The sequence below is a fragment of the Pteropus medius genome, unplaced genomic scaffold (genome assembly GCF_902729225.1).
Source record: "Pteropus medius unplaced genomic scaffold, Ma_sr-lr_union100, whole genome shotgun sequence".
Classification (NCBI taxonomy): domain Eukaryota; kingdom Metazoa; phylum Chordata; class Mammalia; order Chiroptera; family Pteropodidae; genus Pteropus; species Pteropus medius.
In genome coordinates, this window is record NW_024352570.1 from 1 (window position 1) to 69,623 (window position 69,623).

At 38.9% G+C, this 69,623-nt stretch overlaps 2 long non-coding RNA genes and 1 pseudogene across 2 annotated transcripts; 1 reads left to right on the plus strand and 2 right to left on the minus strand.

Annotated features, from left to right (window-relative positions):
* Window positions 1-545: 545 nt before the first annotated feature.
* Window positions 546-663, minus strand: LOC120589488 (uncharacterized; annotated as a pseudogene).
* Window positions 664-6,041: 5,378 nt separating this feature from the next.
* On the minus strand, window positions 6,042-16,293 carry LOC120589487 (uncharacterized). Its single transcript, XR_005649499.1, has 2 exons — window positions 14,862-16,293; window positions 6,042-14,748 (listed from the first exon to the last, which is right to left on the minus strand). It is a non-coding gene; the product is annotated as an uncharacterized LOC120589487 (long non-coding RNA).
* A 29,293-nt stretch (window positions 16,294-45,586) lies between these two features.
* Window positions 45,587-54,600, plus strand: LOC120589486 (uncharacterized). Its single transcript, XR_005649498.1, has 3 exons — window positions 45,587-45,709; window positions 52,750-52,850; window positions 53,024-54,600. It is a non-coding gene; the product is annotated as an uncharacterized LOC120589486 (long non-coding RNA).
* Window positions 54,601-69,623: the final 15,023 nt, after the last annotated feature.

Genomic DNA, 69,623 nt, shown 5'->3' on the forward strand with positions numbered 1-69,623 from the left:
AAAAAAAAAAAGCGCCTTCTTTACAACAGGCTAAAGAGAGATCTTTATATAATAAATCTTCTTTCTGGAAAAAAAGCTGAATACACTTTCATTAATGCCCAGGCAGAGAAATAGTCCATTACGCATCATCACCAACCAATATGACAAGGCATCTCAGAAAGAAAGAGAAAAATCTCCGGAAAATAAGCTTATAGACATAGAGATATGCAAATTAAAAGACAGAGAATTTAAGATGGTATTTTTGAAAAAACTCAATGAGATCCGAAACTACTCAAATCAACAATTTCAGGAATAGAAAAAACAACTAGATGAGAGGAGCAAGGATATTGAAACCCTCAAAAAGAAACAAATAGAACTTCTGGAGATGAAGAACACACTGCAAGAGTTGAAAAATGAAACAGCAAGCTTGGGAAATATTTTTATTTTATTTTATTTTAGTATTTATTTCTTTCTTTCTTTTTTTTTTTTTAGGCAAGGCAACCCTTGGTTGACCTCACAGATTGGAAGGAACTTGTCAGCTTACAATTCCTGATTTTTTATTTTTACACCTACAGCACCTGGTTTTCCTAGGTCGTCTCCCATCCAAATACTAACAGGCCCAACCCTGCTTAACTTCCAAGATCAGATGGGTTTGGGCTTGTTCAAAGTGGCATGGCTGTAGACCAAGCTTGGGAAATAGAGTCAACCAAATGGAGGAAAGGATCAATGATATCGAAGACAGAAATCTAGAAATAAATCAGAAGGAAGAAGAAACAAAAGAATAAAAAATAATGAAAGAGAAATTCAAGAACTAGCTGATACCATCAGAGAAGAAACTTAAGAATAATGGGAATTATCGAAGGCAAGGAAAAGGAACAAGAATTAGAAAGCATTTTAAGACAAATAGTTGAGAATTTCCCAAATCTAAGGAATGAGCTGGAGCTTGGAATTCAAGAAGTCAATAGAACACCCAATTATCTTAACCCAAAAAGGCCTTCACCAAGACACATTGTATTAAAATTATCACAAACCAATGACAAAGACAGAATTCTCAAGGCAGCCAGGGAGAAAAAATGGTAACTTATAAAGGTAAACCCATTAGATTGCCCTCAGACTTCTCAGCGCAAACCATACAAGCCAGAAAGGAATGGAATCAAATATTTAAACTATTAAGTGAAAGGAACTACCTGCCTAGAATAATGTATCCAGCTCAGCTCTCCTTTAGATATGAAAGAGAAATTAAAACTTTTCTAGACATACAAAAATTAAGAGAATTCTCCACTACGAGGCCTGCACTACAAAATACTGAAAGGGGTCAGTTCACCTAAAACAAAATGACAAAAAAAAAAAACATAATTGGGAGTAAAGTGACTATCGGGTAAATAGAAGCAGAAGAGTGCAACCTTTACTAAGAACAGGGCATTATAAACTTAAATAATAAGAAGAGAATTGTTATAACAAGATAATAATGAGCATTCAGCATACATAGGAACAAATTGAGATAACAATGACTGAAAAGGGGGGATTCAAAGATACAAATTCACAAAGGGGAATGGAGATAAGGCACGTGCAAGAGAAAATGGACTGTATATATTTATAACTATCCTTTACATATTCATAATGGTAACCACACGCCAAAGATTCAGAACCGTTGTATATAACATAAAACAAGAAGGACCACCAGAGGGAAAACCCACAAAAGCCAACCAAAATAAAGAAAACAGAAGCACAAGGACAAGGAAGCAATGGAAACACCGAGCTACCAGAAAGCAAAAGATAAAATGGCTATAAGAAGACCTCATATTTCAACAATCACCCTAAATGTAAATGGATTGAACTCACCGACAAAAAGGCACAGAGTTGCAGAATGGATAAAAAAAACAAAACAAAACAAAAAAACCCAACCATATGCTGCCTCCAGGAGACACGTCTCAGTTCCAAAGACAAATATAGACTCAAAGTGAAAGGGTGGAAAATTATATTTCAAGCAAATGGCATTCAGAGAAAAGAAGGAGTAGCAGTTCTAATATCAGATGAAATAGACTTCGAAATAAAAAAGGTAAAGAAAGATACTGAGGGACAATTCATAATGATAAAGAGAATCATGCACCTAGAAGACATAACACTTATTAGTATCTTTGCTCCCAATCAGGGAGCCCCAAAATACATAAAGCAATTACTAACAGGAGAAACAGACCAAAACACTATTATAGTAGGGGACTTAAATACCCCACTGTCGGATATGGACAGATCATCCATACAGAAAATCAATAAGGAAATAACATCCTCGAATGGCACATTAGACCAATTGGACATAATCGACATTTACAGAGCCTTCCATCCCAAAACAGCTGCTTATATATTCTTCTCTAGTGCACATGGAACATTCTTAAGAATCGACCACATACTGGGACACAGAAATAGCCTCAAAAAATATAAGAGGATTGAAATCATACCAACCATATTCTCTGATCATAATGCTATGAAACTAGAGATCAACTGCAGAAAAAAATCAAGAAGAATCACAAATACATGGAGACTGAACAACATGCTACTGAAGAATAACTGGATCAGAGAAGAAATAAAAAGAGATCAAGAGATACATAGAAACAAATGATAATTATAGTATAATGTATCAAAATTTTTGGGATATGGCAAAAGCAGTCATAAGAGGAAAGTTCATATCATTACAGGCCTATCTCCCAAAACAAGAATGAGCCCAAATAAACAACCTAATGCTTTATCTTAAAAATCTAGAAAAAGAAGAACAAATGAGGCCTAAAGTCAGCAGAAGGAAAGAAATAATCAAAATTAGAGCAGAAATAAATGAAATTGAAAACAAAAAAATAGAAAAAATAAATACAACAAAGAGCTGGTTCTTTGAGAAGGTTAATAAAACTGACAACCCCCTGTCTAGACTCACTAAAGAAAAAAGACAAAGGACACAAATAAACAAAATCAGAGATGAAAGAAGGGAAATTATGACAGACACCTCAGAAATACAAAGGATCATACAAGAATACTATGAAAAAGTATATAATAAGAAATGGAGCAGTACATGGAAAAATACAACCTTCCTAGACTGAATCAAGATCTGGAAAATCTAAATAGACTGATCAGCAGTATGGAAATTGAAACAATAATCAAAAACCCACCAAAAAGTAAAAGTTCAGGACCAGATGGCTTCACCAGTGAATTCTACCAAACATACAAAGAGAATTTAATACTTATTCCTCTCAAACTCTTCAAAAAAATTGTAGAGGAGGCAATACTTCCCAACTCATTTTATGAAACCAGTATTACTCTGTTACCAAAACCTGGTAAAGATAATACAAAAAAAGAAAACTACAGACCAATATCTCTCATGAACACAGATGCAAAAATCCTAAATAAGATACTAGTGAATCGAATACAGCAACATATTAAAAAGATTATACATCATGACCGAGTGGGCTTCATCCCAGAGGCACAAAGATGGTTCAACATATGCAAATCAATTAATGCGATACACAACATAAACAAATTAAAAAATAAGAATCATATGATCATATCAAAAGATACTGAAAAAGCCTTGGACAAGATATAGCATCCACTTATGATCAAAACACTTAACAAAATCGCTATAGAAGGAAAGTATCTTAACATAATAAAAGTCATATATGACAAACCCTCAGCCAACATTATATTTCATGGTGAAAAACTAAAAACCTTCTCTCTAAGATCAGGAACAAGGCAAGGCTGTCCACTACTGCCACTCTTATTCAATATAACATTGGAAACCCTAGCGAGTGCAATCAGGCAAGAGAAAGCTATAAAAGGCATACGAATAGGAAACGAAGAAGTCAACATGTCACTATTTGCAGATGACATGATTCTCTATATAGAAAACCCTAAAGACTCCACAAGAACACTACTAGAAACAATAAGCAAATACAGTAAAGTCTCTGGATACAAAATCAACGTTCAAAAATCTATAGCGTTCCTATACTCTAATAATGAAGTGTCAGAAAAAGAAGTGGAAAAATAATTCCTTTTGCAATTGCAACAAAAAGAATAAAATACCTAGGAATAAATTTAATGAAACAATTTATTAAAAGGAATCAAAGAAGGTACAAAGAAATGGAAAGATATTCCATGTTCTTGGATTGAAAGAATCAACATCGTTAAAATGACCGTAGTACCTAAAGCATTATTCAGATTTAATGCAATCCCCATCAAAATCTCATCGGCAGTTTTTAAAGAAATAAAAAAAATCATCGGATTTGTATGGAAACACAAAAGACCCTGCATTGCCAAAGCCAACTTGAGAAAAAAGAACGAGGCGGAGGCATCACTCTGCTCAAGTTCAATATTGGCTCCAAAGCAACGGTAATTAAAACGGCACGGTATTGGCAGAAAAACAGACACACAGACAAGTGGAACAGAATCGAGAGTCCAGAAGTAAACCCATATTTATATGTGCAAATAATTTTTGACAAAGAAGCCAAAAGTATACAGTAAAGAAAGGAAAGCCTCTTCAATAAATGGTGCTGGAAAGCCACCTGAAAAAGAATGATACTAGACTGTTGTCTATCACCACACACCAAAATTAATGCAAAATGGATTAAGGACCTGAATATAAGACCTGATACAATAAAATGCATAGAAGAAAACATAGGAACTAAACTCAAGGACCTTGGACTTAAAGAGGGTTTTATGAATTTGACCTCTAAAGCAAGGGAAGTAAAAGCTGAAATAAATGAATGGGACTACACCAAACTAAAAAGCTTCTGCTCAGCAAAAGACATCGTCAACAAGGTAAAGAGAGAACCATCTGAATGGGAAAATATATTTGCAAGCAACACCTCCGATAAGGGCCTAATATCCAAAATATACAAAGAACTCATACGACTCAATAACAACAAAAAAGCAAATGATCCAATCAAAAAATGGGCAGAGGACCTGAACAGACACTTCTCTCTAGAGGACATACAAAGGGCAAACAAATATATGAAAAGATGCTCAACATCACTAGCTATTAAGGAAATGCAAATCAAAACCACAAAGAGATACCATCTCACACCTGTTAGAATACTATAATCAACAGGACAAGTAATAACAAATATTGGAGAGGATGTGGAGCAAAAGGAACCCTCATACACTGCTGTTGGGACTGCAAACTGGTATAGCCACTATGGAAAACAGTATGGAGGTTCCTCAAAAAAACTAAGAATTGATCTACCATGTGATCCAGCAATCCCTCTACTGGGTATTTACCCCAAATACTTGAAAACCCATATCCAAAAAGATATTTGCACACCGATGTTCATAGCAGCATTATTCACAGTGGCCAGGACATGGAAGCAACTGAAATGTCCTATGACAGATGTTTGGCTAAAGAAGCTGTGGTACAATGGAATATTACTCAGCCATAAGAAGAGATGAAATACTGCCCTTTGCGACAACATGGATGTACCTTGAGATAATCGTGCTAAGCGAAATAAGCCAGACAGAAACAGTTAAAAATCACATGATATTACTTATATATTGTATATAAACCTAAAAGCAACAAATGAGCAGGACAAACAGAGACTCATGGACTGTAGACTAGTGGTTACCAGAGGACTACAGATTAGTGGTTACTAGTGAGGTGGGGGAAGAGGGGGGTAGGTAGACGGGGTAAAGGTGGTCAAATATAGGGTTTAGGGGGAGGGCGAAGTGGATAAAGGGGATCAAATATATGGTAGCTAAAGGAAACTGGACTTTGGGTAGTAAACACAAAATAGAATATACAGATGTCAATGTACACCTTAAAATTATATAATTGTATTAACCAATGTTACCTCAATAAACTTAATTAAAAATTTAAAAATTATAATAACATGCCCAAAATAGAGTTACTTATGCTAAGCCCTATGCCATCAATTCAAGGCTTAACTTATTGTTTCAGCTCTCCTAGAAATGAAATCTTAAATAAGTCAATCAGAAATTTCCTGATCAGCATTAGCTAGGTAATCTACCTGATAGGCCCCTGCCATCTACTAAAGGTAAGTAAACTTGCAATAATGAACTCATTTTTTTTTTTTTGCCTGGTATAACTTCCTTGTTCTTGTTTCCTCTTGCCTATAAAATCAATTGCCTGATACAACTGTTTGGAGCCCCTTTCTGTCAGCCAGATTGAATGTTGCTCGATTTATGGTTTTCTGAATAAAGTCAGTAAGATCTTTAAAATATACTCAGTTGAATTTTGTTTTTTAACACTTTGAAAGAAATTCAAGTGATTTGCCAAGATATAAAGCATCAAGCTACATAAGTCCATGTGGCTAAAGACTGTAAAATAGCTAGATGTTAAATCCATCTGCTGAAGTATTCTCAGGTATCACTTGACTAAGGCTTCACAAAGGTCCTGGGTAGAAATGGAATGTAAACACTGATCTCCTGAGAAATGAAAAAAGACTATAGGCAGCAGACAGAAAAGGTGATACTAAAATGAGCTCCGAAAACTCCCTCTTTACAGGATGGCTGCCCCCATATGTGGTTAATCTAGTCAGGTGTTCCCAATGGTGGGCGACTGAACATTTCACATTGGCTGCAACCAGGGACAGAACTTGACATTGGAGAGAGATCAATATTGCCAACCTCAGAGACAGGAAAGAGGGAAGGAGAGGGAAACTGGACAGGAGCAAGAATGTAAGGCAAGATAGAGAAGAATAAAGAAGACCAGGTGAGACTGCTTGTTGCCTGGGATTCATCCCAGGAAGGTGAAGAAAATCAACCTATGTATGTACTCAGTCCAGTTATCAGGATGGTCTTTGTAAAAAGTCTTTGCCTTCATACTGAAAATATAAAATTAATAATAAGTATGATAACGCTGCATGCTTATCATGGCCCAGGCACTATAATTTCACACACAATATCTTTTTTAATCTTCTAGTTAATATTTTCATGTCCGTTTTATAAATAAGGAAACTGAGGCTTAGGTGAGGTAAGGGACATGCTATAAGTCATAGCTAATATGAGGCAGAGCTGAGATTCAAAACTAGGTCTGCCTTTAATTCTAGCTGTGTTGCCAGATGGAGCATGGGGTCAATCAACGTTCAGGTCTTTATACAAAATAGACAAAATCGGAATGTAATTACTTATATGGGATTTTCAGAAACAAGGGAATTACTTGAGAATAATCAAGAATTTAATACTATTAAATTATATACTGCCTTGATATGCAACTAATTTTGCCTTCATTACTCTATAGGCAGCATACTGAATAAGCTTATTGAGTCCTCTGCCTGGAAAACTGGCATGACCTATGCTGTCCAGGTCTACTTGCCTCTGTCCTCCCCACTTCTAGCCTCCTTCTGGTTTGACTCTTTCAGTACATAGGCCCAGGTACTTCGTACTCTGCCTCATCTGTATGTTGCTTCTCTTTTCTTAACTCACTTTCCTGTTGTGTTACCCTCACTGCATTTGGTTCATATTCGAGGCTCAGTTATGAACTTCTTCTCCCCATCTGCTTCAAAGGCTCTGCCTTTTCCTATAATACTGTCTGCTCTCTGGAATCCTGGACCTCTAGGGAACCTCTGGTCTTATGGTGTATGACTTCTCTGGTCACAAGTATCTTTGCCCAATCTGCCTACCCTGACAACATTGCAGCCTTGGGGCAGGGCCTGGCCACATCACTCACTGCCCCAGGCATTCTCAGTGTCAAGAAGTTATCTACTCCCTATACTTAGGATGAGGAAAAGCAATGGCTCTGACGTGTAGGAAGTCCCAATGAGAACAGCAGAATTAAGGCTGAAATGACAGAGGGTGATATATGAGAGAAGGCTAACCAGGACCACATGGCCAGCCCTTTGTCCATGGACAGGGTGACACTCTTGTTAAATGGAGTAAACTCAAACCAACCAGGGTCCCAGGGTTCCAACACAAGGCAGGTATGATTTCAGATCTTCAGTTCCCTGTACAAGGTAGGCACCTGTGAGTCAGGGACAGCCAAGGGGAAACAAGAGCACAACACCAGGCAAGAGGTCAATCTACAGAGCCAGCCAGCCTCAGCACCCACTAGGCAGAACACAGGCAGACAGAAAGACTAGCTAGTCTCCAACTCTCACTGAGATGAGCTGGCAGGAACTCTCACTGACACTCATTCCTGAGATGATGAAAGGCAAAACCAAGCATTTCTAGATTCCATTAGCTAGAGCCCTGGGCCCCTATACCTGGTTCCCACTGGGCCAAGGAGAAGATAGAAAAGAAAATATGATCACTAATTCCTGAATTCATTTGTTCATTCATTCAATATGTATTGAACAGCGACAATTCTTACTACTAAAGATACAAAAATGAAAAAAGAAAATCTGTCTCTTGAAGAAATGCACTGGCTTGTAGTGAAACAGAAAATAAAAGGCCATCATGGGGTGTCTGCCTCTTTCTAGGAATCAGAGGAAGCTTTTTTAAAAGCAACATTACAAAAGGTTTCCAAGCAGGCAGGGGGATAGGGGCTGACCTGGAAGGGGAGGAGCTTGGTGAAAAATAAACCAAAATCCTGGCACCCCTTTTTTCCTTACCCATGTTCTCTGACCACACTGGCCTCCTTGTCATTCTTTGAAATCTCCGAGTACTCTCCTGTGGCAGAACGTTTCCATTTTGTTAGGTGTGCCTGAAATGTGCTTCTCCAGGCTCATTCCTTCACTGTCTTCAATGGTCTCTACTAAAATGGCCCCTCCTTAGAGAAAGCTTCCACATCTCCCATGGAAAATAGCAGTTCCCTTCTTTCTCTGTCCTCTTGTCATATTCTATTTCTCCTTATATCTTTTACAGCCTCCAGAGATGGATCTTAAGCCCAAGTGGAGGCTGTTTGTGAAGGAGGATATGAGACGAGGATGGTGTGGCTTTGCCAGAAGAGAGCTTTGCTAGAGACAATACACAAATATCAATTCCAGGTAAATTGAAGATTAGAGGTGAAAGATTAAAAAAAAAAAAACACATGATAAATCTTTAGAAGAGCATATAGGATAATATTCTGATGATGTAGGAGAATAAAGAAATTCTTAAAAAGGTCACATAAAGTGTAAATCACAAAGAAAAAGATTGACAAATATGATCCTATTATAATTAAGAATGTCTGCTTATCAAAAGACATCATAAAAAGAGGGGGGCGGGGAAGCCATGACGTAGCAACCAACATAAAGAACTTCTGAGCAAAAATATTAAAAGATGGCAATAAGATATAAACAGGTATTTCATGGAAGATGAAATAAAGAACATTTAAAAAGATGCTCAAACTCATTAGTAATGAATTAAATGCAAGTTAAATTCACAATGAAACATCATTTCACACCTCACAGTTGGACAAACATTTTAAAATGGCAAAAAATAAATAAAAATAAATAAATAGAAAATAGCTTGGCTCAGATGTGGAATAACAGGAAATAACAGGAGCTATCATTTCCTGTTAATGGGAATAGAAGCTGTTTTTCATTATACAGTACAGCTGGGCAAGTAAATTCCCTGTTCCATTAATTCTCATCCAAGGCATATAGCAGATACATATGAACCATCTCCATAAGAGCAAAGTGTTAGAGACACTCACATTTTCATTAACAATAGAATGTTATAGGGTTGAGATACACAGAGGAATTAGAATGTTCTATTTCTGAAGCTAGGTGGTAAGATGGATATTTGTTTTACTATTATTCTTTAAAATATACATTTATATTTTCTATGTACCTTTCTTTACATAATATCTCACAAATTATTATATTATATTATAATAAAAACTGTGCCACACATCAAAATCGATTCCAGGGGGCATTTAAATATAAAATTTGATACATAAACTCCAGAAGAAAATATAAATATTTGTATAATCTTGAGAAGGGGAAGACTTCTATTAGCTGTTATGGACCGAATTATGTCCCCCCTAAATTTATATGTTGAAGCCCTAACCCCTGGTATCTCAGAATGTGACTGTATTTGGAGATAGAGCCTAAAAAGAGGTGACTAAATTAAAATGAGGCCATTAAAGTATGCCCTAATCCAATGTGATCGTTCCTAAAGAAGAGAAAATTTGGATACACAGAAAGACACCAGGGATGCATGTGCACAAGGGAAAGACCAAGGAGAGAGGCCTCAGGAGAAACCAAACCTGCTGACACCTTGATTTTGGACTTTCAGCTTCTAGAATTGTGGGAAAATAAATTTCTGTTGTTTAAGCCACCTTGTCTGTGATATTTTGTTATGGTGACCCCAGAAAAGTGATACATAAGCAATATCCTGAATACCAAACTACATAGAAAAAGCTTAATGGGTTTTAGTACTATTAAACACTCATATGTCAAAAAATAGAAGGAGAGATACAAACTCAGAATGATATTTATAACATATTTGACAGAAGTCTGATATTTGTAAATAGCTCCTACAAATCTATAATAAAATAATAAAATAAATACTCCAGCAGAAAAATTGGCAAGATACATAAGCTGGCAAGTTCATACAAAGAAATACAAATGATTGTTAGCAAATAGTAAAAGAAAATCAACCTCTCTATACAAATTAAGACTGAGATTTATTTTTCTCTTCTACTTAAGAGATTCCTATCTCTTAACGTAAAACATACACAGTAAAGACTGTAGCTTTCATCCACTGCAGATCTATAAACTCTATGATCCTTCCTGCTTGGCCCTTTGGTGATACAAAAAGCCTTAATAATGATTTCTGTTCAACTAAGAAATTTCAATTTTTGTTTCTGGGAATTTAGCAAATAAATAATTAGGTACAATATTTTAATTATAAGAATGTTTACCCTAAAACAAGAAGTAATCTTAACTGCGCAACAATAAGAATTTGGTTAAACAAAGCATAGTACTATTAATATTTGCACATATTGAAAATAGAAAATACCAAACCATGAAGAGAGATCATCTCTGACAGTTAGAGTTTATGGATTATGGAATTACAGGTGAATTTAATTTTTTTCTTCTGTGTTTATCAATATTTTCTATGTTTGTTACGTTAAATACACAATATTTTGGTAATAGAAGAAATCTGTAAAAGCTACTTCAAAAGAAACATGAATACAATTTCTGAGTTCTGAGTGGAGCAAGTAGCAGAGAGTTGTGAGAAATGAACTTCCTGTGGGTGTGAGGGCCCAGGAATGAGACTTGCCTCCATATAAACTTTGGTCAGTCATTTACTATTTCTGTGATTTTGGCCAAGTTATTAAAAGCACGAAGTCTCAATTTTGTCATCTGGAAAACAAGGAGAATGACAGACAGTACTGCCTCAGAGCCTTATTATGAGGATTAAATAAGATCCTGGACATAAAGGGCTTAGGGTGGGCACGGGGAAGGTGGCTTCCTGCCTTCTCTTCCAACCACATATAATGAAAAGCAGTTTCAGCTAGAAGTAATTAGGTCACTGTGGATCGAGGAGGGTGTAGAAGTAGAAACAGGCCATGAGAGATGAAAAGAATTCAAAGCAGGACCAGAACCCAATGGATATCTCTTGTCCAATTAGATAATTAATAATTAGCACTAATCATTCATTGGGATTATTGGAGATTATTACGTGCCTTTACATATTGGCTAATACATATATTATTTCATGTAATTTTCCATACAGCTCTATGATATAGTATTATTGTCATCTCTGTTTTAGAAGGAAACTGAGGGTTAGGTTAGGTGACGTGTCCAACAGCACACAAATATATAGAGGTAGAGTGAGGATTTGAATTCTTGTGTAGTTTAGACCCAGCTTTTGTATTTCCTATAAGCCTCCAAATTTCTAAGTGGATGAGCCACATTTAACACAAGAATCGTTTAATTCATATTTGGGGAACTGTGAGAAGTGGTGGTTTCCCACTTAATAAACTTAAACTTAGTTTTTATAAAATAAAAGATTACAAAAGTTTATTTAAGCAATAAATAAAATATTGCTGCTGCTTTCTACTAAGTATAACAGGGAAGAGAAAAAAACGAAACGCATTTTAATTAATTATTTTCAATAGTTAAACTTTCTCCCTTCTGCTAATGTACTGTCTTTCCTCTTCTGGACACTCATCTTTTAAGGTGCCAATGCAAAGACCCCAGAAAGGCCTCTTGAGCATCTCTCTCTCTGAGCTCAGGTGCCCTCAGAAGCTCTTATCAAGGTCCTGGGTATACAGCCCCTCCCTGCTTAGCTTGTCCTGAGGCTCCCCTGCTCATAGTCCCTGTCTGTTATCAGGGGAAGGTCAATAGCATCTGCTCACAGCATTTTCTCAGGAGAGTGGTTTCTGATTTTTCAGAGGAAACATATTATTAGTGTTACCTTTTCTCATTCTAACTCCCTGATAAGAGAAAGTTCCACTTACCAATAGTATAATAAATCTCCACCGTTAAAAAAAGAAAAGATACACTTCACTACTTGTATTAGTTTCTTATTGCTGAAGTAATAATTTACTATAAATTTATTCTCTTATATTTCTGGAGATCAGAAGTCCTCTCACTGTGCTAACATCAAGACGTTGGCTAGGCTGGTTTCCTCTGGAGTCTTTAGGGGAGAATCTGTTCCTTACCTTCACCAGCTCCTAGAGGCCACATTCCTTGGCTCATGGCCTCAGCCAATTATCATATCACATCCACCTTTGCTTTTGTCTTCAGATTTCCTTTTCTGACTCTGAACCTCCTGCCTCCCTCTTTCACTTTTGAGGACTCTTATGATTACATTGCACCCACCCCCACACAAAAAACCAGGAGAGTTTCCCCATGGCAAGATCCTTAATTTAACTACTTCTACACAGTTCCCTTTCCATGTGAGGTAACATATCCACAGGTTTTGGGGATTGGGATGTGGACATCTTCGAGGATGTGGACATCTTTGGGGGGGCCATTATTCTGCCAACCACACTATCCTTTTTGCACAACTTGAAAGAAATATTTTACACAATTAAAAAATTTCTTCACAACAGTTCAGAATATAACCAACTACTAAAATATGAGTTACAGGTAATAAAAAAAAATGGGAGGTGATCAATGTGGGTCACAATAGACAGGCCTAGAACAATGCTTTCCTAATTTTCGCCAGCAAGAAAGAAATAAGGACAGGACTCCACAGGGATTACACCCTGTCAGCGGTTTGGTGCAGGAGGTGATGCGGAAGGGCAAGCAGGGTCTGCATAGCCTAGGATGAGCAAGGAGGGGAACTGGGTGACGCAGGTGCAGATTCCAAGAGAAGGGCAGCCAGTCTTCTTGGAGGGTTTATATAGGACCAGACCAAGCCAGTAAGTGAAACTGAGGGTCCTTATGATTTGATTAAATTTAGCATTAAATACTAGCTCTAGAAAACATCTTTCTATATGTATACTAGTCAAAGACATAGCTTTTCTCCTAGATAATCAGCAACCCCTCGGACAGCAGAAGATAGTAGTAGCCAGAACCTGACTAATGATTACAAGGTCCTGACCTCTGGCAGACCTAAATTATGTTTTAGCTCCTGAGCCCTAAGGTGAAACTGATGCAGGACAGGGCAAATTTCCCCAAGTTGGGGCAGGGGAGACCAAGCTCTGAACCGGGAGAAGAGGATTCTTTGGCCGGGAGTGTAGAAAGAATTCAACACACATGCCAAAGTTAGAGTCAAAAGGAAAGTTGATTAGAAAAGGAGTAACACTCCACAGAGTGTACTCTCCTCTCAGTGGCAGAGAGTGAAAGGGACAATGAGAGGGACTCTGAGTGTTCTGGGGAATTCAGTTTATATATCATTCTTTAGTTCTTGTGAGTTATTGTTTAAAAGACTGTTAACACATTTCCTTTGATATGGAACTACAGTGAGGAAGGGGAAGAGAGTGTAGCGTGAAAAGGTAAGAATATGTAGAGTGAAAGGCCTGCTGGCAGTTTCCAGCCTTTAATCCCTAGGTTCCCCATGGTTTTAGCTATAGGGAATGAATGATTTTATTTTGTTTAGGGCAGCCACGTAAGGACTCTGTTGTTCCTGTTGCACTTCCACAGGTATGGGGAATGGGTTGCTAGCAATTCCAATAGAAATCTTCCTTTGTTCTGCAGGTGTCCTCCTGGCCTTGCTGTAAGGCTAATCAGCACAGTGCAGTCTCTGAACATAGCTTGATTTAACATTTTTAATTCTCTTGCCTCCTTCCTACATTAAAACAACCCCCCTGACTACTTTCCCATGAAACCAGAGGGACACCTAAACAGACCTCAGAACTGTCCTCAAGACCTGAAGAAATAAATGATTTATTACCTCACCTCCAACCAATTAGCTCCCAGCATGATAAGTAACCCTCTAACTCAGCGGTCCCCTGGCACCAGGGACTGGTGGTGCTCTTATGAGAATCTAATGCCTGATGATCTGAGGTGGAGCTGAAGTGGTGATGCTAGCGCTGGGGAGCAGCTGCAAACACAGATGAAGCTTCCCTTGCTTGCCTGCACTCACCTCTTGCAGTGCAGCCCGGTTCTTTCCTGGGGTGGGGGGCGGGGAGAGGGGTGTTGAGGACCCCTGCTAATCCATGGTGTCTTGTGATTTTCCCCAATGTAATCTGTAACCTACATACCATGGGGAGTTCCGGCTTTCGAGCATTAGCTTTCCGTTTTCCTTGTTGGCACTATTTATAATAAAATAGTCAATATATCTCCACAACGACTCTTCGTTTAAGGTTTGGCTCTGCTAGGGGGTGGACGAACTCTTTGTTCCACAACATTAGTAGCTCTCCGAAAGGATTTTCCTGAGGTGCTAAGGCACCTCATTAAGGTTATTTATGAAAATACTTGCCTTCGTCAGCATCTGATCTCACCTGGATTTCCCGACCTACAGTAGATTCAAAACAAAAACCAAAAGCGGCAGAGTGTGAGAAATCAAGACTCACGAAGGAAAAAGACTCACGAAGGTACAGTCCTTGAGTTAAGAACAACAAAGCTTACTTTCGTTTTGGGTGCGGCGGGAAGACTAGGTAAGGGAGCAGGGACGTGCTCTTCGACTGGCTCGAATGGCCGCTGGCAGTTCTCTGCTGGGCGCTGTCAGCTCCCATCTCACCCGTCCGGCCCCTCAGCCCACTGCGCGGACACTGATGTGGTAGGGGCGTCAGCTCTGGACTCCGGCTTTCGGAAGCGCCAAGAGGCGAGCGCGCCGAGTCTTGTCAGGTTTCCCAGTGGGATTCGACCCGTGGGGCCCTGACGTTTGGGAAGGAAGGAAGAAAAGGGATGCGCTCCATGTTCTCGGGCTCCTAGCTTCCTCGCGGTTTGACGCGCTCCCTCCATGACGGAGACATTACGTATCCAGAGGAATCTTGAGCCAGGGCTGTGCGACCTGGACGATCCCGGGGCCAGTCGGCATCAGGGAGACCCCGGGGACGCAAGTGCAGAGTTAGGAGGCGCTGGGACCTGCGCCCTTCGGAGACACCCCTCTACACATACACATACACACTCCTCTACACGTGCACATACACACACACCCGGCCAAGAAGCTGTCCTCCGCGGGGGACTGCGAAGGTGGATGGCGAGGGCCGAGGCGGCCCAGCTAAAGTCCCGAGCCCGGCAACTCAGCTGAGGATAATCCTCTATCGTCGAAAGAAGAGGCCTTCCCCGGGAGCAGGAGGAGCCACTGGAATAGCGCCCTGCGAGCGCTCCTTCTCTCTGCGGGTGAATCTATCTCGCAAGTGGCCAAGTTCCTGCAGCGGCAGCAACAGAGGCCCCGGGCCTGGGCCGAGGCCAGAAAGGGGCGGCGAGCCGGCGAGGACGCGCCGCATAAACCAGGCGGCCGCGCTGGAGCTGAGCCCTGCTAGCAGGAAGCAGTTCAGGAGGCCGAGGAGCTGCGCCCGCCCCCACCGTTGTCCGCCACTTCCCCTGTGCGCCGAGGATCCGGAACAGCTCTGGGCCTGCTAGCTGAGGCGGCAGAGGCTGCTTCTCTCCAAGCCGTCTCCTGGGCTCTGGCTGCTTTTCTAGTTACCAGGACCGAGCGTCTGCGGCGGCCGCGCGTGTGCCTGGAGCGCGGAGAGGACGTGCCCCCGCCAGGTGCTCGGCTGCCTGGGGCCAAGGGCCATGGTCCTGTGCTCCACCTTCACCGAGGAGCTGGGTGTCCTGCAGCCGAAGCCGTCGCAGCCACTGCTGCCAGAGGCGCCGTCAGGGATCGCCTGGCCAGGGAGTGGAAATGCAGAGGAGCGGCTCACTTTTCGCTCTGCTTGCTTCCGGGTCTGCATGCAGCCCAAGGATGGGAAGGACGAGGACACGGCGGGCCATTTCGTCTGCTATTACTGTACGCAGTGCCAGAACTGGGACAACTCGGGGTGCCAACTACACACTGCGCCCTGAGTGCCCCTTCTCCGGTGTGAAAGGGCCCAGATTGCCCGTACTGGACAGAAATGTTCTTTGAAAATGTTTTGAAGAGGGCGTTCTGTTCCCCGCCAAAATAAGATGTTTGATGAATTGAAATGCCAGAGTAATCTATAGGCCTTGGTGGTGAGCCACAAGAGCCTGCCGCAGCCTCAATACTCTTTGTGTAGACAGCACCAATCAACTGCCGGGCTCTGCTGGGCCATAAGCAGTCAGAGGAGCGGGACTCAGTCGCATGGAAAGGCAGTTTTTTGTCCTTCTCAGAGTCATAGTAGGTAGTGGTGACTTGATGAATGATGAAACATGCTCAGCAAGTAAATGCTGCTCAGAACTGCATGGGCACTGTGCATAGGGCAGGCCTGTAGGCTTTGGAGTCTGGACGGCCTTCATTCACTGCTGATGGCTGGGGAGGCCAAGATGAAGGGATCATGTGTGAGCCGGGCAGGTAGGCATCCTGGGTGAGGTCTTCATTTCTTCACACCTTTGTCAGACCTTCGTAATTTGTCTTTTTCTTTAGTTTTCATATTATCTGGCACGTAGCTAATACCATCAATTCATTTTTGAATGGTAGTCTCGAAGGAGGGACAGTTTTACCTTTTCTGTATGGAACATTCATGGGCCAAATTCTGCCCACAGCCTGTACTGCTAGAACCTGCAAGGATTTTTACATTTTTAAATAGTTGGACATTTTCAAAAGGAGAGTACTATTTTGCAACACATGAGAATTATATGACATTCAACCTCCAGTGTCCGTAAATAAATTTTTATTGGAACACAGCCATTCTCCTTTTACCTTTTATCTGTGGCTGCTTTCTGGCTACCATAGTAGAGTTGAGTAGATGCAAAAAGGCCATATGGCGAAGTCTAATATATTTACTATCTGGCCATTTATAAAAGTTTCCCAACCCCTGCTATGGAAAACTAGTGTTCTCTTTGAATACTATATACTGAGAGTTATACTTAAAAAGGCAATTAAACTTGTAGTGAATTTTGCCACTTGAAATAAACCTCCTTTGGTTAAAGGTAAAACTGTTTCCATTACTCTCAGTCATCTCGAAAACACTGAGATACCAAATGAGCAAATATTGCTGCACTGGTGAGAATCTACCTGCTACTGCCTTCCTTCACTTAAGAAATAATCACAAGTATAACTGAAATCTAGCATCCATCTGATTTAGCATTAACTACAAGAACTATCAGATCCATTTCTGTGCCTCAAAACAAAGCCTCTTAAACTATAAAACTATTGAGTTTGAACTTTGTCTTAGAGGCATTCCTTTTGGTTATGTCAGTGTTTGCCAAAGTTAATAGAATTTGAAACTTTTTAAAAATAATAATTTGTTGATAATATACTATCAGGAGTTAGTGAGTTGTAATTTACACTTGGAGTAAAGCAGACTAAAAATGTTCATGTGTTTGAAATAATAAATATTTAATTCACTTGCAATAAAAACTTGCAATAAAAATAACCAGTTATTAGAATTAGAATTACATCATTTTGCTTTTATTAGATACAAAAGGAATCAAGCATTTTCACGCAACTTTCAGGTATTCTTGCATCTGGTATGCTATTTCTTTTATAAAAATGCATTATTGGATAATTACAAGATCTAGATAAAAACATATTTTTCTTATAAATATGTTTTAGTTAAAAATTATCAATAGTGTATACAACCTATAACACAGTTTGGGAAATGCTGGTTTATATGGTAATAATGTACTGTTTTGGATTATTTAATATTAAATTAGAATGAAATTAAGAGCCCAGTGTAATGATCAAAATAGATATCCTCTTGCCTAGTAGCCTTTAAAATGAAAACCTATTGAATCTAGAATAAAATAAATGATAAATAGAATTTTAAGAGGCATGTACAGCAGATTTACTATTCTTATAAAATCCATTATAGATTTTAGAAAATATATTCAGAATTTAGACAACGAATTTTAAAAGTACTTCTTTTATTATATAGTAAATAGAAAACCTGGCTCTTAGGAAAGGAAATCTAGCTTTGCTCTCAACAAATCTTGCAGACTTGCTTTGCAAAGTTTCAGAATTTTGTAAAATAAACCTAGTCTTTCTGAAAATATATAGCCTGCCAGAGTTCTAGAATTGGCAATGTTTTACATGTCAATTTTATTTTATAAAGTGCCAATTTTCATCATAGATTAATAGCAAATATTTTGTAATTATACAATGTGTAAACATTTGTCTTTTTACTTTTTAATGTCAGAAATTTTATTTTGCAATATATTTTTATTGCCTGCACTAGAATGTAGAGGTCTATGAAGATAAGGACATTGTATTATTTACAATCGGATCCTCATTTCAATCCAAATTCTGAATTATTTGAAGTTCTCAGTAAATATTTGTTAATAATTGAAAATTTGATAAATGAATAACTAAGGTGATTTAGATGATCCTTCTTCTGTGTGACATATTTATGTCATTGATTTCTGAGCCCCATTTCCCCTTCAGGATTAAAAAGATGTTATAGACTCTCCCTTGCCCTTCCGTGTGTGTGTGTGTGTGTGTGTGTGTGTGTGTGTGTGTGTGTGTGTGTAACAAAAAATATTGCAGTCAACAGCATATGCTTTAGAGACCCCTTGAATATTATGCCTCAACCTGTTAGACTTCAATGGACTTTAGGATTATAATGAATGTTTGGCCAACAAAGAAAAAGTGATTGATCTGAAGAGGAGCCAGAACTCACTATGCAACTCCTACCCTTTCCCTAAGTAGCTGCCTTGCAGGTTTAACTTACAAAATAGATAGTCTTCTTATGTTGATTTTTCTCCTAGAACTTTCTTTTTTAGGACCATTCATCCAGAGCAAAGACAAAATATTTAGAGGGTAAACTTACAAAATGGATCTTCTAAGGTCAGTGCTTTGTATTCACATAAATTAGTATATTTACCTCCTACTGGTTTTACAGATTCTGAAAATGGGACTCTTTCCTTGTCTACAGTGATCTTCAACCTTTCAATCCTGAAGATATCTGTCTGTTCTTGTTGGGAGTAGAGAGAGCCTAGGCTACAAAATTCTAATGTAGGGGATGAACCATTACCTGATTCTGAATTCTAGGGATTTTCCTGCCCAGGTATCCACAGTTTTCCCAGACTAGCATCCTTGTTAAAGATTAAATTAATTTATAATTTTCTTTTAAGTTATAAGTGAAATATTAATTTAAAAATTAAAAGTAAAAGAATTGATGAAACATCAGAGTTTAATCACAAAGAATGTGATTATTTATCCTCTTGCCATTCATCCTGGCCATGTACATATATATCAGAACACTAATATAACAGTTAACACACATCATATTGTGTTCTACATTTTTAATATTCAAGGTTATTTCTTGATTGATCCCAGTGTTTGTAATTATGTTTACAACTTCATAAAAATAGAAAGTGATAACTTATCAATAGTGACAGAGTATTAAAGGAAAACTGGCCTATTTTTATATAGCACAATATTTCATGGTTTTGAAAGATACATATACCCACTCAATAGTGCTGATGTTTGCAAGTACTGATCTTGAAGTGGGTTTGCGTTTCTTGTTATTTGTTACCAAATACTATACTCAGTAGTTCTCAAAACAATTTACCATTCTACAACTGCAAAAGGTATGAATGCTTGTCCCAAATGCATGCTAACACGTTCTTTACAGAGTATTTTCCCTGTATGAGTTTTCTGATATGACTGCCTGATGAAGGATTTTACAGTTTGACTTTAGAATAGGCGTTTCCTCAGTGTGAAACATTTTTCTTTCTTTATTTTACTTGAGAGTATTTTATTCAGTGTAATTCCTCTAATATTCTACAAGTGTGGGCTTCATGAATAATAGGATTCCCATATTTATTTCATTGAATTTCTTTTAGAGCAAGGATTACCTGGTATACCCCAAAGAGCTTCCTCCTCCAGGTAAAGGTTGTCCTGCCTGCGTTAATGCAGAGAAAAGATGTGAAATGGAGAAATATACCAACGATTAGAAACACATTACAGGACATTAATAATTAAAATTTATTCTTAAGGATAAAATGAAAGAAAAAGAAAATGAGGATGGGATATTGGGGAGATTAAGACTGGGAAAGTCAACAAAAGGGAGAGACCAACTAAGGGTGCTTTATGAAATTTTTACTCCAATAATAACAAATATCTTTTTCTCTAAGGCCAAGGAATATGCAGAAGGTCAGACGAATTGTGATTGAAATAGTTAAAGAACTATGACACTACTGAGGGAGTATTCCTGCATTAGCCTTACAAGATGTCAGAAAAAGCATTTCCTCAGGGAAATCTGCAGTTGACTTGGTCCTGTTCTCTGACCAGGCTCCTCTACACACTGTCTTACATGAGCCTGGAGCGCTCCTGATCTTGGGACTCAGAAATCCACCTCCTCCCCTCCTTATCTATTCTCCTGGCTCCAGCTGGGAATCGCATCCAATTTGTAGAACTGATAACCTGCCTGTAGAAAGAAATGTACATGGATTTTGAGTTCTGTGCACAGATCTGTGAGTGATCATTAAGTCTGGGGCAGGAAGAGGATCTATTAAAGCAGGTTAAGGTGGACATTAAAAGACGGCATAGGAAGGAGAAACTTGAGCACTAAAAACACGGATGATCCTTCACCAGAGCAGGAAAAACATTGACCTCGGGCTCAGAGATATTCAGGAACTGTTTGCTGATGCTAATGCCACGGGAGAAAGATAGACTGCAAAAATCTTTGGTTTTTTTCTCCTATGAGGGTGAACCAATTATTTCCATAGTGGATTGAATTTTATTTAAAAAAAAATATATATTCAATAACATAAAATTCAATCAGAACCCCATGAGTTCTATTTTAAAGAGTCTATGTCTGCTATGTTTACTACTGTGGTATCAAATTCCACCATGATTTGCAGAGCAGGATAGTTGCTTAGTAAATATTTAATACATTTATTCATCCATTTAATCCAGCAATAAATTGAGTGCTTAGCATTTTTCTGGATGTTAGATATGGAGTAGCAAGAAATACACAAAATTGTGGTCAGGAAGTCTACATTCTTTTTGGGTGACAAATAGATGTAAGCAAATAAGTTAGAACATTTTTCTCAGGTAGATGTAAATACTATAGGGCTGTATATGAGTCAGGGTAGAGAGAGAAATAGATTATGGGGAAGCTATTCTGGATATTTTTTATTAAATAAATGAATGTTGACAGACTCACCTACAGAGACCAAATGACTGATATTCTCCAGCATCACATTTCTCTACAGCTTCATCTATGATATATCTAGTGGGGCCCACTTTTACTGGACGAAGTCCACAGCCATATCTTTGAAGCCCACTGGTTCCTATAGTGGATATTCTGGTCCAGGCTGCCTAAACCCAAACCAAGTCCAGAGACAATGGCTGAGGATGACAGCACTGGGAAAAGTCAGCTGCATATCAAATGAAAGCTCAAACCCTCTGACCTTTATCACACCTGCTGATCAAGACCCTAATTCTGGGTGACTCCATATACTGGGTTTTTTCATGGTTGAATCTAACTAGGATCTTAAACCTGGTCAGTCACAAATTGCCCAATGGCTTTCAAACACATCTGGACTTTGTACTACATCTGGATAATTAAATCATTATTTTTTGCCTTATAAATATTTTAGACCTTCACCATATCTTTCAATTTTTAAACATTCACAGTTTTCCCCTTACTTTCCACAAAAGGAATCACTTTCTACTACACCAATGAATCAGATAATTTGAGGAAATTCTTCAGCTCACTACCATGAAATCTATAAATATTCCTGAATTCATACCCACTGTTTACTCCTAAACCCATAGTAAAATTGAACAATCATCTCTGTCCTGGCTCAGCCCAATTTCTCCAATTATAACCCTTTCTCTCCTGTATTCTTGGGAATTACATATAATTGATTACAAGTTAAGTATTCTTTATCTTGATTTTAAATATGAACACTTTAGAACCCTCCAAATATCTTCCTTGAATATTTGATAATCAGCATAAACACCACACTTATGTAGAGCCACACTGAAGCCCACAAACTGAAATACTGTTGGTAGATTAAAGCCACTTAAAAATAAAACCATATTCTTTCTACCAGTTAATTATCTGCAGTACTCTCCAGAACTGGCTCCGATTCACAAAGCAGTGAGACCTCTGATTAAAAGCATCGAGATTGCTTTTGGAGACTTTTAGAGCATTAGTAGATTAGAGGAACCACCCTGTTTTCCTTAAATGTATCTGAATAGTTAACCTAAGAAGAAAGAAAAACTTGTGTTAAGAAAGGCATTCCTTGATTAAATTTATTTTGATTCACATCCAAGTTAAAAAGTGTCTGTGCTTAGGCTTATAAACCTGATAAGGTTAACAACTCTATAAAAACAGAGTCCAGAAACAGTTCTATTCTTGGTTTGAGAGAGAGAATGTAGCTCCTAGATTAGGAGTGTGCTGTCCTCACTTTCAATAAGCACACAAACTTAGTTTTTCTATCTATTTTGGCTCTAGTAATTACTGGAAACAAATTTTCCCCAAGAAGATTCTAATACCTTTACTGAGTCAAGAAACTTTTAATCTGAAGGTGATCGTTTAATTTGACTACATGCCTTTGGTGGCAGGCCATGTGAGAGCAGGTTAGGTGATTGTGCATGTGGAATTTACGTGGATTTATAATTCATAAGTAATAGTCAAGGGAAACTTGCCTTATGAGTCTGCAGCTGACTTTGTTGCAATTAGTCCAGTGGCAGATACAAGAAACAAAGGAACAAACAAATAAATAAAGGTATAGTGAGAAATTAGATGAACTTTTTGTAGGTTTTATTCAAGAAAATGGAGAGATTTACTTAGGTAGTAATACAAGAAGGGATCTCTGAAAAATTGACATTTTATTCGAGCAGAAATTGGAGATAAATTGATTCAGACATAAAATGATTCAGAATGAAGTTACTAGAAGAAGTTAAGGGGGATATGTGGAGAGTGGATTGTAAACTGACAAGGTCTTTACAGTCTGCGAGGGCAACCAAGGGTTACCTCGCCTCCGCAAACTCCTTCTGAGAACGAGAAAGTATAAATGTAGCCACAAGAAGGCAAACAAGCTGAAGGTCATGATAAGATACAGCTTGGGAAAAGTAGAAGAAACAGCGTTGTTATGCCTAAGGGAAACTGCTTACGCCAACTAGTATGTTCTTGTATAAAAGCAGCTTGCATAAATAAAACTGCACCACTGCTCCACCATCAGTGGACAGGGTACCTCCTAATCCCAGCTTTCTGTCTTCTTTCTTTTTTTCACTTCCCACCATTCCCATTCAGGTATATTTTCCAGAGCTGTGCTGGACGTGGCAGGATTTACCACGTGCTGGACATGGCAGGGATAGATTGAGAAGAGATGGGGAGTTTGTCGATAAAAAAGATTCAGTTTATAATCAATGATAAAAGAGAACAAGAGAGAAGGGGATACATTTGAGAAATTGGACTTATCCAGGGATAGAAATATCTTTTTTCAATTCAAGCAGGAGAGGACTCACCAATGGGTAAGAATGTAGTAATATTTGAAGATTTCATGCAGTAATATTTATAGATTTCATAATTAGAAGCAGCATTTCTTCTGATTATCTAATTCTTCTGTGTAGTAGGAGGTGAGCCCAGTTTTGAAAGTGAGAATTTCTGATGTTCAAAAGACAATGGGACTTTCTGAAATATTTAAGCATGGAAGAATGCCTTGATTTTAAAATATGAATGATAATCATTAAGGCATAGTAGGATGTCAGATCTTTATAAGAACCATTGGGAAATATGACACATGCAGCCATGGAAAGGGGAGATATTTGTTGTAGTCTGGGATTAGGGATCGATCATCAAGTGTGCTGAAAGGTCAGAGGGGCCTGAGAATTGTTTGTGTGAGTGAAACTGATCTATAAACTGAGGCGAGGTAGGGCTGATTTGGGAATCTGGGTCAGTGCACTGGATGATCCCCTGTGGTGGGAGAACCTGGGCAAGGGAGTCATTGTGTGAACAGGCTGGAGTCGAGAAGAGTTGTGATAAAAAGGGGGTCTCTGATCACTGACATGAGAAGTGACATAGCCACATAAAACTTGAGTCTGGGATCAACCTCTCAAAACCAGGATGTTTAGCAATTTGAGATGCAGAAACAGGCAGAGCTAAATTTAAGTTCTAGCTCTGTCATCTTCTAGTCATAGACTTTTGTTATTTAAATAAAGCTTTCTGAACATAGTTCACATCACTTGTTAAATGGCAACTAATCCATAAATAGCAAGGTTATAGTGAAGATGACAGAAACAAATATATATAAATCCCAATCACGGGATCTCAATTAATACTACTAGAAATGTTTTCTGTTTTCAGGATCTCAGGATCAAAGGGTTGTAAACCATGCCTGTTCCTGACACATTATCAATATTTGCCCATGCAATAGTGTGGGGGTTTAGAATGATTCACCCCAAGATGTTCCTCTGTGGTATGCAGATTGCTTTGAGCTCAGGCTCAAGAGAAACTTTTGCCCTTCCATTAACTACCTAGAAGAACTTGAATTAGGGACCTTGCCCATAAAAAGAGATTATCAGACTTAGCCTCTTTTGACCTATCTATTTAGGTAGTTGTCTTTTCTGTATCTCTTCAGTCTGCTGCCGAATCTTCTTATCATCCTGCAGTGACCTTTCAAAACCCCAAAGGTGCATTACCACATTCCTAGCTCAGAATGTTTTATACACCTCAACCCCCATTTCTGTCTCCAAACCTCTCATGCCTCAAGGGTCTCTGACTCTGTCAAGTATGTGGGGTTTCCAAATATATGTATGTATTAACTTTGGATATTTTGTCTTGTTAATCTATCTAATGTCTAATTGATTATTAGACCAGCCAAAAGAACCTTGAGGGTAGAAGAAAGTTTTATTCTACCCCCAAATAGTTGGTGATTAACATTGATTTAGGTAGTACTTTACAGTTTACAAATACCTTTCTATACATAAATTATGAAATGAAGAATGTTTCTGCCAATAATAATTACTAGGACAGAACTCCAGTTACTACTTCACTAAGCTACCTGAAGAAGTCAACTCATTTCCCTCCAAAGTTTAACTTCGGTCTATATATGATGAGCCTGTCTGCCCTGTGGGGATTGTTAGACCCAACAGTAGACTTATGTATGTGCTTCTGCTTCTTTTCTGTGCAGTGGTTTTTTAGTGCCTGATTTGTGTGATGAGAGTCACTGACCCTCCAACAAGACATGAGTCCTTGGATTGTTTCATCTACCATTAAATATATTCCGAAGTAACCTGGCCAGATGTCCATAGCCATGGAGGGCAGAGCTAGGGTTGAGGTTCTTATGTTGTCTGACTCCCACATGCGGAAGAGCCAAAATGACTGAGGGTAGGTACATCCAGAAGGTGGGGGCAGGACACATCAGGGAGAGGCACAAGATGTTGGAGAACAAATGCTGGTGCATTTCACCAAGAATTATTAAATGAGAAATTGGATAGTGATGTCATTGCTGTGGAGACTAGACTCCCCAAATGACTATTATAAAGATTTCTTGGGATTTAGTGTTAATCCTAGTAATTAAATATTAATGAAATAATGACTCTGATCAGGAGATCTAATTAAATTGTAAAATCCCATAATTTTTATTTTGTTATTGTAAAATGGGGATATTACTATCTTCCTATGTACAGAGCTAATGCTACCTAACTTTTGACTTGGGAAAGGAAAGGGCTCCCCCTGATTGTACATGCCTTTGAGTTGGGCTGGGAGGGGTCACGCCCAGGTTAATGGTTGAGGATTTCTCCCTGGTGTATCTAGCAATGCTTTAAAAGGCTGGATTCTCATGGCTTTTTTCTCTTTCCTCAACTACATCTGCTCAGTTTTCAGACCATCCTTGCATGAGAATGTAGGTTCCTGACAATGACACAACAAGGGAGAAGGGACTTGCTCTTATTTCTAAATCGATCTATCTTTGGCAAATGATCAGGTTTCTCCTTTGCTCCTGGATCTTCTAACTGTGCCAAGAAAATAATAGTGCCAGTTATGTTCACTGCCCTGTTAGGCATATGGCAAATCAGGGACCTCCTTCCCAACATTTACATTCACTTGACTGATCTCTAAGTCTGTGACTTTGCAAAACACACAGGAGAATTTTCTTTATTATTATTATTTTTTGAAATCCAGCTTCGGGCTCAGTGGAGAAATAATTCCCTCATTTACCATGTTAGTGGCTATGAGGCAGGAGTTACATTAGGGGCCCTCCCCACAGCAGCCAAAATGAAAAATAACCTTTATATAATAGCATTGACTTAACTGTCAGATTTGACACCATAGTGAGACAATGATAGCAAAATTTCCCAACATAGACATGCACAGAAAGACAGTTGGTATGACCTAGAATTCATCTCTGCTTCATTATATCATCATTATAATAAATTTACATTGCTGTTTTGACCCACTTTATGGGCAAACCAAGTGAATTATGGGTATATGCATGCTCAGAAAGAAGGTTATATAAGAAACCTGGCAATCAAGGCTTGTAGTGAAAGGGCTACAGTGACAGAGGGAGGGCCAAAGCCTTACAGGCAAAATAAAAGAGCCAAAGCAGGAGGCTTTGGGGCTGAGTGCTCTTGGAAGTCTGCTCTCCCACTTGAGAAATGTACTTTCTCTTTCAATAAAAGTAGCTTGCTTCCAAACTTCTGGGCATCTGCCTGCAATTCATTGTGGCTGGATGCCAGAAACCTGGGACTGGGAGTTCCAGGATTCCCCAATCCGGTAACACCTTTCCAGTGCCATGACTCGGATCCAAGTAATCATATTCCTCCCACATCTTGGATTGAGGGGCTGGCTTCCTGCCATTCTATACACTCATGCCAATCTCTCTCTCTTTCTCTCTGTTCCCATGCACTATATGCTTGTGTACTTCCTCTTCGTTCTTGGCTTCTTTCTATGGGAGCTGACTGTCCAATCTGTGACTACTTTTCTGGAAATCACCTAACCAGGTGTTATCACCTTGTCCCTATGGAAAGCTCAACCCCTTTCACAGTGCTTCCACATCTTTTCTGTTGCTCCACTGAGTGGACTAAATGGAGGTGGAAAGAGGCAGTGAATCCTTTGTTCTCAGTAAAAACCATAACCCCTGCTGTTGGGAAACAAACAGAAGGTTCTGTGATCATGTTTTTTTCCAACCACCAAAACAGGCTCATTCCATCATGAGAAGTACTGGCAGGAGAGGTCGTTCTCAAAACAATCCTCTTACCCCATCTCCAAGTCCTTTCAGGACATTGTCCTTGGACTGCCCTTAAACCCCCCAGAGGACAGCAGCAGACTACTTGGAATTTCTCCTACCCTAGGACTTTGGACTCTAGGGCACAGGCTCTTCTGTCAGTGCAATGGTTGAAATTAGGACAGGCAAAAGGAATTCATCAGAGATATCTGGTAGCAGCTCAGTGGGATGAGGAGGATACCCTGAGACTCCACCAGGATATATCTTGGTTAAAACTCTTGAGGGTTGCCCTGGGAGAATCTAAGATTTCTCATCTCTCATTTTAGGTGCTTACTTGTAAACATGGGAAATGTCCCATTTACTCCCCTGGGTATTATCTGAATCCTACATGTGGAGGAGCCAAAATGATAGAGCAGGCAGATGCAAGCTACCATGAAAAACCTCACTCAAAACCTTGCCATAACCTCTTGGATGCATCCTGAAGAATTGGAATATTTTCAAATTAGGGAAAAACGGCTTATATTTTACTATAATAATGCATGGCCTCAATACAAATTTGGGGATGGGAAATTTGGTCAGAAAATAGAAGTACTAACTATAATTCCATATTACTACCAGACCTGTTTTGCTGAAGAGAAGGCAAATGGCTTGAGGGTCCCTCTGTACAGGCCTTCATGATGCTTAACAGAAACCTGGCCTTTTGTAAGGACCTTGTACAGCCCTGTGTTGTAGGAGTTTCCCCTGACATCTTAGATGATACCCTCTTCAGTGGCCCTCCTATCTCTCAGGGGGTTACTGACTCTCCTCCCTACTCTCCTCTATAACCAAGCCCACTCAAGGTTATTTGGAGTGGGGCCTCATTCCTCCCACCTTTTCCAAAAATGTTACCCTGTAGGGAAGTGGCCAATGAGACAGAGGTTACTATACGTGTCCATGTCCCTTTCTCTATTATTGACCAGCAACAATGCAAGGAAAAGTTTAGATGCTTCTCAGAGGACCCTGCTGATTTTACTGAGACTTTTAATCTTTGACTTTAGCCTTTTATCTGGCCTGGAAGGATATATACATTATATTAGCTACCTGCTGCACCCCAGAGGAAAAGCAATGCATCTGGGATGCAGCATAGCAACATGCCGACAAATTACATGGCCCAAATATCTGAAACTGGGGACCTGAGGCTATGACTGTCCCAGAGGAAGACCCCCATTAGGACTATAACAAGCAGGACTGATCTGAGACAGGGACAATATGATACAATGCCTTTTGGAAGGAATGAAAAAGTGTATAAAAGGGTATAAAAGGGTAGAGATGAAAACCCTGCTCTCCTCCAGAGGAGGCTCATTGAGGCTTTTAGAAAATATACCAACTTAGATCCCTCTTCAGTTGAGGAGTAAAATCCTCATGGGGCAACATTTTTTTTAATTAAGTTTATTGGGGGTAACATTGGTTGGTTAATACAATTATATAATTTTCAGGTATACATTATAATTTGCCATCTGTATATTCTATTGTGTGTTTACCACTCAAAGTGGAGGTTCCTTCAGTTACCAGATATTTGATAGGGGGCAACATTTTATTAGCCAGACTGCCCCAAATATTAGAAGAAAACTCCAGAGATTACGGTTAGGGCCTCAAACTCTCATGGCACAATCACTAAACACTGCTTTCTTGGTTTTCAACAACTGGGACCAAGAAGAAAAGGAGGAAAGACTCCAGCAAGAGAGGAGGCAGAAAAAGTATAGGCCAAACTGATTGCACTAGCTGTTAGCAGCACTTTTGGGAGCACCATGCCACCTCGAGGTTGCCTAGGAAGACTGGAGAAACTGCAAGCTGTTACTGGTAAGCATGATAAGATCTGCTTCAAATGCAAGCACCCCGGGCACTGGGCACAGGATTGTCAAAAGTCAGTGCCAGGACCTTGCCCGCTATGTGGACATTATAGTCACTGGAAGCTCAAGTGCTTTCAGTCCCAGAGAGGATGGGGGACATGGGCACTTATTATGATTGTAATGCAGGATTGACAAGGCCTGAGGACCCAAATGGCCCTGATCTCTACCAACATTCTCATCACCACCAAGGAACTCTAGGTTAATGTCAATGTGGCAAGTAAGCAAATTAACTTTTTTATTGGTATAGGGGCCACTTACTCTGCTTTAACCTCTCATAGTAGACCTCTAACCTTCAAAACTGTGCCTATTACAGGAGTGGATAGTAACCTTCAAAATTGTTTCTTTACACCTCTCTTAAGTGCCAATTTGGGAACAAACTATTCCTCCACTTCTTTCTAGTAATTCCTCAGTGTCCCATTCCCTTATTAGGCAGAGATCTTTTAAGGGACTTGGGAGCTATTTTGAAATTCCTGCAACATCCCTCTGGTCCCAACAAAATCATGGCCCTAATAGATAATAAAATTCCTACTCAAGTCCTTGAGGCAGTTAGACCTACAGTCTAGGAGCAGGGAGTTCCTGAGAAGGCAACAACTACTTGATCAATAGTTATAAAGTTAAAGCCAGGAGTTGCCTACCCTCAGAAGAGGCAGTATCTAATTCGGAAGGAAGCATTAGAGGGTCTTTGGCCCATTATTAACAAATTCCTAGAGCATGGACTCTTAGTACCTTGGCAGTCGCCTTGCAACACCTCTATTCTCTCAGCAATAAAACTCTCTGGGGAATATAGGCTAGTCCAAGACTTGAGACCAGTGAATGTGGCTGGAGTGCCTCTCCATCCCATTGTAGCCAACCCCTATACCATCCTCACTCAGGTACCAGGAGATGCAATTGTTCACTATTCTAGATCTGAAAGATTCTTTTTCCCCTGCAACCCTGTTTAATCAGATTCTCAGTCTCTATTTGTCTTTGAATGAACTGACCCAAAAACCCAAAGATCTCAACAGTACCCTTAGACAGTACTCCCACAGATTTCCAGGACAGTCTCCACTTGTTCCCTGAGCCCCGGAAAGAGATCTGAGAGACATACAATTAGACAAAGGGCTCCTTCTTCAATATGTAGATGATATTGTAATATGTAGGCCCTCTGAGGGAACTTCCAATTTTAATACCATAAAAGTCCTCAATTTCCTCAGAGATGGAGGTTACAAGATGTCTCAGAGAAGGGCCCAAATATCACAGCAGTGGGTTAATTATTTAGGGCATATATATTAACCCTTGTATAGCTGGCAGTTGTTAACTGATAATAAGAGGGCCTCCTTGGACTTAGCCATAACCAAGTTGAAAAAAAAAATAGCTTTGCACCTTTCTTGGGATGGCTGGCTTCTGTAGAATATGGATCCTTGGCTTTGGATTACTAGAAAAACCACTCAAGGTCCAGATTCAGAGCCCCTTGACTGGACAGGAGATTTTGACAGAGTTTATGAGAACATCAAAATTACCTTGAATGAGGCTCCTGCCTTGTGTCTCCCAGACCTTTCTAAACTCTTTTCCTTGTACGTGGTGGAGAAAAAAGAATAGCAATGGGTATCCTAGTTCAGAAGTTAGGGGAATGTCCCCAGCCAGTTGGATATTTTTCAAAAAAATTAAATAATATTGTTTGTGGATGGCCTCCTTGCCTGTGAGCAGTAGGAGCAACATTTTTATTAATAGAGGAGGCCATCAAGTTAACCTCATCAAGTTCAAGGAATATTAGGAATGAAAGGACATCTCTGGCTTACTAAGGGAAGGCCAACTAAATATCAGGCCCTACTCCTAGACACCACAGAGGTAACCCTAAAGCCCTGCAGTACTCTAAACCCAGCCCCATTAATGCCAACTGAAACTTCTCCTAATCTAGCTCACTCTTGCTCAGAGGTAGTCAAACTTGTCTACTCTTGTAGGGCTGACATATCTGATACCCCATTAGAAGGTACAGAGAAATAGTTTGATGGTAGCAGCTTTGCACAAAATGGACGGAGGAAGGCAGGATATGCCATCATCAGCTTATATAAAACTATAGAAACCCATCCCCTGGCACTGTCCACATCAGCCCAAAAAGCTGAGATCATAGCCTTAACTCAAGTGTTAATCCTGGGACAAGAAAAAAGGATAAATATCTACACTGACTCCAAGTATGCTTTCCTTGTCTTCCACGACCATGTAGCCATCTAGAAGGAAAAGGGGCTCCTAACTGAAAAAACATTCCTATTAAACATGGGCCTGAAATCTTACAGCTTTTAGAAGCTGTACAAAAGCCAAGGCAGGTAGCAGTAATCCATTGCAGAGAACACCAGAGAGCTACATTCTCCATTGCTCAGGGCATCAAAGGCCAACTGAGAAACAAAAAGGGCAGCTTTATTGACAAACTCCAAGATAACATTATTCTCTTCCCCTAAACTTTTTGAGTCTTGCCCAATATATACAAGCAAACAGGTCTCATGGACAATTGAACAAGGTGGCAGACTGAAGGGACCTTGATGGTATATAGGCCAAAAGCTTCTACTTTTCCAGTCATGCCAATGGAAGATTATCAAGAACTTACACAATTCCTTCTATATAGGGAGGGATGCCATGGTTACATTGGCAAAACAAAACAAAACAAAACAAAACAAAACAAAACAAACAATAAAACAACTATTCATAGTAAAGGGATTATCTACTATAGTCAAGAGAGTCACCCAAGCCTGCTCATTATGTACCTACAACAATCAGGTGGAAGAATGCTCTCTACTCCTCTGCTAGAGCCAGTACAGAGGAGGGGACCTTAATCAGAGGAAGATTGGGAACTAGACTTCATTCAAATGCCACTCTCTTGAGGATACAAATGTCTACTAGTTTTTATAGACACCTTCACTGGTTGGCTAGAGGCATTCTCTATTTGCAGTGAGAAGGCTACTGAAGTTGTCAAAGCCTTACTAAAGAAAATTATTCCCAGATTTGGGCTTCCTTGCTCCTTACAGAGTGACAACAGACCCTCTTTTTCAGCTAAGGTCATTCAATCTGTAGCTAAAGCCCGAGGTATCCATTATTATTTACATTCTGCTTAGAGACCTCATCTTCTGGAAAGGTCGAAAGGGCCAGTCAAACTCTAAAACAAATTCTAGCTAAGCTTTGTCAAGAGACCTCTGAACCTCGGTAGCCTTGCTATCTATAGCTCTCCTTAGAATAAGGGGATCACCCCTAAACTCCCATAAAGTTCAGCCCTTTTGAAATGCTATATAGAGGACACTTTTTAACTCTACACTTCCTTATAGATCCAGAAATTCCTAACCTAATGAAGTACATAGTTAATCTAAGACAAGTACACAAGGCCCTTCAGAAATATGGTAATAAGATCCTCCCTGCTCCTGGGGGAAGCCACGGGACTGTAGCAGCTACCTTGGGGGATCAGATACTTATTAAAATCTGGAAGGAAGGATCTCCCAATAATCAACTCCTTCTAAAATGGAAAGGACCATAAGGAGTTGATGAGCACCCCAAAGGCCATCAAGCTCCAAGGAATCAACAGCTGGGTACATTTGTCTAGAATAAAACCTGCCCCTATTGATTCAGGTCCCCAACAGGACATTTGACCTGGGACTGGGAGTGGGACAAACTCTTACACTTGTGAACTGGTTGAAGATCTCACGTTTCTCTTCAAAAGGAACAAGCAAGATAAGTGATACTAGCAATATGATTCTAATCTTCATAATTCTAATCATGCTCAGCCTCTCTGAAGAGAATGGGAATCCAATGCTCTTGTAAACTTTTCTAATATAATAGCAAAGGGAAATAGTTTCTCTGACTGCTGGATATGTCACAGACAACCCCACTATAGTCATACTCTCCCTGAGTTTCAGCCTGTCAGTTCTAATCTTACCCTCAACCTTACCCTCACCAATGGCTCCTTAAAGCCCTTCTCTATGCCCCTAGAGGTTTTCCTCCAACTTTCCACTTCCCTCAGTTGTGTAAACCTCACTATCCTTTTCAATTGTTCCTCTAAGTCAGGCATTTTCATTCCGAACTGCTGTTCTTCTGACCATCCTTGCTGTACTTGTCTCACCACACAATGTACTAATATTACATGTTGGAATACAATACAAGTCTCTCCAGTCTTCCTGCTTTCTTTTAATCCTTCTGATTCTACCTGTAAATCCAATAGTAAACCCGATACTACTCACTGGTGCCCTGTAGGGCAAGGTATCTTTGACCCTAACAATAAACATGCAAACAGTCCCAAGGATCACTGTTCCTGTTGGCGAGGAAAGATACCTACAACCTAGGCATATTACCTAACTTTCCCTGAAAGGGGCTTCAGGACCCACATTACTCAGGGAGGCCTCTTTCTCTCGATTGCTCCCCTTCCTCTTCATGGGGAACTTCCTTATTGTCCTCGTTTAACTCCACCAACCCCCGTCAAGCCTGTACTTATGTGTCTGTGGGGACTACTGTAATGTTCTCCCCTATGAGGAAAATCTGGAGGGAACTTTCCATGGGTCACCTCTTACCTATAGATGTATTGATAACTCCCAATTTATAGGCCAATGTAGTTTAGGGTTTTTAAGCCCACAAGGTATCTCCTGCATAACCATCCATAATATTACTCAGTCCTCCTCCAAGCAAGCCATAGGCCTCATATTAGCTGATATTGGGACTGCCGTTGGTATAGCAGCCCTATGGGGAGGATTTGCCTACCATGAAGCCACCTTGAAAAACCTCACTCAGAGTCTAGCTACCCTAGCAAAAAGCACTGGAAATGCTCTCCAGAACTCATAACATTCAGTTGATTCATTGGCAAATGAAGTCCTTAATAATTGATTGGCTCTTGACTATTTATTAGCAGAACAGGGAGGCATATGTGCAGTTAATAAGACTTGCTGCACTTACATTAATACCACCAGCCAGGTAGAGGAAAACATCAAAGAAATCTATAACCATGAATTTGCTAAAGGAAACCCCACGATTCTATTTGGCAAGCTCTATAGAACACTCTACCTTCTGTCACCTGGTTCCTTCCCTTATTAAGATCCCTAATCACTTTGATCTTACTGCTAATATTTGGTCCCTGCCTCTTTAACTTACTGGTGAAATTTGTTTCTTCCATATTCCAATAGTTCCAAGCCAGAATCATAGTCGTGCAAGGCTACCAACCTATCCCCAGAGGCAGCTCTGATATTATCCTACACCCATTAGATCAGATGGGATGAGAGTTCTGTGATCCTCAACAGGTAGGGCCTACATTCCTCTGAAAGGAGGAAGCAGCTACAGACAATGGATCTTTGTCCTTCTTCTTCTCAAAAGGAATTTTTAAGGATCACATCTCTCAGGGGGCATTTGAGGTAGGTGTTACACTAGGGGCCCTCCCCAGGGCAGCCAAAATGAAAAATAGCCTTAAAGCAATAGACTTGACTTAACCGTAGGACCTGACACAATATTGAGGCAATGATAAGGAAATTCCCCAACATAGGCATAGGCAGAAGAACAGCTGGCGTGACCTAAAATTCACCTCTGCTTCATTATACGATCATTATAATAAATTTACATTGCTGTTTTGACCTCCTTTATGGGCAAACTGAGTGTACTACGGGTAAACGCATGCCCAGAAAGAAGGTTATATAAGAAACTTATCTGTCAATCAAGGCTTGTATAGGACTGGCTACCATGATGGGAGTGGGGGTGCTGGAGGGAGACTGGGGGTGGAGGGTTGCGGGAAGCGGGCCAAAGCTTTACAGGCAAAATAAGAGCCCAAAACAGGAGGCTTTGGGGCTGACCTCTCTTGGCAGCCTACTCTCTCCCATCTGAGAAGTAGCTTGCTTCCAAACTTCTGGGTGTCTGCTTTCAATTCATTGTCGCCAGATGCCAAGAATCGAAGACAAGGAGTTCCAGGACTCCCCAATCTGGTAACAGCTGCAATGGTGTTAGGCATATAGTGAACACAGGTGCTAGAGATGAGTTAAAGCAGAAATTTTAGACCAGTGGGGAGGCAGATGTTTCATCAGGTGAGCATAATGTCACAAGTGCTGGGGCGGCGGTAAGGGTTGGGCAAGAGAGAGTAATGCGGAACCATTTATTTATTTATTCTAGTTTTAGCATATTAGAGTTTTTATAGACTTCTCGAACATTTTGATAGTTTTTAAAAAATAAATAAAATTTTCTTACCAAACTTATTCACAACAACTCAGTTTCCTTTTGCATTCTTAACCTTTGTTCAAATTTGAAAACTGAATGCAATATATGCCGATTATTACTATCTTAATGTTGATTTTGTATTGAGGAGAAAAATCATAGTGAATAGAGTAAAATGTAGGGTAATAGTCAGCAAGATGACAGACAATGAAGCTCCAAGCTCTCACTCCCTGACAGTAATGTCAGTAAAATAATCAGGAACTGTCTGAATTAGCTGGGGCTATCAGTGCAGGGGACCCAAGAAGTGGCAACAATGGTTTCTTTTCTCCTCTCACCACTGCCAGCCCTGGCAGGAGTACAGATGAGTCCACAGGATGTGTGTGTATGTGTGTGTTTCTCCTTTCTTCTTGGCATCCTCTGATTTGCTTAGCGCATTACCATGTTTTCTGAGAGTAATGGCTATGAGCATACCAATAGGTCTGAGGCCTATATTGGTCTTGTGCCTTTGGGAGTTGAGTATACACATGGTATGATGGATCCAGGTGCACAGGTTCAGTTGTCCCCTTGGCTTCTACCTGCTGTGGTAAGGTAATGTACTTCCCTCTGGAAAGCAGCTCGAGGCTTGGGAATAAAAGGACTGCAATGGTGTAGGTTGGGGCCAACAGCTCCTGGTTTGGACATTGGGTAGCCTGTAATGGCCTGCTGAAATGTGAAAGGGTTAAAGAATAATTAAAATCTGAAACTGGACAAAGGAAGTCTATAACTTAGGCCTAGTTTCTGGAACCCCTAACCACATTCTGTTAATCATGAAACTTGTAACAATGAGCTCATACGCTAACTGCCAATTTTAGCTTGTGTAACCCTGCTTGCTTGCGTGGCCTGAAAAATAATCAATTGTATATAAGCTGAAAATTACTGTTTGGCCATCGCCCATGGGAACACTGGCTATTGCCCATGGGAACATAGGCAATCACCCATAGGAACATAACATTCTAATAACAAGCTTTCTGCTTCTGTACTCCCCGCTTGCACACCTGACCAGTGGGTTGACAGGTAGTGAATAGGAGAAAGATGGACCTTTGTGTTTAAGACAGAATGAGGAATAGGATTTGGGGCTTAAAAACCTTGTATCTTGGCATTTCGAGGCTGCTCCTTTGCAAGGACAGCCGCCGGCTAATAAACTGTCTCCTGGTTAAGAGCACTCAAGTTGGGTCTGGTTATTCTGGACACAACAGGTAGCCAAGTGAATTGCTAGGGGCTCCTGGAATGAGGGAAGAGGTTGAGGATGTAGGGAGTCCAGGCCTGCAGAGTCAGGGTCTCACTTGGTCTGGTGTGTTGTGCAACAGTGAGGTTGAGTTGCTGCCCTGGGGACTATAGTAGGAGGGCTGGAGAAGTAGGAGATGTGGCCCATCTTTGTTTCTGAAGATATTCTCCTTTTTGGCTCTGGGTTTTTCCCAATTGCTTTAGCTATTCTAATTCCTTTGCCTCTCCCTAGAAGTGGTTTTGAAAGATAAACGCATATACTTTTTATTTTTTAAATTCCACTGGAAGTTCTACAACTTGCTGTTTTCTTTTAACAGTTCATCATCAGCATTTTTTTTATGTCAGTACCTATATATCTTTCTCATTTAAAAAATATAAATAAACAAAATACAAATTGATAGTAAAGTATTGTGTGAATGTACTGGAATTTACTTACCTGGTCCCTCTTAATGGCTATTTTCCCAAATGTTCTGTCAAAATAAGTAATGCTGATATCAATTATTTTTAAATTGTTTTAATTTTTAATTTTTTCAATTACAGTTGACATAATATTATATTAGTTTCAGGTGTACAGCATAGTGATTAGACATTCATATAACTTAAGAAGTGATTACCCCAATAAGTCTAGCACCCGTCTGACACCATACATAGTTATTACAATATTATTATTATTATTCAATTATAGTTGATATTCAACGTATTAGTTTCAGGTGTACAGATAGTGGTTAGACATTCATAAAACTTACGAAGTAATCTCTGTGATAGGTCTAGTATTGACCTGGCACCATACATAGTTATTACAATATTAACTATATAGTCCCTATGTTGTCCTTTACATCCCTGTGACTATTTTGTAACTGCCAATTTGTACTTCTTAATCACTTCACCTTTTTCACCCAGTCATCCAATAGAGTCACCCAATACAGTGAGTGCATCTGGTAATCTTCAGTTTGTTCTATGTATCAATGAGTCTGTTTTTGTTTTGTTCCTTTATTTTGTTTCTTAGATTCCAAATATAAGTGAGATCATGAAGAAGAAATTTCAGGATTTTTCTTAAAAGCTAATAAGCTTTTTTGTTCTGCTTCTATAAACATGCTTGCTGCATGTAAGAGCTCACTGCAGAGCTCTTTTGCACCTTGTCCTCCTTGCCTTTTGCTCAACAAATGTATCTGTTTGTACTATTTGTACCTCTAGCAGCTCCCACTTTCTGTAACAATTTGTATCTGTCAGCAACCTGAGACAGCTCTGGGCCTTACCAATGTTACTACTTGTAGTCTCCATAGCAACTCCCACCATTTGTAACAGCTTGAGTTCAAATGGACCAATTAGCTTGTGTAAAAATTCTGGTATATAAACAATGTTGCAACTGAGCCTACTGCCCAGATCTTCAGAGCACTAGCTCCTCTGTGACTGCTCATAATAAAGCTGAGTTCTCTTTTCTCTTCTAGTTACTGCTTGGTGTTTTGTTGGACTAGTTTGGGATTTTTCCACAACTTGTCTTTCTCTGTCTGACTTATTTTACTTAGCATAATACCCTCTAAGTCCATCCATGATGTCGCAAATGGCAAGATTTCATTCTTTTTTATGGCCGAGTAATATTCCATTGTATATGTGTACCGTATCTTCTTTTTTTTTTTTAATTAAATTAATTGGGATGTCAGAGGTTTATAAAATTATGTAGGTTTCAAGTGTACAATAATACTTCATATGAATATTGCATTGTGTGTTCACCACCCAAAGTTAAATTTCCTTCTGTCACCACATATTTAACCCCCTTTACCTTTATCTACTTCCCCTCTTCCCCCTTACCTCTGGTAATCACTAAACTATTGTCTGTGTCCATGAGTCTCTGTTTGTTTGTCTTGTTTATTTGTTGCTTTCAGTTTTATATCCCACATATACGTGAAATTATGTGGTTCTCAACTTTTTCTGTCTGACTTATTTCTCTTAGCATGATAATCTCAAGATCCATCATCCATGTTGTTGCAAATGGCAGTATTTCATCTTTTCTTATGGCTGAGTAATATTCTGTTGTATATGTGTACCATCTTCTTTATTCAATCACCTATCAAAGGGCAATTTCGTTGTTTCCATGCTTTGGCTACTATGAATGATGCTGCTGTGAACATCAGGGTGCAATCCTATGGATAAATGTTTGCAATTTTGGTGGGTAGATACCCAGAATAAGGATTGCTGGGTCATATGATAATTCTTTTCTTAATTTTTTGAGCAAACTCCATAGTGTTTTCCATAATGGCTGTATCAGTTTACATTCCCACCAGCAGTGTATGAGAGTTCCTTTTTCCCCACCTCTTCAACACTTGTTATTGCTTGCCTTGTTGATGATAGCCATTCCAATAGGTGTGAGGTGGCATCCCATTGTGGTTGTGATTTGCATTTCCCTAATAGCTAGTGAAATTGAGCATTTTTCATATGTCTGTTGGCCATTTGTATGTCTTCCTGGGAGAAGTGTTCAGGTCCTCTGCCCATTTTTTAATTGGACTGTGTTTTGCTGTTGTTGTTGTTGAGTTGTATGAGTTCTTTGTATTTCGGATATTAGCCCTGTTATTGGAAGTATTGTTTGCAAATATATTCTCTCAGTCGGTTGGTTGTTTCTTTGTTTTGGGGTTTGGTTTTTTTTTTGATGATTTCTTTGGCTGTGCAGAAGCTTTTCAGTTTTACATAGCCCCATCCATTTATTTTTGCTTTTGCTTCCCTTGACTTTTAGGTCAAATTCATGAAATCCTCTCTAAATCCAAGGTCTATGAGTTTAGTACCTATGTTTTCTTCTATGCAGTTTATTGTTTCAGGTCTTATATTTAGCAATTTGATCCATTTTTGAGTTAATTTTGGTGTATGGTGACAGATAGTCTAGTTTCATTCTTTTGCATGTGGCTTTCCAATTTTCTCAGCACCATTTATTGACGAGGTTTTCTTTCCTCCATTTCATGTTTTTGGCTCCTTTGTTGAAAATTATTTGCCCATATATATGGTGGTTTATTTCTGGACTCTCAATTCTGTTCCATTTGTGTCTGTATTTTTCTGCCAATACCATGCTGTTTTGATTATTGTTGCTTTGCAGTATAATTTGAAGTCCAGTAGCATGATACCTCTGCCCTTGTTCTTTTTTTTTTCTGGATTGCTTTGGCAGTTTGTGGTCTTGTGATTTCATATGAACATGATTATTTTTTTTCCTCTATATCTTTAAAATATGGGGTTGGGAATTTTGATGAGGACTGAATTAAATTTTTATAATGCTTTAGGTAACAGGGTCATTTTAACTATGTTGATTCTTCCAGTCCAGGAATATGGAATATCTTTCCATTTCTTTGTGTCTCCTTCAATTTCTTTTAGAATGTCCTATAGTCTTCAGTATATAGGTACTTCACATGTTTCATTAGGTTTATTCCTAGGTATTTTATTCTTTTTGTTGCAGTTGCAAAAGGATTTTTTTTCCATTTCTTTTCCTGAAAATTCATTGTTAGTGTACAGAAATGCTATGGATATTTGTACATTGATTTTATATCCTGAAACTTAATGTATTTGTTTACTATTTCTAATAGGTTTTAGTGGTATCTTTTGAGTTTTTTATATAGAGAATCATGTCATCTGCAGAAAGCGACAATTTGACTTCTTCATTCCCAATTTGGATGCCTTTTATTTCTTTCTCTTGCCTGATTGCTTAAGCTAGAACTTCTAACACTGTATTGAATAACAGTGGTGATAGTGGACAATCTTGTTTTGTTCCTGATCTTAGAGGTAAGGTTTTTAGTTTTTTACCATTAAATATGTTATTAGCTGAGGATTTGTCATATACAGCCTTTATTATGTTGAGATTCTTTCTATACCCATTTTATTAAGTGTTTTAATAATAAATGGATGCCGTATCTTGTCAAAGGCTTTTCCTGCATCTATCAATATGATCATATAATTTTAATCCTTTATTTTGTTAATGTGGTATACCACATTAATCAATTTGCATATGTTAAACCACTCTTGTGCCCCTAGAATGAAGCCCACTTGATCATGATGTATAATCTTTTTAATGTGTTGTTGTATTTTATTTGCTAGTATTTTGTTTAGGATTTTTGCATCTGTATTCATCAGAGATATTTGGCTATAGTTTTTTGGTGTGTGTGTGTTATCTTTACCAGGTTTTGGTATCAGGGTAATGTTGGCCTCATAAATGAGATAGGAAGTATTGCCTCTTCAATTTTTTGGAAAAGTTTGATTAGCACAGGCATTAAATCATCTTTGAATGTTTGATAGAATTCACTACTGAAGCCATCTGGTCCTGGACTTTTACTTTTTGGAAGGTTTTCGATGATTGTTTCCATTTCATTACTGTCGATTAATCTATTTAGATTTTCCAGTTCTTTGTGATTCAGTCTCGGAAGGTCGTATATTTCTAAGAACTTGTCTACTTTTAGGTTATTGGATTTGGTGGCACATAATCTTTCATAGTATTCTTATACGACCCTTTGTATTTCGGTGGTATCTGTCATACCTTCTCCTCTTTTGTTCCTGATTTTGTTTATTTGTGTCCTTTCTCTTTTTGCCGTAGTGAGTCTAACAAGGCATTTGTCCATTTTATTGCTTTTCAAAAAAGCAGTCCTTTGTTGCTTTATTTTTTTCTATTGTCTTTTTCATCTCAATTTCATTTAATTTTGCTCAATTTTTAAAAAATTTCCTTCTGCTGACTTTGGACTTCATTTGTTCTTCTTTTTCTAATTTTCTAAGATATGTTAGGTTGTCTATTTTGGATTTTTCTTGTTTCTTGACATAGGCCTGTAAATATACAAACTTTCCTCTTATTACTGCTTTTGCTGTATCTCAAAATTTTGTCATGTTGTGTTTTCATTCTTGTTTGTTTCTATATATTTCTTGATCTCTCCTTTTATTTCTTCTGTGACCCACTTACTCTTTAGTAGCATGTTGTTTAATCTTCACATATTTATGGTTTCCCACTTATTTTTTGCAGTTGCTCTTTAGTTTTAAAGTATTGTGGTCAGAGAATATGCTTGGTATACTTTCAGTCTTAAATTTGTTGATGCTGATTTTGTGTCCCAACATATGATCTATCCTTGAGAATGTTCCATGTGCACTAGAGAAGAATATATAGGCTGCTGCTTTGGGATGAAAGGGTCTGTAAATGTCAATTGTGTCTAATTGGTCTAATGTGTCATTGAAGGGTGATATTTCCTTATCAATTTTCTGTTTGGATCATCTAGCCATAGCTGACAGTGGGGTATGTAGGTCCCCTACTATAATTGTGTTTTTGTCAGTTTCTCCCTTTAGTTCTGTTAGTAGTTGCTTTATATATTTTGGTGCTCCCTGATTGGAAGCATAAATATTAATAAGTGTTAGGTCTTCTTCACGTATGGTTCTCTTTATCATTATGTAGTGTCCATCATTGCTTCTCTTTACCTTTTTTATCTTGAAGTCTATTTCATCAGATATAAGTATGACTACTCCTACTTTTTTCTGGATACCATTTGCTTAGAGTATCATTTTCTACTCTTTCACTTTGAGTCTATATTTGTCTTTGCAGTTGAAATGTGTCTCTTAATGGCAGCATATAGATGAGTTTTGTTTTTTGATCCAATCTGCTATTCTGTGACTTTTTATTGGTGAGTTCAATCCATTTACATTTAGGGTGATTATTGATATGTGAGGTTTTCTGATAGCCATTTTATCTTTTGTTTTCTGGTAGCTCAGTGTCCTTATTGTTTCTTTGCTTTTGTGTTTCTGTCTGTTATTTTAGTTTGGAAATATTCTGTGGTTTTTCCCTCCGTTCCTTCTTGTTTTATGTTATGTGTCTCAGTTCTATATGTTTTTGCGTGTGTGGTTACCATTAAGTTTATGTAAAAGAAGTTTTCATATATATAGTAATCCTTTTTCTTCTGCATGAGTCTTATCTCCATTCCCCTTTGCAGATTCAGACCTTTACTCCCTCCTTTTTTCTGTTTTTGTTGTCTCAAATTATCCCTATTTATTCCATGAGTACATTTTTGAGTTTCAGTAGCTATTATATTTTTTAAAAGTTTTTGACCTTTAACCATTATGTAATATTTAAGTTTATAATACCCTGTTCTTAATAAAGGTTGTGATTTCCCACTTCTGTCTGTTTGTTAGTCATCTTACTCATAGTTTTGTACTTTTTTGTCCTTTTGTTTCAGGTAGAATGAACCCCTTTAGTATTTCCTGTAATGCAGGCCTTGTGGTGGAAAATTCTCTTAGCTTCTGTATGTCTAAAAAGGTCTTTATTTCTCCCTTATATCTCAAGGAGAATTTTGCCAGGTATATTATTCTTGGCTGGTAATTTCTCCTTTTCAATAGATTGAATATTTGATTCCACTCCTTCCTAGCTTGTAAAGTTTTTTTAAAATTTATTTTATTATTTTTATTTTTTTATGGTGACATTGGTTAACGAAATCCAATAAGTTTCATCTGTACACTTGAACAGTAAGGCACATATATATTTACACTGTGTGTTCACGTCTCATAGTTAGATTTCTTTCTGTCACCACATATTTGACTCTCTTTACCCCATCTACCTCCTCCTTCCCACCACTCCCTACCCTCTGGTAATCACTAGTCTATAGTTCATGTCCATGAGTCTCTGTTTGTCCTGTTCATTTGTTGCTTTTAGGTTTATATTCTACATATAAGTGATATCATGTGATTTTCAACTTTTTCTGTCCGGGTTGTTTCACTTAGCATGATTATCTCAAGGTATGGCAGTATTTCATCTCTTCTTATGGCTGAGTAATATTCCATTGTATATATGTACCACAGCTTCTTTAGCCAATCATCTATCATAGGACACTTCAGTTGCTTCCATGTGAATAATGCTGCTATGAACATCAACGTGCAAATATCTTTTCGGATATGAGTTTTCAAGTCTTTGGAGGATTGCTGGATCATATGGTAGATCAATCCTTAGTGTTTTGAGGAAACTCCATACTGTTTTCCATAGTGGCTGTACCAATTTACAGTCCCACCAGCAATGTATGAGTGTTCCTTTTTCTCCACATTGTCTCCAACATTTGTTATTACTTGTCCTGCTGATTATAGCTATTCTAACAAGTGTCAGGTGGTATCTCTTTGTGGTTTTGATTTGCATTTCCCTAATAGCTAGTGATGTTGAGCATCTTTTTATATATTTGTCGGCCATTTGTATGTCCTCTAGGGAAAAGTGTCTGTTCAGGTCCTCTGCCCGTTTTTTGATTGGATCATTTGCTTTTTTGTTGTTATTGAGTTGTATGAGTTCTTTGTATATTTTGGATATTAGGCCCTTATCGGAGGTGTATCTTGCAAATATATTTTCCCATTCGGTTGGTTCTCTCTTTACCTTGTTGACGATGTCTTTTGCTGAGCAGAAGCTTTTTAGTTTAAGGTAATCCCATTCATTTATTTTAGCTTTTACTTCCCTTGCTTTTGAGGTCAAATTCATAAAATTCTCTTTAAGTCCAAGGTCCTTGAGTTTAGTTCTTATGTTTTCTTCTAGGCATTTTATTGTTTCAGGTCTTATATTCAGGTCTTTAATCCATTTTGCGTTAATTTTGGTGTGTGGTGATACACAACAGTCTAGTTTCATTCTTTTTCAGGTGGCTTTCCAGTTTCCCAGCACCATTTATTGAAGAGACTTTCCTTATTCCACTGTATGTTTTTGGCTTTTTTGTCGATAATTATTTGCCCATATAAATATGAGTTTACTTCTGGACTCTCAATTCTGTTTCATTGGTTAGTGTGTCTGTTTTTCTGCCAATATCATGCCGTTTTGGTTACTGTCGCTTTGTAGTATAATTTGGCTTGTAAAGTTTTTGCTGCTGAAAAGTCCAATGATAATCTAATCGGTTTTTCTTTATAGGTTACCATCTTCTTTTCCCTGGCTTCCTTGAGAATTCTTTCTTTGTCATTAAGTTTTGATAGTTTTAATATAATGTCTTGGAGAAGGCCTTTTTGGGTTAAGATAATTAGGTGCTCTCTTTGCTTCCTGGATTCAAGAATCTAATTCTTTCCATATGTTTGGGAAATTCTCATTAACTATTTGTTTGAATAAGTTCTCTGTTCCCTTTTCCATCTCTTCTCCTTCTGGTATACCCATTATTCTTATATTGTTTTTTCTGATGGTATCAGATAGTTCTTGTAGAGTTCTTTAACAGTTTTTTCACCCTCAAGTCTCTTTCCCTTTCATCTGCATCATTTCCAGCTTTGTCTTCTACATAACTAATTCTTTTCTCCATCTGGTCATCTCTATTTCTTAAGCTTGCTATCTCATTCTTCATCTCTTCTTTTGAGTTCGTCAGCTCCAGAAGTTCTTTTTTGGAATTTCAATTTACTCGGTAAAGTATTTGTGTTGTTCATTGATTGCCTTTCTAAGTTCATTGACTTGTTGATCAGAATTTTCTTGCATCTCATTGAGTTTTTTCAGAACTACAATCTTGAATTTTCTGTCACTTAAATTACAAATTTTATACCTTTCAGTTTGTTTTTTGGAGATTTTTATTTTCTTTCTGAGCTGCCTTGTCACCTTGGTTGTTCATGGTATTTCATGGATTATTTCTTTACCCATGCATTAATGAGAATGTACTCTGCTTGCTTATGTATGTATGTATGTATGTATGTATGTATGTATGTATGTATGTATGTATGTATTTTTATTTAGAGTGATCTGTCTTTAGCAGGTAGATAAGAATAGGTTTTTCTTTTGTTTTCCAGTAGGTGGAGCCCAAGCCTCCTGCACTGCCCAAGCCTCCTGACCTCCGCTTTGTGGCAAAAGAAAAAAAAAAAAAAAAAGCCCTTAATTCCCAGGGAGGTTTGTGTCTCCTGTGACCAGGTCATATGGATTCCAGGGCTCCACCCCCATGGAAAAATGTGAAGGATGATGGGAGTCCAAGCCTCTGAAGAACCCCCGAAGTCCTGGTACTGCCCCAGAAGCCAGATGAGTGCTGTGCTGCTTCCTCCCGCATCAGCCTGGATGGGTGGGGGTGGGGTGGAGAGGCTGCCAGTATGTCTGTGGCTGTTTTCTTTCCTGTTATGCTGGCTGCCAAGCTTTAGCTTTCTTACTTCTATATCTTTACCACTGTCACTGGGACCAGCCATAGTGTGTGTCTAATTCCCCCGCCCCCGACCCCCGGGGTAAACTGTAGCAAATACTCATTGCTACAGTTTACCCCGGGGGTCGGGGGCGGGGGGCGCTGCTAGCTATAGTAGAGTGAGGGAAGGCGGCCAGGCTCCATGACTCAGCTTTCTGCCCGGCAATGCGGTTGCTAAATCATAGCTGTCACCCTTCTGTATTCTGTCTCTGCCCTGTTCACTGGGCCCTGCCACGTGGAATATGCTGCTCATTCAGGCAAGACTGTTTGGGGCTATAGAGAGTGAAAGCAGCCACCTAATTACCCCCACCCCACCCCACCCCCACCCCCAGCATAGCACTGGGCTATGTCCATAGCACTGGTCCGCACTCCTCTCTCTTTCCACCTCTCTTGCTTGCCCAATTTGCCAACCTTCAGATGTTCTGATGTGCAGATCTCTCAGATGTGTTTGTGTGCTAGGCTGGGTGTTTTCTGTTGGATTGTAGCTGTTCAGTTTATTACAATTTCAAGGGGAGAGATTAAGCGGACCCCTCATGCTGCTATGCTTCTGACATCACTCTACACATCTTCTTTATCCAATCATCTATTGAACAATTGGGTTGGTTCCATATCTTGGCTATTGCAAATTACGTTGCAATGAACATAGAGGTGCATATATCTTTTTGAATTAGTGTTTTGGATTTCTTTGGATAAACACCCAGAAATAGAATCGCTGTGTCATATGGCAGCTTTATTTTAAATATTTTTTAGGAATCTCCATATTGTTTTTCATAGAAGCAGCACCAATTCACAATCTCACCAACAGTGTACAAGGATTCCCTTTCTCCACATCCTCACTAGTGCTTGTTATTTGTTGATATTTTGATGCTAACCAGTCTAACATATATGAGGTGATATTTCATTGTGGTTTTGATTTGCATTTCCCTGATGATTAATGAGGTTGAGGATCTTTTCATATGTTTGTTGGCCATATCTGCATGCCTCCTTTGGAAAAATGTCTATCCAGGTCCTCTGCCCATTTTTTAATCTGATTGTTTGGGAATCTTTTTTTTGGGGGGGTGGGCGGTGGAGGGTGTTCCTTATCTATTTTGGATAGTAACCCCTTATTGGATATATCATTAGCAAATATCTTCTCCCATTCAATAGGCTGTTTTTTCATTTTGTTGATGGTTTCCTTTGCTGTGCAAAAACTTTTAGTTTGATGGAGTTCCATTTGTTTATTTTTTCTTTTGTTTCCTTTGCCTGAGGAGACATTTCTAGAAAGGTATTGCTATGATATATGTCAGAGTCTACAGCCTGTGTTTTCTTCTAGGAGTTTTATGGTTTCAGGTGTTACATTTAAGCCTTTAATCCACTTTGATCCAGTTTCATTTTTTTTGCATGTATCTGTCAAGTTTTTCCAACGCCATTTATTAGACTATCTTTATCCCATTGTATATCCTTGCCTCCTTTCTAGTAGATTAATTGACCGTATAAATGTGAATTTATTTCTGGGTTTTCTATTCTGTTCCATTGATCTTTGTGTCTGTTTTTATGCTGGTACCATGCTGTTTTGATTATTATAGCCTTACAGTATAGTTTGATTTCAGATAGTGTGATGCCTCCAATTTTGTCCTTCTTTCTCAAGATTGCTGTGGCTATTTGGAGTCTTTTATTTTTCCATATAAATTTTAGGAATATTCATTCTAGTTCTGCAAACAATGCCACTGGCATTTTGGTAGGGATTGCATTGGTTCTATAGACTTCTTTGGATAGTATGGATATTTTAACGATGTTAATTCTTCCTATCTATAAGCACGATATATGCTTCTATTTATTTGTATCTTCTTCAATTTCTTTCTTTAATGTTTTATAGTTTTCCAAGGACAGGTCTTTTACTTGCTTGGTAAAATTTTTTCCTAGGTTTGATGCAATTGTAAATGAGATTGTGTTCTTAATTTCTCTTTCTGATAGTTTGTTATTGGTATATAAAAATGCAACTGATTTCTAAAAATTAATTTCACATCTTACTACTTTACTAAATTCATTTATCAGTGCTAATGGTTTTCTGGTGGAATCTTTAAGGTTCTCTCCATTTAGTATAATGCCATTTGCAAATAATGACAGTTTTACTTCTTCCTTTCTACCTAGATGGCTTTATTTCTTTTTCTTGTTTGATTGCTGTGGCTAGGACTTCCAATACAATGTTGAATACAAGTGGTGAAAGTGGACATCCTTGTCCTGTTCTTGATCTTTAGAAAAACATTTTTAGTTTTTCCCCATTGAGTATGATGTTAGCTGTGGGTTTGCCATATATGGCCTTTATTATGTTAAGGTATGTCCCCTCTATTCCCAATTTGCTGAGAGTTTTTTTTTTTTTTAATCATACATGGATGCTAGATTTTGTCAAAGGCTTTTCCTACATCTATTGATATGATCAGATAATTTTAATTTTCCAATTTGTTAACGTGGCATATTACATCAATTGATTTGTGAATATTGAACCAAACTTGCATCCCAGAAATAAATCCCACTTCATTATGATGTGATCTTTTCAACATATTGCTGAATTGGGTTTGCTAATATTTTGTTAAGAATTTTTGCATCTATGTTCTTCAGGGTTATTGGCCTATAATTTTCTTTTTTTCTCTTTCTTTTCTTTCTTTCCTTCTTTCTTTCTTTCTTTTTTTTTTTTTTTTTGTAGTGTCTTTGTCTAGTTTTGGAATCAAGGTAATGCTGGCCTTGTAAAATGAGCTTGTGAGCCTTCCCTCCTCTTCAATTATTTTGGAATAATTTGAAAAGGATAGGTGTTAATTCTTCTTTGAATGTTTGGTAAAATTCACCTGTGAAGCCATCTGGGTCAGGACTTTATCGAAAATATTTGATTACTGATTTGATTTCATTAGTAGTTACTGGGTTTGTTTAGGTTTTCTACTGCTTCATGATTTAGTCTTGGAAGATTGTATGTTTCTAGGAATTTACCCATTTCTCCCACATTGTTCAATTTCTCAGCATATAATCGTTTATAGTTTTAAAAATGTAATTCTTTGTATTTCTGTGGTGTCTGTTATCATTTCTCCTCTTTCATTTCTGATTTTATTTATTTGGGTCCTCTCTTTTTCTCTTGATGAGTCTGGTTAAAGGTTGACTAATTTTGTTCATCTTTTCAAAGAACCAAATCTTAGTTTCATTGATCTTTTGTATTTTTTTCAGACTCTATTTCATTTATTTCCACACCATTCGTTATTTTTTTTTCTTCTACTCACTTTGGGCTTTGTTTGTTCTTCTTTTTCTAGTTCCTTTAGGTTTAAGTTTAGCTCGTTTATTTGATATTTTTCTTATTTGTTGAGGTAGGTCTGTACTGCTATGCATTTCCCTCTTAGAACTGCTTTATCTGTTCTAAGAGGGAAATGCATAGCAGTACAGACCTACCTCAACAAATAAGAAATCTGTGTCCCATAGATTTTGGATCACTGTGTTTTTATTTTAATTTGTCTCAAGGTATCTTTTGATTTCTTCTTTGATCTTATTTTAACCCATTTGTTGTTTTAGTAGCATGCTATTTAGCCTAAATGTGTTTCTGTGTTTTTCAGTTTTTTTCTTGTAATTGATTTTTAGTTTCATACCTTGTGGTCAGAGAAGGTCCTTGACATGATTCCAATATTCTTAAACTTATTGAGATTTGTTTTGTGGCCTAATATGTGGTCTATCCTGAAAAATGTTCCATGTGCACTTGAAAAGAATGTACATTCTCCTGCTTTGAGGTGAAATGCTCTAAAATATCAATTGAATCAATCTTGTCTAATATTTTATATAAAGCCACTGGTTTCTTGTTGATTTTCTGTATGAATAATCTATCCATGATGTCAATGGCATGTTAAACATCTTTACTATAACTGTGTTACTGTTGATCTCTTTATGTTCATCAATATTTGTTTTATATATTTAGGTGCTCCTAGGTTGGGTGCATAAAAATTTACAAGGGTTCTTGGCTCTTGTCAAAGTGATCCCTTTATCATTATGCAATGTCCTTCTTTGTCTCTTGTCATAACTTTTGTTTTAAAGTTTATTTTGTCTGATATAAGTATTGCTACCTCAGCTTTTCTTTCACTTTCATTAGCAGGAAATATCTTTTTCCATCCTTTTACTTTCAGTTTTGATCTGAAGTGGGTCTCTTGTGGGCAGCATATATGGGGTCTTATTTCCTTATTCATTCAGCCACCCTATGTCTTTTGATTGGAATACTTAATCCATTTACATTTAAAGTGATTATTGATAGGTACATAGTTATTGCCATTTTATTATTCATATTTTTGATCCTTTTTTCTCCTTCTTAAAGAAGCCCCTTTAACATTTCATGTAATACTGGTTTGGTTGTGATTAATTCTTTTAGTTTTTTCTTGTCTGAGAGGCTCTTTATCTGTCCTTTGATTATAAATGATAGCACTGCTGGATAGAGTCGTCTTGGTTGTGGGTCCTTGCTTTTCATCGCTTCGAATATTTTGTGTCAATCTTTTCTGACCTGCAAAATTTCTGTTGAGAAATTAGTTGACTGTCATATGGGAGCTCCCTTGTAACTAACTGCTTTTCTCTTTCTGCTTTTAAGATTCTCTCTTTGTCTTTAACTTTTGGCATTTTAATGATGATGTGTCTTGGTATGGACCTCTTTGGGTTCATCTTGTTTGAGACTCTCTGCACTTCCTGGGCTCATGTGTCTATTTCCTTCACCTGGTTAGGAAAGTTTTCCATCATTATTTCTTCAAATAGGTTTTCAATTCCTTGCTCTCTCTTCTTCTGGTATCCCTGTGATGCAAATGTTGGTACCTTTGATGTTGTTCCAGAGGCCTCTTACATTATTCTCACTTTTAAAAATTCTTTTCTTTCTTTCTTCTTTTCTTTTCTTTCTTTTTTGTGTTTTGTTCTGATTGGGTGTTTTTGATCCTCTGCTTCATTGAATTTATGGTTGATTCCCTCTAATGTAGTCTTCATTTCTGATTGGTTCTTTTTTGTTTTCTATCTTCATTTTTATATTTCCTATCTTTTTCTTTTTGCTGAATTTCTCACTCAGTCCACCTATACTCTTCCCCTAAGTTCATTGAGCATCCTTAGAACCAATGTTTTGAACTCTGCATCCGGTAGATACCTTATCTCCATTTTTTTTTCTGGAGTTTTGTTTGGTTCTTTTTTGGAGGAAAATGTTTCATTGTCTTCTCATTTTGGCTGCTTCCCTGTGTTTGTTTCTACTAGGTAGGTCTGCTATGTCTCCTTACTCCATAAAGCCACTTAGTAGAGTGGCTTTATGGAGTAAGTGCCCTGTGGGGCCTAGTGGTGCAGTATTCCTGGTCACCTGAGCTGGGTACTCCAGGGGTGGCCCTTGAATGGGATGTGTATGATTCCTTTTGTAGTTCTGCCTTGATTGCTGTTGGCACATCAGTGGGAGAGATTAACCCTGAGGCTGACTGGTTGTGAGGCCTGGCTGTGATTTCAGTGGATGAGCTGTTGTGCATGGGGTGACCCCACAGAATGACATTCACTTTAGCAGGGCTCTAGTGCCTGCCAACTCCACTGTGTGGGTGTGTTAATTGTGGAGTTGGGTGGGTGGTACTCTGGTGTGATCTGAAGCTGTCCGCTGGGTGTGTTGGTTCTGAGGCCTCTTGTGGGGGCACTCCAATGCAAACCAAGATCAGCTTCTGCCTGTGCTTGGCCTGGTGCCATTTGGTAGAAGCTACAAAGCGACCTACAGGTGGTTGCTGCTTGCGCTGGGCTTGGAGTTTCCTGGGAGAGCCTAAGCTATGAACTGAGGCCAGCTATCACTCGTTCAGGGCCCGGGGCCATTTAGCAAGAGGTAGGGGCAAACCAAGGCCAGATGCTGCTTGTTTAGGTTTGTGAACCTTTGAGAGATTTTAGGAAAGTCCATAGTGTGAGCTGAGGCTGGCCATTTCAGTGGCACTGCCTGCTGAAAAAGATTCCAGCTGGTGGGCAAGACCACCTCTTATTCTTCTTACTGACCTTGTTTACTGCCATTTCCTCCACTAGAATAAAAGGTTCAGGAGAGCAAAGATTTTTGTCTCGGTGCAAGGATTTAAAAATTATTTTCTTTAATGTTTTTAATGCTTACATAGTTTCTGGTCCACAGTAGGTGCTCAACAATTTACTTGGTGGCCATGGAGGGCAGTTCCTTGTGCCAGGATGGCTAGCTCCTGTGTGGCATCCTGTTGTTTTTTGGAGCCTGGAAGGTGAGGGTGAGAGCAGCCAGGCCTGGGTCCCAACTCTGGGTGCTCAACTCCAGTTGCCTTGGCCTCTTCTAATTTCTGAAACCCCTTTGCTGTGCAGCCCCTGCACCTGCCCATGAGCCTCCTATTTACCCTCAATATACTTATTACACACGTATTTGCACAAATGTTCCCCACGTCTGTTGGTCATTTGACTTTGCTGGTAGTTATACATAAAAATCAATTTTGCTTAAACTTTATGAGGTCAGATTTATTTGATTTTCCCTTTTAGCTTTTGGGTTTTTTTTTTTTAATTCTTTACGAAGCTCTCCACTCTGAAACTAAAGAATAAAAATGATTCATCCATGTTTCTACGAGTACTTTCATGGCTTCAGTTTTATAGTTCGTGCTGTCCGAAGATCCTTGCAGGGGTTTCCAAGCTCGCCTTGTGGAGTATGGGAACTGCTAGTGCAGCTCTGAGAAGCCTGGGCAGGTGCACTGTCTTGCTCACATCTTTGGGAAATTTTCCATGTCCCCTCCAGGGCTTGGAAGCAGCAAGCACCGCCATGAGGGACATGTGGGGAAACTGTCCCCTTCCCAGCAGCCATCCCTGGTGGAGAATGATGGTCCTTAGGATCTCCTGAAAAAAATTTCCAAGTCTACCTTTTGCTTTCAGGGTCCCCTCAAGAAGGCCAAGGAACTCCAAGGGAAATGTCTGGGTTTGCGCCAGATGCCTTCCACCTGGCTAATGACTTGATCTGAGAGATGTGATCCTAGGTGGGTCAGGAGGAGGTCAGGTGGCCTGGACAGGGGTGGGGTGGGGCAGGGGAGGGTGGGAGGTGAGCGCTGGACTGTGGGTGATCTGGCTCCATTCTGCTTACCCTTGCGCAGTTTATCAGTTGACACCTGATGGCTGCTTTTATATATTTTCTTTTCCTTCTGGCACTCAGGCAAAATATGCAAGGAATGAGATTTGACTGATGTTTGGGAAGCAGAGTTCCAGGTAGCTGCAGGACCAGCAAGATCATGCTCGCTGTGCCAGGGCATTTGGCGCTTCCTCCACTCGCAAGAAATTAGATCTGCATAGTTGTGGGTTGTAAGGCTGGTGCTGAGCTCTGGAAATGGGGCGAGGTGTTGCAGGCAGGTCGACCAGCCTATGCTGGTGCCCCTTGGCCCATGGGTCTGACTTGGACTGCTGTGAGGAACAGAAGATGTTGTCTGAGCCTGACGCCATCCTTTGTGGTCCCTGTGTTTGTACTTTCCATTCTCAATTTTTCTGAGTCTCTCCTGGAACTGAGGACTGGATGTATGGTGAAGGCACCATAGCTCTCCAGCTGTCCCACGTGTATCTTGGTCATTGGAACTTTAAGATTGTTATAAGTCCCCTCTCTGGAGCTGGGGACAAGTCTTGGGTGGCCTAGAAGAGGAGGCATGTGGAGGTTGTTTCCTGCACTCCACGTCTAATGATGGGAACTGAGATGACCCGGGCCCACAAGACCACCAGCAATGTGCTCTTGTTATCTTGGAGACCCATATCCATCCTGAAGCCATCTTTGTCAATGGTGCCGCATTACCCTGTGATGATTTTTAGTTTTTTTGTTTGTTTGTTTGTTTTCCGAGCTCTGTGCGAAATGGTCCTGGGAGCATTCAGGTCGTGGAGCCTGAGGCAGACTTTGGAGGCCATCTACAAGAACGGGATTGTCCAGGTGGTGGCTCTGTGAGGGTGGGGATCGACTGCCGGAAGATAGGACCAGCAACTATGTGGGGAAGTGGCCACTTCCATCCCCTCCTCATCTGGTCTCTCACTGCTGAGAAATTTGTGGTTCCACCAACACATGAAGGTTCCCTCCACTTAGGATAATTCACCCACAATGTTGTAGGCAGACTAAGAAGGAGGATGCTAAGGGCCTGGCCATAGTCCCACGTGGGATCCAATAGTCTTAGGTGCCTAACAGAGTTTTCTATCTCTTAGAATAGTGGACTGGCATTGGCCATCCTGAGAGGGTCAAGGAGGAGATTCTAAGCCTGGCAGTGGTCCTGCAGTGTCTATGGTTGTCAGAGGCTCCTCCAGGGAATTTTAAGTCTCATTCCAGAGACAGGGAACAGCCTCTGCAGGCTCAGGCCTTGGAGGACACCCCAAGTTGAGAAATAGGACCAGTGGTAAACTGGAACAAGGTCCGGTTTCCAGTCTGGTGGCAGTGCACCTTCACCTCCCTGCTATTTGGATCCTTTCCAGTGATGATTGCACTATTTGCGTGTCACCTGGAGGCTGTCCCACAAGGTCAACCAGATGTCCAAATGGCAGTTGGGAGGAAGGAAAAAGTGAAATGTCTGAAGAATTTTTCTGCTATAAGTGACATTCGGTATGAAGTAAACATAAGCAAGACGAGAAATCCTGATGTTTATGGTAATAACAATTACCGTTTTCCTTGTTACTCATCATTATTGTAATTATTACTATTGTTTGCAGCTAATTATAAAAACACTGAATAAAATGTCTCTTCACAGAGTAACTGACTGAAGACTATGGAAGAGTTTCCTTATGCCTAATTTCTTAAATCCCCTTGTGAGCCAGGGAACTCACCCCAACCCGTGAAGGCCTGATAACAATCTGCAACAACCATCCCAGAAAGCCAGACACAACTTCTGCTGCGATGTGCCCCAAACAGTCAAGGACTTGGTCAATGACTGACAGCTTCCTCATTTTTAATCTTTTTTAAATTTTAATCATTTAAAAATTTTGATTTTGAACCAAACAGGGGAAAGCCAAATATGTTTCCCTAAGCAATCAGGTAGAATGCCCTTCTTCTAGTCAGCCCACCTCCTAGTCAGTTCACCTCCAGCTTCCCCACATAACAACCTCTGATCAGAAAATGACTTTCTTTTTTCTAACCCAAAGCTTCCCACTCTTCTGCCTGCCTTTGAGTCTCTGCCAAAAGCAAATGATCATGGCTGACTCCTTTGCTATATAAGGCAAGCTCTAAATAACTAGTGCTTGTTCTCATTTGGGTGGTCTGTGTTTACCTCCACAGAAGCTAGAGTAGAGTGAGAACCAAACACTCAGGATAATATATGTTTACTGTGTTAATTCTTTTTTAAAAATGTATTTATTCATCACGCAATTTTAAAAATTGAGATCTAATTCACATATCATAAAAATCACCCTTTTAAAAGTGTACGGTTCAGCGATTTATAGTCTGTTCACAACTTGTTCAACCACCATCATTATTTAATTCCAGAACATTTTCATTACCTTTAAAGAAACCCAGTGTCCATTAAACAGTCACTACTCCTCCACCCTCCCCACCAGCCCTTGGCAACTGCCAATGTGCTTTCAGATTTGCCTGTTCTGAATAGAATCATACAATATGTGGCATTCATGTCTGGCTTTTTACACTTAACATCATGTTTTCAAGGCTCATCCATGTGTCAGTGATTGATTCCTTTTTTCTGGCTTAAGAATATTCCATTCTAAGCTATAAGATTTTGTGTGTGGGTGTGTGTGGGTGTGTATTCACATGCTACCAAAGTACTTTCTTTAAAGATAATTTTTAAATTTTTCAGTTACAGTTGGCATACAATATTATATTAGTTTCAGGTGTACAACATGGTGATTAGACATATATAACTTACAAAGTGATCACTCTGATAAATCTAGTACTCATCTGACATACAATAATATTACAGTATTATTGACTATATTCCTTATGCTAGTCCTTTTTTATTATTTGTGGAAAATACACATAAAATCTGTCATTTTAACTATTTGAAGTGTACTGTTCACTAGCATTAACTACTGCCTTCCTGCCTGGCCTTGAATTGCCCTACCCACCTGGAACCACCAACAAGCTGAGAGGGCACCAGCCCAGCCATGCTACCCTTCCTCAAAACCTTTCACACCATCTGTGGGTGCGCCCCCACGGTGGCAAAAAGGGGAGCTGCTGAGAAAGAAAGACTCTGGCGAAGACTGCAGCCCCATTAAGAAGGACCGATGAGAATCTAAGATGTCTTCTTTCCTCCCTCCCTTCCTTGCCTCCCTTTTTTCATATCCGTCCACAGATTCCAAATGCATGGTTAATATTATCTGAGTCACAAAAATCATCTCTATATTATCCAGGCATGTCCAAACACATTCATGTCATTTAATTAACATAAAAGTAACCTGCTATTAAAGGCCTGAAGAATTAGTTATGCTTACTGGGTCCATTGCTTCCATCACTAACATCTGCAGGGGAAATCTCCTATGGAGCTTTCTCCTCGCTAACATTTTGACACTTCTAGAGGAGAGGTCAAATCTGGACTTAGGTTTCCAAGTAGCAACTGCTTTCATTTATGAAGTATAAATCAGAGGTGACATCAATTAGCATCATTGTTACATGCAGTCATTGCTGACATACTACATATTCTACTGATGCAGAGTGAAAAGTGACCCAGATTCACATACACCAGGGCTGAGTGACTCTCCCCCATGAGTCAGCAGAGGAGGAGATTGCATTTCTCATATCACCAAGTTTATCATTAGTTAAACGATTATTCTCACACAGCAGCCCCCGGACTGTGCATGGATTGTTTGGAGAATATCAGATCTGCGACCTTGTAAGAATTACGTTAGTCTTACAAGTGCACAGACTTTATCCATCAGCAAAAGTATTCTAAAATCAAAAGTTGTATTGCCAAATAGAATGATTACATGTTTGTTTTGAAGGCATCATCACGAATCTACAGATAAGATGGGTAGACTGATATTTTAACATGCAGGCAGGAAGGATGTGGACCTGGATGGCTCCTGCTGACTTCATATGACTGTGTGATTTAAAATGGCAGGTGGATCAGTAAAGTGGCAGGTCAGTGACACTGTCACAACTATTTTAGGACTTGTAAATATTTGTATGAGCCTGTTCCAAAACCTTAACATATAAATCACCTTAACAAGAAGTCACTCTGATAGTGTCTGGGTCCCTAATAAACTTCTCAGAAGTCAAATAAGTTATATAATGTGTTATTTGCATATATTTTAAGAAGATGTTTCCAAAGATAAAAGCATACTAATGATGGCTATATTACTATGACATAATGAAAAAGCAGAGTTTCCCAAAGTGGCTATTTAGTATTTACTAAATGCACTGAAAGAGCTTTAAACATATATATGAATTATTATGCCTCACCCTTCACTGGATTAGAATCCACAGTGAGAGAAGGGTCAAGAGATTTGTATTTTAAAAACTCTCCAGGTGATTCTGACACCACCCAGCTTTGGAAAGCAATGCTGAGATCATCACGTTCCCAACTTCATTGTGCATTAGAATCACCTGGGGTGTTATACTGAATATTCTGTGTCACACACACTTTGGAATGGGGCTTGAGATTCTGCATGTCCACAAGTTCCCAGTGGGGCTGACCTTGCTGATCCTCAGACCACACTCTGAGTAGCAGCTTGTAGAGTCCCTGTCTCTAGGTGCATATCTACCTGCCTGCCACCTTTGTGGTTGTGTTGGGCCCAGGTATAAACTGCAGGGTACACCTTCTACCCCTTCAGTCCTTCCCTCCTCCCACTGCACCCAAATCTCTACTGGTGCTTAGACTTGTGTTCAAAGGAGGACTCAGCTCAGGGTTGGACCCTCCCTGTTGCTTCCTCCACTGTCCTTTGCAGGACCAGCATCAAAAGGAACTGAAAGTACATCACTTGTGATAGGTTTACCTGGTGTAAAAGGTTTAGGGAGACAAAGATCATGATAAAAATCTGGAAATGTTCTGTACCACTGGTATTGAGCTACAAAGTAGTGGTGGTGTGGAGAGGAGACACAATAATACACAACATTATAAATGAGTACCTGCTCTTCTCTAACACATGAATCAGGGAGAGACAGCCATCCTTTCTCACTAAAGCTCCAGAAGAATAGAAACATCATTAAGCATATCAGCTCCTACAGGATAGGCCTAGTGAAAGGCCATTTTCAGCTGGTTTAAGAGGCCACTTGTGATCTGTTGGAAGCCCCCATCCCAAGCACAGAATGGATACTAAAGGTGGTCTACTTTGCTTGTGGTGGCTGATTCAAGCTTCTCTTGATTCTCAATAAAAATGCTTGTTAGTCGAATACAGATGACGAATGTGGATATATGAAACAAAGGAAGAGAGGAAGGAAGGGAGGAGGAGGAGGGAGGAAAGAGGAAGGAAGGAAGGAAGGAAGGAAGGAAGGAAGGAAGGAAGGAGGAACCGGTCATGAACCATGGGACTCTATCATCTGTGAAAAGTCTGAAAGAAGATATATAACATTTAAATAAAATATATGCCATCACAGTCTGCTCCCTTTGGGAAACTGCACTGTGGGGCAAAGTGTAGTCAGCAGATTTACTTTTGTGAATTTCTTGCACCATCCCACTCCCATATCCCTCACTGTGAGATATTAAAGATCCATACACTTGATCCTTCTCACCTTTAAACTGGCACTGGGGGCTGTAGCCTTGGTTTCTAAGGCTGTCTTGAGCTGTGTGATACTGTCCACTGGGTTCCCTGGCAGAGCCATCCAGAAATGTGCACACACAGCTACCCTCACCCGACAAAATTTCTTTCTTTAGAAATGTTTCTTCCATAGGAAAGACTTTCAGTACACAGTAGAGATGTTTGGTGTCTGTGCTAGAGTAGAAAAGGCATTGCACTAGAGGCAATGCAAACAATACTTGGCTGCCTGTACTGGGTGGCTGAGAACAGCAGTCTGTGTCAATTCTCCTCCTGCCTCCTGTCTCTACTGCCCCTTTCTTTTTAAAGTGGCCTTTTAAATTAACTGTCTCTGTTAGTGCCCCAACGTCCCCACTGTCCCAGGTGGATATTTGAGCCATAACCTGGGGCTACACCAGGTATCTGATTTTCCTCTGCAATATATGGCCTTCACCACAAATTTTCTCTAAAAGCATTCTCTAGATGTATTTTTTAAGAAACTAGTAGAATTGGTGAAGAAAAGAATGAGCATTGGAAAATCTCTCTAGGTCTCAGAGAAGTTGGCCACTGTTGATGAGTAATTTAGGTAACTGTTCTTTAAGTAAGTGAAGGGAGACTCCCAAAGGCCAGAGAGCAGGAGTCAGAATCAAGATCCTCACTCGATTTCCTCACTCATTTGAATACTCAATTTTAAAATGAAAACCCAGGAAAATGGCAGATTATGTCATTACTAAGACCCAGTATTAAGTAGTGGTGCTCTTTCACCAAAGACAGCCCTAATAGATCATCTGAGTTCCCCCATTTTTCTATGCCATTTGCTGTCTCTTCCTTTTCTCACTTGCACAAAGGTATCCTGACTGTCCATGAGCACTAAACACTCACAAGAATTGTTGCAGTGTACAGAAAAAGTAAAAGAAGAGTCAAGAGCAGCCACATCATCTACAAAGAAAGCAAAAGTCAAGAGTGTAGATTTAGGGAGATGAGTGTAGGTACGGATCATGTAGGTATTTTTAAGTACAAGTGAATTTCTTAATTAAGAAGTAAAGGGGAAATGATTAGTGCTCTAACAATTCCTAGCAAAAGTCAAAGCAACAAACTTTGCTCCTGTGTCTTCAGTCTTCTTTTCCTTTCATCAATAAAGAATACATACAGCTTTTGATGAAAGTAGATTGGGTTCTGGATTCTGAGTTTCCCACAAGCTCCCAGGTAACGTCCATGCTCCTGGTTCATGAAACACACTTTGAATAACATAGTTATAAACCACTTGAGGGTTGATTTACTTGAACTGATTTTCCACAGGATCACATTACTATCATGATAAGTGGAGCATAGGGGTTTGTTCTGACCTCCCTTCTTTACAACCTGAAATATCAGCTGAATGAGCTGAAGCCATAATTGTCCTGCTACAGAGACAGAGAGAAGAGAATCTGCAGCTTTTTTCACACTGGATTTGATATGGTTTTATGTTCTTATATCAACCTCAACAGAAAAATAAGCCCACTGTCAAAAGAATTTCAGAAGGAAAGGCTAAGATATCAACTATTATTTTTTTTAAAAAACCCATTATTCTGGAGTGATGTCCCCCATAATTAAACTAGGTTAAAATGAATTATTTTATATACTAGCTTAAATGGTTCAGTTACCTGGAAGCTTGTTTTATATTTAATTAATGTTGGAGGAATCATCAGAAACCCTTTTAAAAGTATCTACAATCACATGTTCCATGAGTGCTTGATTGAGTTTACCATTATTTTTTCAAGGCCTTACTGAAAAGTAGAAGTTATGAGGTGGCATAAGGAAGAACTATTCTACAGTTGTTAAAAAATGGAATGGGCTGCCTTGAGAAGCTGCAAATTCTCAGTCATTGTGAGGAGTAGAAAGTGGGGATGGAGAAGGAATTTATATGCCAGACAGGGATGGAACCAGGTAGGATCCTTCCAATTCTCAGCTACTGTGACTAAAAGCATTGTCCACATTCCCAACCCATCTCAGACACATCCACTAATCACCAGCTTGTTCCTGAATGGCTCAGTGTTGATCCATCTGTTCCACTTCTGACACATTGAAAGAAAAGATGGTGCCCTGGAAAGACCTTGGGCATGAAGTTAGGATACCTGGGCTCTAATCCTGCCACTTACCCTGTGACACTCTCTACTTCTCCCTCTGGTCTCATCATTCTCATCTATAAAATGAGAGGCCTCACTACTTTTAGGTGATCTTTACTGTCCCTTGATACTCCAACAGTTTTTGGGTCCTGAACGAAGTTGGCAGGCATCAAAAGAAAGACATGTGAAACATCTGGGCCAGTGTGGCACCTGCATGGTACAAGAGTCCCTGGAGACAACTGGTGGGAATCCGGCCAAGAGATAGTCATTGCAGACAAGAAGGGGAGAACAAATATGTTACAGCAACTAGAGTTAAAACTGGCTTCCTGTCACCTCCTGAAAGGATGCTTCTCTTCCTTCTCACCATCTACTATCTACAGACCAGATGCCCAGGTGGTAAGTTGGTGAAGCCTGTTATCCTCCCTCTGCAGCCCATGTGGACCATCTGTGTGGTATATATATAGTCTGTATAAGATGATGTGCTCAAGTTCATGTTTGTCTTTTCTAGGTTCCTCCTACTGCTCTGGGAGCCCCTCATAGGCTGGTAAACTTTGCACAACTATGTCCCTTGGCCATCCGCAGTCCTGGCAGAGGAGTGAATGAGAGAAGGAATTGGAGGCACATGAATGAAGAACAAATGTTTCTTCAGCAAAGACAGAGAGACAGGTGGCGTTCTTTCTTAAACGTGAAAGGCTGGATACCTACAGCACACAAAAACAGAATAAAAGACCTAGTAAATAAAAGACCTAGTAAACCTTGGAGGACACCTGGATTGCTGCCACAGCCACCAGCCATATGGCAGGCAAATAGTGAGCACTTAATGTCTCAGACGTTGTGCTTGGGTGAGACTTGAGGCCACCTAAATATCAGGAAGCTCCGAGTCTAAGAAGGAGGGTAGATAGGAAACAAGAGAATTGCCTTTTGATCTGGCAAGTGCTAGAAAGGCTGTGGGCTGATAGAACTAGAAGAATATAGAAGGAGATGTGACTCAACCTTAAGGAGTTAAGAAAGACTTTCAAAGAAGATGGCTTTTAGTGAGGCCTCAAGGGAGTATAAGTTCTGTAGGCTGAGAAGCTGGAGCCAGTGGTAGGGTGAGGGGAACATTCCAGATAAAGGGAACAGCACATACAAATGCAGGTGTGAAAGAACATGATATGTTTAGACTTAATAAAGAACTTCAAAGACAGCATGGGCTGTGACTGTGGATGCAGAAGGGGTGGTGAGGGAAGGAGGGGAGGCAGAGAAGAGAGAGAATCAAAGAGAGTCAGGGATAGATCATGGATCATGGATGCCAAACTCAGTCTGGGGGAATGGAGAGTCATTAAAATGTTAAAACAAGAGGACTGACACACTTTTTAACCACGGTTAAAAAGCTCACCGTATCAGAGTGAGAAGGCAAACAGAAGTGTAGGAAGGCTGTAGCCAGAGGTCACAGTTCAGAGCCCATTGAGAGTGAAAGTAAGAGATGATTCCTGCTTGAACTTAGGAGGTGGCAGGTGTAGAGAGGGAGCAAGTCAGAGAAATACTGGGTGATGTACAGAAGGAGGATTCAGAACTGTAACAACCAAGGCCAACTCAAGTAGATACATAAGAATTGTTAGCCTCATTTTTTTAGCGAGGAAGGAAGCTCAGAGAAGTCAATCCATAGAAGAATAAAAACCCTGGAGAACTGTAGCATTCTCATCACTTGACCTCTGTCCAGTGCTTTTTCCCACTGCGGCTCCCCTACCAGTTTCTTAAGAAGTGTTATTTGTTTATAAAATTAATTACACATCACCATAATACAGTTGTAGTTATTGTAAAAAACTATGAAGTGTTTCAAAAGCAGATCTAAAAATTTGAGAGAATACAAACAACCCAACCCAATTCAAACATGGGCAAAGGACTTCAGCAATATTCACAATAGTCAAGATATGAAGACAATCTGAATGTTCATTGGCAGATGAATGGATAAAAAAAGTGGCATATACATACAATGGCGTATTATTCAATCTCAAAAAAGGAAATCCTGCAATATGTGACAACCTAAATGAACATTGAAGACATTATGCTAAGTGACATAAGCCAGTCACAGGACAAATACTGTATGATTCCAATTAACTGAAATATCTAAAACAGTAAAACACATAAAAGCAGAGTATAGAATGATGGTTGCCAGGGTTAGGAGGAGAGAGAAATGGGTAGTTGCTTGCTATTCAATGGGTATAAAGTTTCAGTTATGCAAGATGACGTCTTTCTAGAGATGTGCTGTATAATATCATATCTATAGGTAATAATACTTTATTGTAAAATTTAAAAATTTGTTAAAAAGGTAAATCTCATGTTAGTTTACTGCAATAAAAAACAATAATATCCACAAAAAATGGGCAAAGAATTTAAAAAACATTTTCCCAAAGAATATATACATATAGCCAATAAGCACATGGAAAGATGTTCATTGGTCATTATGGAAATGCAAATCAAAACCACAATGAGATACCACTTCATACCTATTAGGATGGCTATTATGTTGTTAAGGTTATGAAGAAATTAGAACCCTTGTGTACTTTTGATGACAATGTAAAATGGTGCAGCCACTGTAGAAAAAGTATTGAAAATAGAATTACCATATGATCCAGCAATTCCACTTCTGGGTATATATTCAAGATTTGAAAACAAGGACTCAAACAGATACTTGTACACCTATGTTCATAGCAGCACAATTCATAATAGTCAAAAGGTGAAAATAACCCAAGGTTCGTGGAAGGATGATTAGATAAATAAAATGTGATGAAAAATACCCTAGAATATTATTCTACCTTTTAAAAAAAGAAAGTTTTGACACATGCTACAACATGAATGAACCTTGAAAACATTATGCTAAGTGAAGTAAGCCAATCACGTAAAGACAAATACCGTGCAATTCCACAATTCCACTTTTTTGAGGTACCTGGAGCACCTAATGTTTCAAAGTAGTCAAGTTCATAGAGACAGAAAGCAGAATGGAGGTTGCCATGGGCAGCAGGGAGGGAGAACGGGGAGTTGTTTAATGGATATAGAGCTTGAGTTTAGCAAGAAGAGTTCCGGAGCTTGATTTGCAAATGTGAGTGTACATATCATTACTGTGCTCATAAAAATGGTTAAGATGCTAAATTTCATCCCTTATATATTTTACGACATTACTATAAATAAATAAATAAATAATAAATGATTTTTTAATTTACATTAAGTTGAGCAAACCTTAAATATATAATGTCAAAATGTAATGTAAAAATCAATATATTCAAATTTCAAGTAATTTTCTTTACTATTTTGATATTTTAGCTAACTCTTATCAAATTAGATTACAGAGTTGTTACTTTAATACCCAGTGTAGCAGTGCAGGCCTGGAAGAAGAGTTCCTACTATTAGTACAAGTTTCTCTGGGACCATTTTTCTGTTCAGCTGATGCTTGAGTTAATCTTCATTCATTGTTTCCTGGCAGGAATCTTTTCAATTATCTTTCCATTTCAGAAGAACTAATTTATTTTACACTAGAAAATATGATCTGTATGTCCACTGAATTGATCACACATAAACTGCAGGACAGTGCAACGTGCTGAAAGCACCTGAAAGAGTGAGTCCCCTGCCATCTTGTTTGCATGCTGAGTCAATAATAATATTGGTCATCCTGGACATGTGTCTGTCACAGTGACTGAGGTATGGTACCATGGTCAATCTACATCTAAATATTTTAAAATATATTAATTATACCTTTTAAAAATCTTTTAGATATCTCCGGTCTTGGACATTTTCCAGCTTTAATCTGTGCCTTGGGAATCAACGTAAATTTCCCCTGCAAAGGGTTTTGATTCACATGCTTGCCCTTTTACCTCAAGTCCATTCCCCAGAATAATTTGTAGAATCAGATTTTGAGTGCTTTTATATTAGATGAAATGTGCGCAAGCAAGGGAAAAAAAAAGTTCTCTTCTAAAATCAGCACTTTGGACACATAGCGTAAAAAATCAAGTCTTAGTCACCAAATATGTCTCCTCTTCCCACTGGTCACACAATAGACTCCCGTCTAGCCTCTTAGCTCCTAAGAGTGGCCATGTCAATGATTACTGGCCAGGTAAATATGGGTAGAATTTACGTTCCCCACACTCATTTGCTGGCCTCTGAAAACATCACCTTTGAGGTGCTATTTTTCCCTTTCTAACTAAGTGAAACAATTCCAAACACCATATTTGAAGTCACATGTTGGTGATGAGAAATTCACATATTGAAGGTAACTTGGTCTCTGAATTTTTATGAAGGACACTCAACAAGCAGAGTCACTATCTGAAAGCCTGCGTTGAAGTAAAGATGAATTCGTATGATGTTCGAATAACTGATACTTTCATGTTTATCTGCTATAACAACTAACTTTAACTAATAGAAGTATGTAATAAAAAAATCTACTGAAGAAAAATTTCCATGAAAGATTTCATTTCAAATTCTGGAAATAGCAAATACTCTTTGAACATTTGAAAAGATAAATGAAAAAATATAAATTATAAGGTTATTTAAGAAACAGAAAGCATGTTCTTTTATTTAAATATTGTTTCAGAAATTCAGGATGTGCAATATATTTTAAATATATTCCCATGATTTTGTTTTCAAATATTTTATAGCAAGTTTAAAAACACAAATCAAGCTGGCTGTTTCTGACTGGGACAAATGGGGGTTGGCGTTTGAATTGCTAGGTGCTCCTGATATTTGACAACATGCCGCCGTATGCCCAGGGAGTGTGGTGGGCAGAAGCAGAGTGGCAGGAGGTGTGGCTTGTCTTTGTTTCTGACAACACTCTCATTTTGGGTTTCTGACATCAAGATCTTTTTATAAGGATACTAATACCCCATCTCCTTATATTATCACATTTGGGGGAAGAATTTCAACAGATAAATTGGGGGTGGGCATATTCAGTCCATAATATACAATACTTGTACATTTTTGTTTTTTGTGTTTTTGAAACTGCCACACTGTTAACTTGCATTCCTATGAAAAAGCTAACATCTTTTGTTGTGCTTAACTATCTTATATCCTCTTCAGTAAAAACTCTGTGTCTTTTGCCTATTTTGTAATTGAGTTGTTTTTCACTGTTGCATTTTGAGGGTTCTTATAATTCTAGATAGTGGCCCTTGGTCAGCTATGTGGGTTAAAAATATTTTCTCCTGGTCACTCTGTTTTTTTTGTTTGTTTGTTTTTTGTTTTTGTTTTTGTTTTTAAATCCTCTTTAAGAGGGTCTTTCATAGAGCTTGGATTCTTAAGTTGGATGACTTCCAGTGTATCCATTTCTTTTATGGATCACATTTTTGATGTTAAGCCAAGCCCTAGATCCCAACATTTTTTCTTAGAATGTTTTTTCTAGTCTTCTAGTTTTACATTTTACATTGAAATGTGTGATCAAGTTTAAGTTAATGTTTACATGAAGTGTGAGGTTGAAGTTAAGTTTAGGTCAAGATTCCTTGCTTTTATTTTTTAGGGGTCATCATAGATGTTTTAATTGCCCTACAACCATGTGAAAAAGAGGCTATCTTTACTCCAGTGAAATACTTCTATACATTTGTTAAAATATAACTGAGCATATCTGTTTGCATCTCTATTCTGTCTCATTGATCAAAGTCTACCCCCTTGCCAATACCACACGGAATTTATTACTTATCTAATTTTGAAATAAGGGTAACTTTACTTTTTTTTTCAAAATTACTTTAGCTAATCTAGTTCTATGTCTTTTCAATGTTTTTTTTTTAAAGATAAATGAATATTTTTGTACCAAAGAAAGTTCTAGAACTTATTTTCATTTAACAAATCATCATCAACATCTTTCCATATCTATATCTATAGATCTATCTTATTTAGAAAATATAAACCAGGAATTCTGGGAAACATGGCAGAGTGAGAGATGTCCTCAGAACTCTCCTCTTGAAACAACTGTAAGCTGAACATCTAAAACTCAACAAAAAACACCCAAACTACACACCAGCACATCTGAGCATGAGATCTGCACATAAGAGCTACCACAGGTCAGAACCCCGGGTGTCGGGTGGTGGACTTGGAGAAATAAAGAAGCTGCCTCTTGCAGCCGTCATTGCTCCCTGTAGAAGGAGGAGAAGGGAGAAGGTGTGGTGACTTCCCTATCAGCCTGCCTGGAAGTGCTATAAGTTCCATACAGCCAAAAGCAGGGCCTAGTCATTAGGGCAGAAAGCAGAGAAGTGGGACGGGACCAGAGAGAAACAGCAGTTGATTTTTACCATCCCAACTCAAGGACCCCTTCCCCCATACCGTCCGAGACTGATCACCACAGAGCCCCATGGGAATCTGAGCAAACACTGCCGAGACTGTCCTTGACACTGACAGGGACTGAAACTGAGAGTAGAGAATGTGATTAAATATCTACAAGAAAATAAAAAAGACATTTAGGCTTTATATAAAGCAGGGATCCAAGAGGCTTAGACAATACTTACTGGAAACCAAAAGAAAGGCACCTTCTTTGCAGCAGGCTAAAGAGAGACCTTTATATAATAAATCTTCTTTCTGGAAAAACAGCAGAATATACTTCCATTAAAGCCCAGGTGAAGAAATAGTCCATTAAACACCATGAGCAACCGAGGTGACAAGGCATCTCAGAAAGAAAGAGAAAAATCTCCAGAAAATAAGCTTACAGACATAGAAATATGCAACTTAAATGACAGAGAATTCAGGATGGTACTTCTGAAAAAACTCAGTGAGTTCCGAAACGAGTCATATAAACAATTTCAGGAAATGAAAAAACAACTAGATGAGCAGAGCAAGGAGATTGAAACCCTCAAAAAGAATGAAATAGAACTTCTGGAGATGAAGAACACACTGCAAGAGTTGAAAAACGAAACAGCAAGCTTGAGAAATAGAGTCAACCAAATGGAGGAAATGATCAGTGATATCAAAGACAGAAATCTAGAAATAAATTGGAAGAAGAGAGAAACTGAAGAATGAAAAATAATGAAAGATATACAAGAACTAGCTAATACCATCAGTAGAGGAAACATAAGAATAATGGGCATTACCGAAGGTGAGAAAAAGGATCAGGGACTAGAAAGCATTTTCAGACAAATAGTGGACGAGAATTTCCCAAATCTTAGGAATGAGCTGGAACTTGGAATTCAGGAAGACAACAGAACACCCAATTATCTCAACCAAAAAGGGCTTCACCAGGACACATTGTATTAAAGTTATCAAAAATCAGTGACAAAGACTGAATTCTCAGGGCAGCCAGGGAAAAGAAGACGGTAATTTATAAAGGAAAACCCATTAGATTATCATTGGACTTCTCGGCGCAAATCTTACAAGCCAGAAAGGAATGGAATCAAATATTTAAACTATTAAGTGAAAGAAACTACCAGCCTAGAATAATATATCCAGCTAAGCTCTCCTTTAGATATGAAGGAGAAATTTAAGACATACAAAAGTTGAGGAAATTCTCCACTACGAGGCCTGCACTACAGGAAATACTGAAAGGAGTCAGCTCACTTAAAACAAAATGACAGAAAAAGAAAAAAAGAAAAAATATATTTAGGAGTAAAGTGACTACCACGCAAATAGAAGCAGAGGAGTGCAACTCTTACTAAGAACAGGGCATTATAAGCTTAAATAATAAGAAGAGAATTGCTATAGCAAGATAGTAATGAACATTCAGTATACATAGGGACAAATTGAGACAATGACTGAAAAGGGGAGGATTCAAAGATTCAAATTTGCTAAGTAGAATGGAGATAAGGCACACACAGAAGAAAATGGACAACTGTATATATATAACTATTCTTTACATATTTGTAATGGTAATCACACGCAGAAGATTCAGAACTGAAGTATATAACATAAAATAAAAAGAACCAGAGGGAAAACCCACAAGAGCCAACCAAAATAAAGAAGACAGAAACACAAGGACAAGGAAGCAATGGAAACACTGAGCTACCAGAAAGCAAAAGATAAAATGGCTATAAGAAAACCTCATATTTCAACAATCACCCTAAATGTAAATGGACTGAACTCACCAATAAAAAGGCACAGAGTTGCAGAATGGATCAAAAAACAAAACCCAATCATATGCTGCCTCCAGGAGGCACATCTCAGCTCCAAAGACAAGTAACGACTCGAAGTGAAAGGGTGGAAAACAATATTTCAAGCAAATGGCATTCAGAGAAAAGTGGGAGTAGCAGTACTAATATCAGACAAAATAGACTTCAAAATAAAAAAGGTAAAGAAAGATACCGAGGGACATTTCATAATGATAAAGGGAATCATGTACCAAGAAGACATAACACTTATTAGTATCTATGCTCCCAGTCACGGAGCCTCAAAATATGTAAAACAATTACTAACAGAATTAAGAGAGAAACAGATCAAAACACTATCATAGTAGGGGACTTAAATGCTCCACTGTCGAATACGGACAGATCATCCGAACAGAAAATCAATAAGGAAATAACATCCTTAAATGACTATTAGACCAACTAGACATAATTGGCATTTACAGAGCTTTCCATCCCAAAACAGCTGCTTATACATTCTTCTCTAGTACACGTGGAACGTTCTCAAGAATCGACCACATACTAGGACACAGAGATAGCCTCAATAAATATAAGAGGGTTGAAATCATACCAACCATATTCTCTGATCATAATGCTTTGAAACTAGAGATCAACTGCATAAAGAAATCAGGAAGAACCACAAATATATGGAGATTAAACAACATGCTACTGAAGAATAACTGGATCAGAGAAGAAAAAAAAAGAGAGATTAAGAGACACATGGAAATGAATGATAATGATAGCACAACATATCAAAACTTTTGTGACATAGCAAAAGCAGTCATAAGAGGAAAGTTCATATCATTACAGGCCTATCTCCAAAAACAAGAACGAGCCCAACTAAATATCCTAATGCTTCATTTTAAAAAACTAGAAAAGGAAGAACAAATGAGGCCTAAAGTCAACAGAAAGAAATAATCAAAATTAGAGCAGAAATAAATGA